General features: G+C 41.4%; 1 protein-coding gene and 2 pseudogenes across 3 annotated transcripts; 2 read left to right on the plus strand and 1 right to left on the minus strand.

The window, feature by feature from the left end:
• Positions 1–6,476: 6,476 nt before the first annotated feature.
• Positions 6,477–52,987, minus strand: Slc26a4 (solute carrier family 26 member 4). Of its 3 annotated transcripts, XM_051175117.1 has the most exons (22): positions 52,798–52,987; positions 52,045–52,384; positions 50,081–50,220; positions 46,218–46,328; positions 44,813–44,997; positions 44,241–44,405; positions 33,716–33,868; positions 33,532–33,614; positions 27,986–28,133; positions 26,484–26,597; positions 22,959–23,036; positions 22,734–22,829; positions 22,378–22,484; positions 20,190–20,259; positions 18,280–18,372; positions 16,186–16,281; positions 15,215–15,445; positions 15,032–15,061; positions 13,402–13,456; positions 12,292–12,437; positions 9,145–9,228; positions 6,477–7,015 (listed from the first exon to the last, which is right to left on the minus strand). In XM_051175117.1, exons 2-22 carry the CDS (start codon positions 52,206–52,208, stop codon positions 6,992–6,994), a joined length of 2,373 nt encoding a protein of 790 aa, XP_051031074.1. In that variant the 5' UTR covers positions 52,209–52,384; positions 52,798–52,987; the 3' UTR covers positions 6,477–6,991. The 3 variants fall into 3 exon arrangements, with proteins under 3 accessions (XP_051031074.1, XP_051031075.1, XP_051031076.1); XM_051175118.1 differs by lacking the exon at positions 52,798–52,987 and having other exon boundaries at positions 52,045–52,485; XM_051175119.1 differs by lacking the exon at positions 15,032–15,061 and having other exon boundaries at positions 6,478–7,015; positions 52,798–52,986.
• A 2,662-nt stretch (positions 52,988–55,649) lies between these two features.
• On the plus strand, positions 55,650–56,301 carry LOC127214963 (gem-associated protein 8-like; annotated as a pseudogene).
• Positions 56,302–66,846: 10,545 nt separating this feature from the next.
• Positions 66,847–67,702, plus strand: LOC127214878 (40S ribosomal protein S2-like; annotated as a pseudogene).
• Positions 67,703–72,089: the final 4,387 nt, after the last annotated feature.

A 72,089-nucleotide genomic window follows, 5' to 3' on the forward strand; every position in this document is an offset into this window, starting at 1 on the left:
TGCGCCTCGGGTTCTGTAGCATTTGGATGGTTAGTTGGGGAAATGCCGGCCTTGTTTTAAAAGAGGAGAGATACTTAAGTACTAGCAGCTTTGATTCAGTAGAGAAAGATGAGCTGAGACACAGGAAAGTAGGGCAACCTCTTATGCAAATACAGAGGTTTCCTTTGATGGGAGCTGAAACCCATGCCTTAAAGTTCCTTTCCCTTAGTTTTAATAGTTTTCTCTTGATTCCTTCATTCCATCTGATTGCACCTTCCATGTCCTTTCCAGACCACCCTTTATTAAGCTTGTCTGCCTGGCTCTGTCTACACTACTCTTCTAATCATCCACTAAATGTTTTCCCATAGACCACTAGACTACACTCTCCTCTCCAACTCCAGATAGTTTTTAATCTCCCCAATTCATATCTCTACTAGCTTTTTTATTTAGCTACTTATTTGACTTCATTTGTAGAAATGTACCTTGACTTTAACATATCTAGAGTTGGGATTTGGGGGTTTGAGTCCCCTGCCCATCCATAACACATGAAGTGAAGCACAGGCCTCTATGGAGAAGATCATAACCTCTGCCTTGTTGTTTGATACATACATTATCATGGTTAGCATTATTTATGCTCATTAAGATGCCTAGTTCCTCTTTTCCCCAAACATTTAAAAGAGTGTATTTATGTACATCTTTTACTTTAGCTCCAGAAATGTGAATGAAAGTTCCACGTTGCCCCTACCCCTTCATTCCCCCAGTCCACTTTCCTTATTTTATGCCAAAGTGACAATGTGTGAAATATGGATATCTAAGATTAAAATAGCCTGGAATGCTGCAGCATGACATGGAGGAAATCTGCCTCAGCAGGCATTTGGACCTGCTGTGAACTTTCAGCAAGGATAAAACAAAACGCGCGCGCGCGCACACACACACACACACACACACACACACACACACCACCACCACCACCACCACCATACATGCATGCACACACACACAATACATGCACGAACACATGCATGAGGACAGTCTCTCCACACCTCCACCCCAGTGTGTGTTTACTTTTGTAACCTAATCAAACCCATCCTGACAGATATAAACACTATGTGACTATATATTTAAGCAAAATCTCTTCCTGCCCTTGTTTCTGACTAACTGGCCATCCATGTCTCCCTAAACAGAAATTCCCATGCTATCCCTCTTCAATGTTCTCAATTCCAGTAATTATCATCATGCATTAAGTTACTCAGTCAGAATTCCAAAACAAAGAGCAATTATCTTAATTCTTCTCCCTCAACATTAAGCCTGATAAGTAAGTTTTTATAAATGTGTCTCTCATACATCCTGAACCTCTGCAATAGCCTTCTTCCTGTTCCAACTTCTAAACTTGGGATAAATATGCCTTCTTATGCTATACAGTTAGAAGTTGATAAAAGATCTACCACAGGAATTCTATCCCCTTCCCTTGCCTCTTGCAATCCTGTTTGTTCTTGTGAGAACTAAAATGATAGGTCCTTTTGTAGCCTTTGCAGAAAATGCCTTGTACATAAAAATAAACAAATTTGCATTTCTCAGAAGAACCTTTTCCTAATACTTTGGAGACAGGGGTAGGCAGATCTCTGAGTTGGAGGCCAGCCTGCCCTACATAGAGAGGCACAATCTTAAAAAAAAAAAAAAAAAAAAAAAGAAGAAGAAGAAGAAGAAGAAGGAAGGGGGGAGGGAGATTTCTATGTCAGTTGGTAGTGGTATATGCCTTTAATCCCAGAACTCAGGAGTCAGAAGCAGGATCTACAGAACAAATTTCGGATCATCCAGGGCTACACAGAGAAACGCTATCTTGGAAAAGTTAAACAAACAAGCAAACCCTTGTCTCTGGCTACACTCCAGTCCTGGACAGGCAACACTCCTCCAAATTGAGTTATTTCATGACTTAATAACCCATGCTGTTCACTCTGCTTAAAAACTCCCCGGGTCTGTGTGTGCCAGTTCTCCCCATGAATCTCTTCCCCAAGGAATGAGACCAGTGAGACCGGCCTTGATACTCAGGATCATTGCCCCTATATGTCACCATCAGAGGCACATTCACAAGTAACCAATCAGGCCTCTACATTACGGCTTCTGCAGTAATTCAGTGAAACACAGGTGTCAAATGTCTTAAAATTTTCCATTGCACAGTAGTATCAGTAACAACAATTGATTTATTATATTATCTCAGATAGAACTTATTGGGGGTGTGTGTGTGTGTTTAAGCTGCTGGAGGTCGAACCCAGGGCCTTATATATGCAATGTATTGACTACTGAGCTAACCCCCGGCCTGCCCAGAAAGGAATTTAATGTTTTCAACTCAAGGAAACAGTGTTTGAAATGATGTATATGCAATTGCCATGTTCGGATTGCTATATATTCTTTACATGTATAAAAATATACTGTACCTTATAAACACGTACAATTAAGTCAATTAAAAAATGTTTTTAATGTTTGGGTCAGGCAGTGGTGATGCATGCCTTTAATCCCAGCAGAGTTAGGTGGATGTCTGTGAGTACGAGGCCAGCCTGGTCTATAGAGCAAGTTTCAGGGCAGAAAACTACACAGAGAAACCCTGTATTGAAAAAGAAAACAAAACAAAAAAAACTTGTATCTGTATCCAATCTATGCATATCTGACAGTATTCCTTAAAAATTCAGTGTAAGCAATCTCACAGTCTATATACTGTATTGGTTACTGTAACTATTACAGAAATGATGTGAAGTATATAGTACTGCCAGGTATGGTGGTACACACCCGTAATTCCTGAACCAATACCCTGGGGATACTGCTTTTCTTGGTATGCTTGTTTCTCTGTTAGTCATTTCTCACATTAAACTATGAATTTAATTAGAACAGAGAGTGTATCTGTTTTGTTTACTATTTACTGGATGCCCAGTCCCTAGTCTTGCACCAATTATAAACTAAGTACACAGTAAAGTTTTGATGAATGAATGAGGAACTGATAGGAAACCTAGTGTCTGGACAAAGGGTAGGGAGAAGCTAATGAAACAAAAGGAAATAGCCTGGACGTCTTATGCAGCATTGATCTCCCATTTCTCCAGAGTAACTCCTTGGGCCAAACTTCCTCACACCATGTATTTAGCTATCTGCATAGGCCAGCCACCCAGTGTAGAGGAGAGCAGACACACCATATACTCCCAGAGTTCCAAGCACTTTAATTTCTTGGGAGGAAGCAGAAACATAGAGACCTCATTTACTGAAGCTTGTTATTTTGCCACAGACATTTAATAACTGGTTCAAATAAAAATATTAAGCAATCTCTTCTTTGTTTTAGAGACTAAATGTTCCTTTTTTACGAGCAAGTAAAACCACAAAAAGTCAGTAAAATGTAAGCTCTCACACACTTATAAGGAAAGAGTAAGTACAATCTAAAATCAGTGTCTACTCTCTCGTCCACATTTTAAAATAGTACATTTTTCTTGATAATAAAATAAGGCTTCATATAATTTTATATAATTTAGGACTAACATCCTGAAAGGATAAACTATGGAAACAACCACATCAATGGAACCAGCTTTTAATTCTAAATCACAACAGCAACAATGTCTCCTTTCATCTTCTACTCTCTACTTGGGAACAAAAAAAAAAAAAAAAAAAAGAAAGAAATAAAAAAATAAATAAACAGAAAGAAACAAAAACAAAAGCCTCATTCATCTCCACTTTAATTTCCTCTGAATCTATTTCTAGGTACCTAGGTCAGGTGATTGGATTAGCCAGGTAATGTAACCTACCATTTTGCCTTTATCTCTTACCAAATGAGATTAAAAACCAAGCTCTTTAGTTCATTATGTGAGACACTTCATTATCCAGCTCCTGTGCACCTTCCAGCATTTCTCACCACTTCCTTCCCTGACTCAGTTGGAAGCTTAAGGATGAAGGCCATGGGATCACAAGTCTTGAATGTGTCCAGACCTTTCCTACTCTAACAGAAACCTTGGAGTGCCACGTGTTACCAGGGTGTTGAGATTCTCTCAGTTTTCCTAGTCTTGTTACTAAAGTAATGTAAGCACTGACTCAGAAGAAAGTCTGAGGACAATCTTATCAGTGTTTAAAAGGAAAACCTCTGTAGATGGATTTTTCCCCCCTCTGGGCAGCCAGCTCAAAAAAAAAAAAAAAAAAAATGACATGGAGACTATAGGCTGGTTATCCTTTGTTTTATGTTTAATATCCACTTGTGAGTGAGTACATAGAGTACATATCATATTTGTCATTCTGTGACTGGGTTACCTCACAGTTTTTTTCTAGTTCCTTTTATTTGCCTGCAAATTTCAAGATTCCATTGTTTTGTTTTGTTTTGTTTTGTTTTGTTTTTTCCTCTGAATAGTACTTCATTGTGTAAATGTACCACATTTTCCTTATCCATTCTTCAGTTGAGGGGCATCTAGGTTGATTTCAGGTTTTGGCTATTATGAGTAAGGCTGCTATGAACATAGTTGAGCAAATATCCTTGTGGTATGAGTGTGCATCCTTTGGGTATATGCCCCAAAGTGGTATTGCTGGGTCTTGAGTTAGATTTATTATTTTCTGAGAAACTGCCATACTGATTCCCAAAATGGCTGTACAGATTTGCACTCCCACCAGCAATGGGAAGAGTATTCCCCTTTCTCTACATCCTCTCCAGCATAAACTGTCATCAGTGTTTTTCATCTTAGCCATTCTGATAGGTGTTTAAGATGGTATCTCCGAGTTGTTTTAATTTGTATTTCCCTGATGACTAAGGATGTTGAGCAATTTCTTAATGTCTTTTAGCCATTTGAGTTTCTTCTGTTGAGAATTCTCTGTTTAGGTCTGTATCCCATTTTTTAATTGAATTATTTGGTATTTTGGTGTCTAGTTTCTTGAGTTCTTTGTATATTTTTGGAAATCAGCCCTCTGTCAGATGTGGGGTTGGTGAAGATTCTTTTCCAATTCTGTAGGCTGGTATTTGTCTTGTTGACTGTATCCATTGCTTTACAAAAGCTTCTCAGTTTTAGGAGGTCCCATTTATTAATTATTGCTCTCAGTGCCAGTGCTGTTGGTGTTATTTTTTAGACAGTGGTCTCTTGTACCAATGCGTTCAAGGGTACTTCCACTTTCTCTTCTATGAGGTTCAGTTTGGTTGGATTTATGTTGAAGTCTTTGATCCATTTGGACTTGAGTTTTGTGTATGGCAATAGCTATAGATCTATTTGCATTTTTCTACATATTGACAACCAATTATACCAGCACCATTTGTTGAAGATGCTTTCTTTTTTCCATTTTATATTTTTAACTTCTTTGTAAAAAACCAGGTGTTCATAGGTGACAATGGTGTGGTTTGGGGAGTATATGAAGTCACTGGCAGTGGGACCAAGATCTAGCTATAATGCATAAACTACCTTTGTGGAGCCCATTCTTTATGGAGCGATAACTTGCTCAGCCTAGACAAGGGGGTGAGGCACCTTGGTCTTGACTGAACAAGGTGATGGGACAGACTTGGTTGACATTCTAAAGAAGGCTTTACCCTCTCTGAGGGGTATATGGGAAGTGGGGGGAGGGGAGGGGAGGGGAGAAGGGAGGGACAACTGGGGATTGGAATGTAAAAAATTTTTTCTCTGAGGGGTATATGGGAAGTGGGAGGAGGGGAGGGGAGAAGGGAGGGGCAACTGGGATTGGAATGTAAAAAATTTTTAAAAACGAATTTCTTTTATGACTGTTTCCTCTGAGTACCATTAAATAGTTAGAGAAAAGCTTGTTCTCATCACTGGGGTCTTCTACCAGAAAGAGCTTGGTCAAAATTGTCTTCATGTTAGTTTTGTTGGTTTGTTTTGTTGTTTGTTTTGAGACAGGGTTTCTCTGTTTAACAGTCCTGGCTGTCCTGGAACTCATTCTGTAGAACAGGCTGGTCTTGAACCATTAGAGATTTTCCTGCCTCTGCCTCCCAAATGCTGGGATTAAGGGTGTGTACCATCACCACCCAGCCATATTAGAAATTTTAAAAATATGGTTTCGCTATGTAGCACAACAGACCACGATCTCTTGCTCCTCCTGCCTCAGCATTTCAAGGCCTAAGATTACAAGTCTGCACCACCATGCCTGGCTTTCATGTCAGATCTTACGTAGAAGAGAGTTTATGTGCCATCATACAAGGAGCTCTTATATACAAAAAAAAATCAGCTAAAGCTGCATTTTAAAAATAGAGATAATAGGATTAGAGCAATGGCTCGGTGCTTAAGAGCACTTGCTGCTCTTGCAGAGGACTTGGATTCAATTCCCAGCACCCCTATAGCAACTCACAAACATCTATAATGCCATTCCCTGGAAATCTGATGCTCTTTTCTAAACTCTTGTGCACCAGGAACACACATAGTGCGCGCGCACGCGCGCATACACATACACACACACACACACACACACACACGAACAAAATACTCACACACAAAATAGATCTAAACAAAATTATATTTCAAAGATTGGTTTTATTTTTTTTAAGCTCATTAATGAGTGCCTTAGTAATTCTGTTTTACCTTTCTCACTGTGATCAACACAACACACAGATTTCAAGGTCAGTCAAAAATCCACCATCTTTCTTGGTGATTAGTCCTTCCTGGCTCGCCTGCCCATAAAGGCTGTTGGGTCAACACTTAACAACTTAACAGGGTTATCGTGTACCCTATGGACACAGCAAATCCGCCACAGTGCCAGCAGCAAAGAGCACTGTCACCGGGCCCCAGACATTGCTGATTTTCTGGGATGATTCTCATTGTTTGGGAAATGTTAGAGCTGATCTGTGTGCTTTCTGTATTAAGACATAAAAAATGACCAGTGTTTCTTGTGCAATGCCTAAGAAGTTTAAAAATGTAAATATTCTTAACATAGCAGTAAAAGGAATGGCTGTATAAGTATGAAGAAGTGGTCAGTGCAGAGAACACTTGCAGAGAAGGGCCCGATGGCCAAGTTCTGTCTAGCAGTCCTTGCTGACAGTGACTCCCTGAGTCCACTCTCAGGAAGCAAGTCTACGCATGGCCTGTGAAAGAAAAGGGGAAACAAAATGTTGACCAACTTAGTTCTCTTTAGAGATACATTATCGTTTTTCAAATACGTTTTTCTAGTATTGGTTGCCTGATTTTACCCAGGTATGTATCAAAAAAAAAAAAAAAGATTTCAACTCTCATCATACTTCTAATTGGATTTATGTAAAGCAATGGTTACTGTTCATTAGGCACTAAGTACAGAACCCTACTCTTCACATGAAACCTTCAATTTTCAACACTCTATATTACCATCTTGATTTTACATTCAGATACTGAAATGAAACAGGTTTATGCTGACTGAATAACCAGTAAGTATCAGATTCAGGAGTAGCTCACAGGCCTGTCTGGTTTCAAATCTCAACTGCTACAGTGCTTCATAATCTTAGAGGCCATGGCTGAGCAATCATTCTATGTGGAAATTAGTAATTATCTTTCTACAGTGTGACAACCATTCAAGTTTATTTATTTGTTCATTCACTCATTCGTCCTTTTATTTCTTGGGGGTAAGATCTCTAGCTCAGGTTGGCCTCAAGCCCTAAATATATCTGCAGATACCCTTCAACTTCTAATCTTTCTTGCCTCCACTTGCAAAGTGCTGGAATTACAGGTGTCCATTTATTCTGTATTGGGAATTGAACCCAGGACCTCATAGGGCATAAATTACCAAAGCTCGAAGGGCTTCTTGTTTTAAATATGACTTTCATAGGCTTATTAAGCTGATGGGCCAAGATATCAGGCTTGTGATTTTCATTTTGACATTACTTTCTTCCATGAAATTATCTGCCTGACTTTACTACAGGGGTTTGAATGTTACCCATGTGCTTTTCATCAGGACCTGCAAAGCCACTGTAGCTTGCTTATCAGACTTGTCTACAAAACAGAGTCAAAACTGTTACTAAATTGGACCCAAATGCAACCTAGCAGAACAGCATGTTATCTTGCATTTGAGACAGAAATCAATTGCCTAAGTATGAATGGAGAACCCAGGTTCATCATAGTTTGTGTGAAAATGCATGTGTCTTTATTTGACTCCTGTTCAGTAGAGCTCAAGATTTTGATGTACCTATAACAAATCAGACACATGTTCTTTAAATATCTTGATGAGCTCAAAACAGTCATGGTTGCATGGTTTCCATGGCACCCTAACTACTTGTAGGTCCTCTTGTTGGCCAGTAAAACATTGACAGACTGCATGTCTGTGGAGACAGAAGAAATGGGAAAAGCTGCTCTGCCAGTCAGAGGTGCTATCAATAAGCAGCAATGACCTGCCCCAAGGGAAGCCCTGTGTTGCTGGGGCAAGCATAACTGGGTGGTTATTATAAAAAGACCAAGTTCACTTTTATAGGCACCATTAAAAGGGACTTCTATCCATGGAAACTTCCTTTGAGAAGTCACTGGTTACCGGTGTCTGGAAATTTTCACAGAGAATCTAAGTTAAGTGGATCAGGTTAATGTAGGAGAGATTCTGCATGGGTTGGTACATCACCATTATAGGTTTCTAAGAAATCTTTCAACTTAAAATTCTTTTAATTACTTCTCAGCCTTTTGGCTAAGATCAAGTATCAAGTTATTTTTATTTATATCCTTTGCAAATTTCATGATAAAAAAATTAGTTAATCTTCCATTGTTGCTCTCATTTCGCTTAGATGTAAAACCCTAAAGTTTACTCAGAGTCTCCAAGTTCAGTCAACTTTCCTAGGGACAGTGTGACCACATAAGCACCCGAAGCAACCTCAGCCTGGTGAAAAGGAAGTGTGTAAGCCATCAGCAGTCAGGTGGAGAAAGGCCCTGTGGCCCTGAGTTAGAAATCTTCTGTCCCCTTTCCCAACCCTTAACCTTCAGTCTCTAGGAAGAAGTATGTTTTGAGTTCAATATAAAATCAGAACTAGCCTATGGCTACCAGTCACTGGTCATCTCTATGTGCCTGAGATTAAAGTTCCCCAAGTCCTTGTCTTCCTTAAGGAAATTTCCTTTTCCCATTTCTTCCCCTGTGAAGCTATGCCTTTCAGGATCCTGCTTGGTTTTTTTCCCTGAGTGGCTCTTAAACTACTCACTGCTTGTTCACTCCATTTATTCAATATTAAATCCAATTATTCTTTATATAAGAAAATAATGAGCATACCTCATCCTGAACATCAAGTTCTTCCTCATTCTTCTCTGCTTCCATCAGTTCAAGAGGATCTTTGCAGTCTTGAATGAGAGTGATCTTGACAAAGAACATGCACAGTGTTTATTGGAAATACAATAGCATCCACTGCGGCATACACACTGAAAATGCTTTAAAGCTTTTGCTGGTACTGTCAGAGTCCTCTTCTAATGTTGTGTTCTTTCATAGTCCTCATCTTAGGAGTTTCCCTCTACCATTTTTTTGTTTTGTTTTTAACATTCAAACAGGTCCAGTTTTTCACTGTGTAAAGTTCTTTTACAGCTCCCTTCTCTACATCTGAAGCATGTGCCTCTTAACAAGACATGCCCAACCAGACAGTCAGTACTGCTTGTCTTCTAACAGCTAAGCTAAGAACACTTGGTACAGCTTTAAGCACACTTTGATTATACCACTGTGTGCTGGTGACTGAGGATGCTATAGGATTCCAACTTCAATTTAGTGGAATTTAATTTTATTGGAGGAGGAATTGACTGTTTAGGACATTTCTGTTTTTTTAGAGATAATGTATCATTTAATCCTCTCTACAGAGGCTATCAATACAACTTGCATTTGTCTCGTTCATTGAGAAGGATGTTTCTAAAGCAACACAAAACCTATATTAAAGCTAAAATTCCATCCTATAGTACTAGTTTTCCACTTTTCATCTCAAAAACAACCTGTGCTCTTTATTGATGTGAAAATCAGTTAGAAGGCCAAGTCCTTGTATGAACAGTCTTAATATGATGGGAATAGTAGCTATGGATTGTGACTATTCTAGGATAAATCTTGTAATAGATCAAAGGGTGGAAGCAGTTCTTGTCACTAATTCTAAATATCCTTCTGAACAAGCGACTTTCTGAAGGAAAGGCAACCACTGGGTAAGGATGGATCAGGATCTGTGGTAGATCCTGTGGAGACAGGCAAAGCTCCCAGTCTCACTAGAGCCAGGAATGCTCTGCCCACTTTCCAAGCAATCATTTATACTCTAGCTAACATAGACTGAAAAGTGAAAATCTAGGCCAGCCACTCATAGCACCTCACTGACTGAATCTAGTCTGACACAGTTCCCATAGTTCGCACTGTTCCTCATTCAGCTTTATCACATCTGTAGTCTAAGACTTTTACATCAGAATGGATGCTAACAAATTCCATAACTGCTTTCCTGTTGAGAAGGAACTTGGTCTATTGTGTGACCTCAAAAGCTACATGAGCCAGCTTTGTTTTTAATCTATGGTTAGAAAATTTTAAGTGGGATAGGAAACAAAGGCAGTGTATTTTAGATTAGTGTCTTACATGTAGCTTCCCTTTTTTTAAAGAAAAAAGTTTTACTTATTTTATGCTTATGAGTGTTTTGTTTACATATATGTATGTGTGCCAAGTGTGTGCTTGGTACCAACAAAGGCCAGAAGAGGGTGTTAGATCCTTTGACTGGAGTTACAGACGGTTGTAAGCCACCATGAGGATGCTAGTAACTGAATCTGGTTCCTCTGGAGGAGTGGTCAGTGCTCTTAACCACTGAGCCATCTCTCCAGCACCTGGCTTTCCTTTTTAGTATGTGTGGGCCCTTGTGTATTTAAGAAGGACACTTTCAATAGCTTGGGCTGCTCTGTTCACCAGGAACATTAGTAGAGCATCCTCTGCGTTGACAGAAAAAAGAATAATGCAATAGTTTCTACATTTGTTTTACCCCCAATACCTATCTAATCTGTAATAAAAGACCTGCTTTATAAAATAAAGAAAAAAAAGATTTGCTTATCTTAGCCTTAGAAAACATCATAAGTGAGACAATATGATTATGTTACAAGGATAATTGTTTTTCATAAGTGTTGATGGTGATTTAAATAAAAAAAATAATGTCGCCCATAGTCTCATGTCCTAGTAGGCAGCAATGGAGAGGTTGTGGAACATTTAGGTGTGAAGCCTTCCTAGAGAAAGAGTGTTACCGGGGGCAGGCTTTGAGGTTTCATAGCCTTGCCTCACCTCCTGCTCTCTCTTTCCACGTGTGGATGAAATGTGACCAGCCAGCTTCCAGCTCCTGCCTGAGTACCATGCCTTCCCTGCCATTTCGAACCCTCTGGAACCACAAGCTTAAGTAATCTCTTAGTTGTAGCATTTTTATCACAGCAACAGAAAAGAAACTACCACAGTGACCCAAATTCGCTGTGAAAGGGTCATGGGAAATGAGGTTCTCATTAGGCCTACCAGTAAACCCAAGCAAGGAGTTCAAGCAGGTTTGCCTTTTTTTCATTGTTTGAAAGGAGGATGGACAAAGTAAGGCTTATAGGAAATTATAGTGTTCTCCATTTTGTGGGAGAAAATGAACCTGGATTTTTTTCCTATGGTTTTGCTTTTGTGTGTTGGGGGGGGCGGGGGCTGTACATTCAGGTCAAAGGTTAATATCAGGATATTTTAATTTGTTGCTCTCCATCTTATTTTTTGAGATGGGGTCTCTCATTAAACATGGAGCCATTATGGCTATACTGGCTGGCAGAGATCCCTGGGATTCACCTATTTCCATATTCCAACAGTGAGGTCACAGGCACATACCACCAAGCCTGTTTTTCTGTTGTTTTATTTGCCTGATTTAGATGGGTGCTGAGGGTCTGACTCAGACACTTACACTTACACAGCAATCAAGCCTTCACCCACTGATCAGTCTTCCCAGCCCTTCTTTTTTTTTTTTTTATTTTTTCTTTTTCCTTTTCTTTTCTTTCTTTTTCTTTCTTTTTCTTTTTTTTTTTTTTTTTTTTTTTTTTTTTTTTTGTTCTTTGTTTTTCAAAGATCACTTATGAATTGAATCTTAACTTTGTAAACAAAGGATTCCCCATTGGTATAATATGTACTACATTTATATGCACACACATCACAGAAAGTCTAAGATGCAGTGTTGTTTTCTAAAAAAGCATCACAGCTAAGGCTACATTGGTCCATGAATGTGCATGCTGCAGAACTCCTTAGTCTTGGGCACAACCAGGAACCTTCCTAGAAACGACCTTAGTCCTCCAGTCTTCCCAGCAGTAAGTGGTTTCTATCCCCACCTCACTGATGAGAAACTGGCCCTTAGATGGCCTACAAGCCATGGGTTAGGCTGGCTTTCAGACTAGAGTTAGGTGAAATGTTTACCGTCTCTAGAAGGGAATCCTGGCCCTCTCGGGATTTAACTTGGTTCTTCAGATAAAGTATAGCATCATGAACTGTCAGAAAGAATCTGTCCTTTCTGATGTTGTCATCAAAGAACCCACACTGCTCCATCTTTTCTAGCACATCATCTGCAAAGGAAAAAGGATGCTCAGTTGCTAGAAAAAGAATTTTGAACATCAAATGATATAATTTTTTGGTAGCAACTTTCATTGTTTTCTTACTGTGACCCTTCTCTAACATAGCTGTCTTTCTTTGCCATCAGCACACAGAATGGTTATCCCACAGTTCATTGCAGTCTGTCTTGGTGACCCCTTTGCCAATCCAATGTCCCCATCCCCCATCTGGCTGCTAGTTCACAGCTGTGCCCTTCTCTGGCCACAGAGAGCTGTCTAACTTGAGAGGCCTGCTAGGGGGCGGGGGTCCCCCACCCACATACTTGGCCTGCATCCACTGACTGACAAATGAAGGTATAAAGTGGGGCTTTCCATAACCACCCCAGTGTAGAGCCACTTGTGAAATCACACTTCTGACATCAGGTGCTTAACCAGCGTCATCTCCTGTCCTGTGCCTCTTCCTTCACTTCCTCAACCACTTGTGCATAAATCCCCATCTCATGCTCTTTGAGAGAGCTCATCCTAAGCCCTGGTACCAGCTTCTACATACAGACAAGTCACACAGACTCATAGCCATAGTATTTCTTTTGTTCCAAGAGATCTTAGTTGTCCCACAAACAATGTCCCCACAGTCACTAACTACTACCAGGAAACAAGTTTCTCTACTTTGCCAGATCTATGGTACAAAGTGCAAGAAGTCTCTTTTCAAGATCAAAAAATACCCTAAGCTACTATATTTGGTACAGAGTTGTTTGTGGTCATGACAAGTTTTGGAAATAGCACACAATTATTTAATACTGTGATTAACCACATATTTAAAGGTAACTAAGATAACATTTTCTTAGACGTCTGTACTACAATACAAAATAGCTTTCTTTTAATTTTGTTTGTTTTTTAGAAGGCCTTCAGACATCATATATTCACATTCCAAGGGAGGAAATGTGGGGAAAGTTCAATAGATGTGCACATAGGCATTTACCTTGAAGCAAAGCAAAGTACACATTGACATCAATTCTCTGAAATTCTTTGACAATCTAAAAATAGAGAAGAATTTAGTCATATTGAAACATTTGCTCAGGAGAAATGTCAACATTGCTATGATTAGTCAAGACTTTGAGGAGAGTGTATTACTGAAAACCCATAGATATTTTCAGCCTCATATAAAGATGTATGTGTATGTATCTTATGAAACAGCATACTTAGTGAGGTAGCTCATGAAGGTAATGATATCACCCAGAAGACTGAAGCACAGAGCTTTTAATTCAAGGGTTACAGAGCGAGACCTGTTTTGAAAGAGACAGAAAGAACAGCATCCAGTGTAGCGTAGCCAGCCATTCACAACACAGGGGCACTCAATAAATAATTTGTAAAAGGAAGGAAACAAGGAAGTAGTTAGGCTCCCAAATAGTTCTTACTCACTGTAACAAACAGTATAAGACTTATCAAAAAGAAAAATCTCACTAAACATCCAGCTCTTTGTTTTAAATGTACCAATGTCAATTATCTTGATTGTACTTTTGTACCATAGTCTTTTATACCATGTACCCCTCAAAACAAAATGTAAATTCACAATGGCCATTAAAAGTTTTATTTTAAAAGAATCCAGACCCTACTCCTGTGAGTAATAGCAATTGTCACTATAAAATAAGCAACTGTTCAAGTGTGGAACATACTCTGGCATTAGGACTCTACAGAGTCATTAAACCAACTGGCCAATATAATCCCTAATGGGTTTGAGTCACCACAGACTGAGATCAACAACAAAGAGCCAGCATGTGTTCTCAAATGAGCTAACAGGCCTGCTGAGAGAACAGAACCTCACAGCATATCCTCACAGCTTTTTTGCCAAGTGTAATTACTTACCTACCTAGCACCCACATCCTGGCATCAGTTTCTGTTCCTGCAGTGGTAACCCTCAGCTAAGCTGAAACTAGACAGGAGCCTGTTTCCTGAAAACATATCTGTTGTTGGTGCCTTACCCTGGGGACTTCTCTGTCTGACCCTCTTGATACCTACCCAAAGCCTCTTTTAAATTTGACACTTGGGATAACCCCTATTCGAAGCCCTCTGGAACACCTACTACAGTTGTTTGGGCTAGTATTTACTGTTTGCCTTCTTCTCTACTGGGGCAGCCATGCCTGCCTCAGCACACGAGTCTTCTGCTAGGTAGAGCAGTGAATGGATGAAATTGAGATTCTGCTATTGCTCTCCGTCTGTGAATGCTTGTGTCCTGCATGTCACTCACTCTTGTCCTGACTTCCAGGGTATGACCCAAGGCCTGCCCTTGATCCTTCACAATGCCTGTGTCTTCTAGTCCAGTGCTACTGCTGTTCCACAACAAGTAGAGTATAACACTTAACACAAACTGTACTCTTCCTTGTTTTTGTGGTCCATTTACAGTCTCAGAAAAAGAAAACATACTAACTGTTGACATCTTCTAAGAGATGTCTGTGTGCCAGGTACTCTTCTGAATTCCTTATATGTGTTGCTTATTTATTCTTCATGATACCTGTGTAGTAAATACCATCATTATGTCTATGTCACAAATGAGGAAGCCAAGACAAAGGCAGACTAAGAAACTTGTTCTTGGTAGAGGAGGCAGGACTCACCTCACAGAGCCTGACTCCAGAATTCATGCTCTATTGCCAAAAAAGGAGGAAGGGGAGAAGGAAGAAGAGAGAAGAAAATTCACTTAGACGAATTACAGAGCCCTTCAACACGGATGCGTGACCCACTCCATCACTTTCTTTGCCAATGTCCCAAGTCTACCATACAAACAACCAGAACCTCACCATTCGCAATGACCTCACTCCTACCACATCCAGGAAAGACACGGCTCCACAGTCAAGCACCAGGCTGTGGATTGGCACTTTGGGGACATTCACTTTAACCGGGAGCTCAGAGTTCCAGTCCACTTGAACCTCAATTTCTTTGGTTGGGATATCGAGTTCCTCTGGCTCTTCAACATCTTCATCAGGCTCAAAAGCATCATTTGAAGAGCCAACATCACTTATGATCCCATTCTAACAAAGAAAACACCACCAACTTTATTGTCAATAAGGCCAGATACCTTTCATTAATTCATCCCAAACTGTTGAAAAGTCCTGCACGAACTATTTAGAAAACCAAAACAGCAAGGGGATGCAGTGTTGAGGAATGAATTTTACCGTCATCTATACTTTGATGATCTCTAAGAAGAAAATGGAAGAATGGGGAGCTAAGAAATAGGGTTGCTAGATGATTGTGGGACTTTCCCAAGAGATACAGGAAAGTCACAGCAAAAACTAAAAGTTCAGCCCAGTGTTGGAGGCTCATGCATTTAATCCCAGCACTCGGGAGAAAGAGGCAGGCAGATCTCTGAGTTCGAAGCCAGCCTGGTGTACAGAGCAAGTTCTAGGACAACCTCTAAAGCAATACAGAGGAACCACAATAAAAAGAAAAAAAAACTGTGCAAGTTCATGACAGTACCATTGTAATTTTCTGGCACTGGATTTGTATCTTGTTCTCAATAAAAAATAAGGTTTAAAAATGAGTACAGATGCTCATTTTGATTGGGGCCTACACTGTTTTGAGGGAGCTCTACTGGTTTCATTTACCCTAATCTTTCCCTGGAACCTACAGAACAGATCAGTTGTTTCTCTGATGCCCATTTGTCATCTGCCCCTGTGCATCTAGCTACCAAATGGGGTGGCTTTAATTTTAGACCTCCTAACTGCTTTCATCAGAGAAAGGCCCAAGAAGGGAATGAAAGATGTTGCCTCACCTTCGTTGCCCTTAGTTGTCCTTTCTTGATGAGTTTCTGTATTCTCCTCAATGCTTTCAACCTCTTATTATATACTCTAATGGCATCAAATCCAACCTTTGGAAATAAATGTCAGTCACTTAACACGTCTGGTTCTCAATGTCCCATAGCATCTGTTATCAGAGGGGCTGTTTCTCCTTCATTATTAGTTATGTCTGTGTATGGGTATGTGCATGTGAGTACCAATGTCCAAGGAGTCGTGAGGAGGGTGGAAGATGCCTTGAAGCTGGAGTGACAGCTGGTTGTAAGCCCTACGAACCCGCTCTTCAAAGGTCAGTAAGTTCTCCTAACTGCTGAGCCATCTCCCCAGACCCCAGAATAGCTATTTCTTAAAATAAATAAATAAGTAATACTATTTTGAAAGAACCCTTGTCAGAAGAAAAAGCAAAATTGTAAGGTCTAAGGGAGTAGACTCCTCTTCACTGCCTCAGTTGAGATGAGGAGGGGAGACTAGCAGATTAAAGGCTCTAAGCCAGTATAAAAGACAAAATCGAGGGCAGGGGACTGTTTAGCTTTAAGTCTGTATTTTCTTGATGTTACAAAGCCACTTTGTTATTGGGGGCGGTAGAGGGGTCCTGTTAGCTTCCCTTTGAACTAATTTACTCTGGAAACAGGAAAATAGCACTCGGTGGCAAACTGAAAGCTGCAAGCAGACACGGCACCAGAGACAAGAACCTTCTGCTCCTTTACCACATGGATGCTTCTTGCTCTTTACTCCAGCAGGGCAACCCCTGCCCACGCTCCTCTGCTCTCTCCTTCCCTCAGTTAACACACTTCCCCAACACCCAGCAAACTCCTTCATCACACCATGTGTTGATGAGTTTTATATCAACTTGACACAGGCTAGAGTCCCTTGGGAAGAGGGACTCTCACCTGAGAAAATGCCTTAGACAAATCTGTCAGGGATGTCCCTAATTAGTAATTCATGTGGGACAGCACAGCCCTCTGTGGGCAGTACCACCTCAGGCCAGGAGGTCCTGAGTTGTGTAAGAAAACAAACCGACAAAGCCACAAAGAGCAAGCCACTAAGCAGAGGTCCTCCATGGCCTCTGCATCAATTCCTGCCCTGACTTCCTGACTTCCCTCAGTGATGAAAGTACCCTGAGAGTTCTAAGGTGACATAAACCTTTTCCTCCCCAAGTTGCTTTTGGCCATGGTGTTTTATCCTAGTGATAGACACCTAAAAGACATCCAATGTCTGCAAGTAAAACCTCTTTATTATTTTCTTTTTAAAAATATCCTATTTATATGTGGGTGGATGTGCATGTGTGCAGGTGCCCACAGAGGCCAGAAGGGATGCTAGGATCCCTTAGAGTTGTTTTTATTTGTGTTTATGAGCCATTTGATGTGGGTGCAGGATGCGAACTCCTTTCCTCTGATAGGGCAGGAAATATTCTTACCAGCTGAGCCCCTCTTCTGTTTTTTAAACATTTAAAACTATTTGTTAAACTAATAAACCTAATACATGTCATCAAAAATACATATCTTTATGAATGAAACTATTTTTCAAATAAAATTCTTCAAGGCATGGCATTGTTTTGAATAGCTGTATCGATGTATGAAAGCAAGCTTGATTCTCTTACCTGCCTCTGCTGGAGCAACCTGTTCACACAGCCTCTGGAACTCAGCAAATCCCAACCCTCTGCCTCTATGCTTCCTACCTGCATACCTCAGAGCCAATTCCAAATGCCTGTCTGTCTTCTCCTCCCTTCCTCTCCCCTCCTCTTCCCTCTTCTCCTCTCCCCTTCCCATTTTTTTTAGGTTATATGTATGGAAAATAGGTGTTATGATATAATTGTTTGTTCATTATGTATTTTGATCTTGTGAGACTAGGTCTAAGTGTGTAGCCCTGGCTAGACTAACTCATTATGTAAACCAGGATGGCCTCAGTAATCCTCCTGCCTCAGCTCTTAAATGCTAGGATTACAGGTATGTCTTGCCACATCATGCCCACGCAGAGAACCAAGCCTAAGGCCTTATTCCTTGTTGGTTCCAATAAATGAGTAAAATCTGAAAATAAGTTTAAAAAAAAACTTGTAGGAATAAAATACTTACTGTGGACTTGACACATTTTTTAAAACCATCAACATTGCCATAAAAAATGGGACTAGAAAATCTCAGAATCTTCACTCCTTCAGGCTCTTCAAGCTGGCATTTTAAAAAAAAAAGGAGGGGGGGAGTGAAAGAGGGCGAGGGAGAGAGAGAGAGAGAGAGAGAGAGAGAGAGAGAGATTAAACAAATCACATCAGATCCTCTTCTGAAGTTCTACGTGCTGTGGTGGTGCAATTACTCACAGGAGTTGGATAGCACCAATGCTGGCTCGTGTGAGATGGGGAATTATGGGGTAAGAAGAGGCAACTGCTACCCATATGAAGAAAGCGGCTCTAGAGGCCATGTGACTGGTCTCCAGCCTCCGTATTGACAGTTTTGATTCTTTGGCACAGAATAGGGTGGGGGTGACAAATGGGATCTGGTATGTGTGTGGAGGGAGGGGGCTGCTACTGTGTTTTTTGTTTGTTTGAACCCAAACAAACAGTGGCTGCTCCAAGAATGAATCCCACAGTCTTAAGCAGTCACAGCCATCTCAGTCTGTCCCTTGCATATGAGAACACCTTGGCCCTGGGAAGCTGAGTGGGCAGTCTTGCCAAGACAGAGCTTGGAATCTGAAGCTCCCAAACTCAGGCTAGGTTTCTCTGCTAAGTCACAAAGCTGAACAGTGGTATTGAGTGTTGCAGTTGTATATTGCTTTTACAGACTGGTTTACAGAAGGCGACTAGATTCTTACACGAGCATCGGAAGGCACACTGTTGTTACCCTGGCATATTTTACGTGGCTTCCTCATCTCCAGCACCTGAACTAGTTTTTTGTTTTGTTTTGTTTTCCAGCTCTTGATGATATTTGGGGTCAAAATTACAAAAAGGTCATGGAAATAAACTAAATAACAGTTACAAGAATTCCAGGTTGAATATACAGTACTCTTTTTTGTTTTGTTTTCTGGAGACAGATAGGATCTCTTTATATAGTCCTAGCTATCCTGGATCTCACTATGTAGACTGGGCTGGCTTCGAACTCAAGAGATCTGCCTGCTTCTGCCTCCAGAGTGCTGGTACCAAAGGGATGCATCACCACCCCCAGTCCTTATAGTGATGTTTTTAATACTAAGGTAAAAATCAGACTATGGCTTCCTAGAATTCACATTAAAAATACATACATGTTCATTTTATCACATAATATATATCCACTTTATTATTTTTTTTTCTGTATAGGGTTTCTCTGTGTAGCCCTGGCTACCCTGGAACTCTGTAGCTCTGTAGACCATGCTGTCTTTCGAAATCTCTGCCTCCTGAGTGCTGTGATTAAAGTCATGTGCCACTACTGAGCTTTATCTACTTTTTTTAAGGTAAATTCGTGTTTTCTGAACTTCCTCTGCTTTTACCTTGTTCTTCTCCCCAGCGGCCGCTACACTTTTGTCTGTGCGCAGCACCTGACCCTCACTGTGATGCAGTTTCTTTGTTTTCATACACTATTTCTTCCAATTCCAGTGATTTAAAAAAAAAAAAAAAGGATCAAGTAAAACTTTGCTGGTTGAGAACTGGAAGGATCTCTTGTTAAAGCTGAGTAAAGAAATCTCACAGAGATTTCAGACCATTTCATAAAGTCTATGCATTACAGACAGAAATATAACTTATTAAATGCCTGGAAGTAGTCTAATTGCATGTTATATTTAATCCCTCATGATTATCTCTCATTTTACACCAAAATAGCATGCAAATAGTACGGTCAGAATTCCTGTATTCAATTTATAACAAAGGCACATTGAATCCAAAGACACTCCCTGTTCGATGATGAACTTTTCCAACAGACATCTTCTTGGCTTGCACCTAGCAGGCTAAAAGAGAAATCTGTTGACTCCTTGAATTCCAGGCTAGCAAACCCTGTGACAAGCATCTCACAAAGGCACTTACATTTTTATAATGTGAAATACTTCTATAGATGTCTGTGCTGGGGACACTTCCAAGGCCGTTCCATGATGGGCTGCAAGAAGGAAAATGGACATAAGGATTTTTCTTTTTTACAACTGTCACTTTTTCAACTAAAAAGTTAAAGAGAAATAACAGCTATGAAAGAGAACATCCTTCTGGTGTTTTGAACTCTGTCTTTATTGCAGATGACATTTTCCTGTATCTAACTCTGAAATGAACAGCTGGTGTTTGCGTGGAAATGAAGAAAGAGGAAGTAACTGCGAGCCTATTCTGATGGCTGGGAGATAATGAGCACTTTCTTGTGTATAAACGATTATGGGGAAGTGCCAAGCTTTCTCACGTGGCAAATCGTCTGGAAGCCCGACCATAACTCTGAATGACCAGCATTATTGTCCTTAGTTTTATTGGTTCATAAAAAGACATTCAGAGAGGAGTTAGAGAAGCCACTGAGTATAGGACACACAGGCTTCATCTTTAATTTAAGAGCCTGTGGCTCCTCCCACTTCTTTGTGACTTTGCAACCTCCTGATGGAGTGTGGTGTCTGCAAGTGATCAGATTAGTCTCATTTTAGAAATGGCAGTCTGAGTGAAATGAGTCCTGCCTGCTGACCACACCACTGATTTCCTGCTCCTGGCACAATCAGATAGACTCCATGTTTCTTCAACTATGACTGGTGACATACACTGAATTCAGCTCCTGGAGAAAGGCTGTCTGTTTGAGGTCCTTTCAGCATCGTACTCTCTGGGTCAACAATATAATTACTGGAAATTAAATACTGTGAAGGGGTACTGCTTTTCCTTGGGTAGGATCCTGGTTACCAAACCAGCAACTAAAGAGTACCACCAAGTTTTCCCTTGCTCACAACAACTGAACTCATTTTTAAGTTAAAGCTCATAAGTTAGTCTTTCTCTTAAAAACAAAACAAACAAACGGACACTAAGCACACTCAATGTCGTCTACGGACAGTTTCTTCACTGTTCTCTAGTAGCAAACTGGGCCCTCTGAAAGCAAGTGAACCCTTGCAGAACCCTGTGCTCCTAGCATGCTTGGGCAGACAGCCACAGACAGACACCATGCCAGGAGAAGGAGGGAGAGAGGGAGGGAGGGAGAGGGAGGGAGAGAGGGAGGGAAGGAGAGCTGGTGGGTGGGATAGGAGAGATAGCCCATGCTAAGCTGATAATGCTAAGAAGCCAGATGTCTAGAAAGGCAAGGAAAAACTAAAGAGGGGAGTGGGGCTCCCCCCAAGTCCAGGTGGACACATAACTGAAACCAAAGTCAGAACAAAACCATCACCGCCTCCGATAATCTGCCTTCAGCTTGCCTCCCTGCCCTCATAGGCTGCTCCACTGTATGACTCACAGCCCTGCTGCTCCCACGGAGCATATGAACTAATCTTGTTTACTTCACATAATTGGGTGTGTGCCTCATTTGTCAGATTTGAATGAATCCTGGCTGTAATAAGCATTTTAAAGCTCCCAGTTGCATAATGAGTTACTAGCTTCAAAAAAGTAAGACAGGTGAGAGCATATTGAGGGGTTGATTTGTTCTGTGCCTGGTGCCCAGTTCTGTGCCTGATGCCCAGTTCTGTGCCTGATGCCCCATTCTGTGCCTGATGCCCCATTCTGTACTGGTGACCTATTCTGTGCGGATTCCCCATTATGTGCTGGAGCCCAGGTCTGTGCCTGATGCCCCTTTCTGTTCCTGGCACCTCATTCTGTGCTGGTGTCCAATGCTTCTAATATTCACCCAATTTAAAAATGATTTCAAGAAAGCAAGTTCAGCTTTTGGGTGGTCTGTGTATCTTCACTTTATCGAAGCCAAAGGAGAGCAGAGTGGAGCATGTGAGTAAGGGCATACATTTGGGGATGAGCTGCACTGGGATTTAAGTCTACCAATTGATAATTGTAAGCATTAAGAAAGATCTTTAAATTTTCTGAGCTTAAACTTTCTCACCTGTTGAGCAAGGCTGATCAGAGCTACCCAACGTAAAATGCTGTTTGTACAAATCATACATTCAATATAAAACTTTATAAAAAGAAGTAATATCTGTATGTTTATGAAAATAACCTAGGAAAATTCAGACTGTGCTGTCTATGAGATACCTGTTTTACGGGGTTGGGTTTGTTGTTTTGGTTTGGGGTTTTTGGTTTTTTTTTTTTTTGTACTTACAACTGTACTCTCAAAACCACAGTCAGTAGTCCAAATAAAAGGCCAGCTAGCAAACCCAGGTCCAGCCCCAGGATGATGGACATTATGCATGTAAACACCCAGATAACCTAGAGGGGAATGGAAATGAAAAGAGTTACATTCGTTCATCAGATAACAGTCAAGCGATTGGAAACAAATCATCCCAAAGATCCAGAACTATCACAGAAGACATCAAGCCTTTGGCTTCTCTACACTACTCTAAGTTTGCTCTGGAGTTCTGAAAATTCAAACTAGCCTCAGGAAATGGGACATAGTGATGTGATAGGAGCAGCCAGAACCGAGCCCTGGTTAAAGAAAGATGTGCGGTGGTCTCTTACAGCATCCGTCTTATTCTGCTTCCACAGACGAGGAACATCACACACCTGCATGAACATCCCTTTCAGGTTGGCAATGACAACAGCTGCCAGGACTGACTGTGCAGAGATAGCAAAGGCTGTGTTATTCAAGGCAATAGCTTCCATGTATCAGTTTCTAATCCTCCCCCCTTTCCCTGATAACAGTCTAGTGAAGAGAAACTGGTTCACAGAAAAGCAGGGTTTTACCTTCTGCAAGGGTTCCAGAAGCTTCCCCAGGGCAACAATGGCGATCATTACAATGACAGCTGAGATGATGCCAGCAACCTGAAAGATACTTTCCGTGAGGTGGGCTCACCCTGCTCACCACAGGTGAGCATAGGATCCTGCACAGACACACTTACTATTCCCCCATCTCTCCTTTTTTGCTCAGTATTTAGAAAAATAAGCACTATTTCCTAAGCTCATGCTAAACAAAACAACAGAGCAGTATATATACACTACCCACTATTGCTGAGAAATGAAAGAAAATGTAAAAAAAAAAAAAAAACCCCACAAAAAACAAACAAAAAAGGATCCATAAACAGGAGAGAGGCTGAGGGTGTGGGACCTATTCCTGGCCTGATCAAGGAATCCTTGGCCAAGGAATTCTCTGCTGATACAGCATGGGGCATAGTTGAATGGAAGACTAGAGACTCTGAAACAAATGAGAAAAGACAGGGAGCCAGAAGCAGACAAGTTAGAGAGAGGAGGGCACAAGATGGACTGAGCCCAAGCACTGCCCATGAATAGTGTTCTAGCTAAAGGAAGCAGGTACATGGCGAATGGAAGAGGAGAACACTCATTCCATCTGGTACACTGGTCATTTATGTTTATATATGGGTCAGCCTGGGCAACATCGTGCAGGTATTAAAAATCTAACTTCCTTTTTCTATGATCTTCTGACGACTCCATGGTCTAGGTTTCCAGCACCATGGTTTACAGCTCCCTCTTCTGTGTAAGAAGCTTGTGTCCTCCTCCCTCCCCCCACTTCATGTCCTCCTTCTGTTACTTGATCCATATTTATTGAGCCACTTGCATCTAGGCTTTAGGGATTGGGATTGGTGAGAACTATATTTGGAGACAGGAACAACTATCTACGCAACTCTGGGCAGGAGATTGGCCATCATTCACCAAGGATATGTGATAGCTAAGTTTCTAATTATAGGGCCAAGGCTAATTTTGATCACAATATTAAAACCTATAAGGGATTAATTACTTGAATTTACTGTATAAGACTGGTTTGTGGGAAAATTTAGATTTCATGTCTTCGAGAAGATTCTATTCCTGGCAAGTTAATTATTGTTAAGTGAAAGGTAATTCGAATTATGGAGTGATTTGTATTAATTACTTTTCTATGAGCCAGCCTAAGTCAGAGTAGGGGCAAGAGAAAGGGCAGGAAGGAGGTTTAGCCTCCACAGTCCACAGATACATAGAGCACAGTTAAAGCCTACAATTTGCTCTTCAACAACTGTCTGTTTGGTACTCCTTAGGTGACAGGCCCAGCACGTGTCACAGATGCTAAATGGCCATTCCTCCCTCAAGGTGGAGAATGCTCAGCATTTAGTAGTCAGTGTGAGCTAGGATTTTCCATTGTCTCCTTTAGTCCTCACAGCATCCCTTTGAGGTAGGTATGATTAATCCCATTCAGCTGAAATCAAGGCTCTGGCACAGAATAGGCGAAACCGCACAAGAGGGCTTGATAGTTTGTTTGGTCACAGTTCACTGGATCTCAGACCAAGGTCTTAGACTCTTAACCTTAGAACTTAATATGCTTTCCAGTAATTAAATATCAAGCCATTTTTGCTTGTTTCCTTCTTCGATGCTGAGCTCCTGGCATCCTGCCCTCCTAAATATAATACAGGCCAGTGTACAGCAGAGGATATTAACTTACCAGAACTCCATTATCCCTGAGCCCTTTGCCAAGGAGGTCACTTTACACATTATTACCAGGGCAGGCAGCCCATGCCTTGTTTGAGCCTGGAGATAACAGCAGGAGAATGGCCATGTGTAGCTGGGATGCAGCTGCACCCTCTTAGGGCCATGTGTCCTGGGGAGCTTGTCAGTGCCCACTGCAAGCAGCAGGGGCTGCTGCCAGCTTCCAATACAACAGGCACAGCTTTGGGATTTGGCGCTGACACAACTCCCCCTGGCTTTTGCTTCGTAGAGCATGCTGGGTTCCTTTACCTGTTTCCTCTAAGCTAGAAGTAATTGCAAAAAGCTTTTTAAAAAATGGCCTGTAAGAATTAAAATTAAATTTTGTTTCAATGTAGCCAAAAAATTGGGAGAGACCGTTTTTTTTTTGTTGTTGTTGTTGTTTTTTTTTTTTTGGTAGGAGAGGAGCATCACGTGTGTGGTGACATCATCTGTACTAATTTGGTAACATCCATGTTGTGGGCACATCAAACATGCTGTGAGGACACTTATAGTTCTTCCTGGGCAGGTCATTGTTTCCTTGTCATTAGCTTTCATCCTTGTGTCTCTGCCTCAACAAAACCCTTGAAGACTGTGTGTGTTTTACATCAGTTTGGGTGTATTCTCCTTTACAGCCTTGGCGTTTTTTCTTTCTTCCTTTCCCCCCCTAGATAACGTTCTTTTCTATAGCAGGAAGCCAAAGCCTTCTGAGTCTGGACAGGAGGACAGTCTTGGTCCCAGGCTTGGCTTTGGTATGTGTGGGGCTCAGAGTGTTTTCTGGGCTTTCTGACCAGCCTCAAGAGAATTAGCCAGGTTTATGGTTACCTCGTGAAAGCAACAACCAAAAGTCATATTTAAAGGGCAAAATTAAAGCTGTATTCAGAACTTCAAGAACAGAAGTATTACTCAGGAAGAAATGCCAAAATGTTACAACAACAACAAAAAAAAAAATTCGTGTCTAACAAATTATTGTTTGTGGGACTAAAAGCCTCTAGAGGACGTTGCTGGCTTCTGGAATGGAAATATGAATAGAAAGTACAATAACTGTCTCAGTGGTTAAGAGCACTGGCTGCTCTTCCAGAGGCCCTAGGTTCTACTCCCAGCAGCCACAAGGAGGCTCATAGCCTTCTGTAACTCCAGGCCTGAGGCATCCAATACCCTCTTCTGGACTCCCAGGCCACTGCACATATGTGGTGCTTGTATATAAGTGCAGGTAAAACACCTACGCATGTAAATGTAAAAGAAAATATAACTTGCATAGCTGCAAAGAGTGTCGTTTTCCCATTGTGGTAATGGAGATGGAACTCAGGGCCTCAGGCACACAGCAAACATTCTGCCACTAAACCGTATCCTCAGCCTTACCCCCCTTTTCTTTTGAGACAAGGTCTCACATCATTGTCCCCAATGGCCTCAAATTCATTCTGTAACCCAAACATTTCATGTAGATCAATCCTGCCTCAGCCTCCCATACAGCTGGGACCACCAGCCTAGCTTAGGGATTTTTTTTTTTCTTTTTCTTTTTTTCCAGACAGGCTGTTGCTTTCCCTAGATAGCAAACTGACTGTCCCTGGTTAACCAGGTGAGTGTAGAACACTGATACATAAGGATTTGGCAATTGCAGTTTCAGGAGTTTTTGATAAGGGTTAGGCAAGTCACAGAGATGAGGCCCAAGTGGGATCCGATGAGGAGACACAATCCCTCTCTATGAAGACTAATTGTCCCGTTCGATTCTTACAGGAGCCTCTCTGGCCACCCCCCCCACCCCACCCCACTGCCACCCCCGTCTCCTGCGAGCCGGGTTATGCCACTGTCACTGCATACCTGTGTCTTTCCCCCAGTGCTCTCCTGGACAGCTGTTCGAGACAGAGCAGTGGTGGCCACAAAACATGAGAAGAATCCAGAGAAGATGTTGCTTATCCCAAAGGCAACAAATTCCTAAGGGACAGACTGGGTTACCATGATGTTGCAAAGAGAATGCTTGCCAGACCATCAAGTGTCCATCAGGATGGCTTAGTGGCTACGGGTACTTGCCATGCAGACCTGATGACACAAGTTCAAGTTCCAAAAACATGCAGAGGTGAAAAGACAGAGATCTGACCCCACAAAGTTGTCCTCTAACGTCCACACAAACTGTGGTACACAGGCACATGTGTACACATATCACATGTACATATATTTAACATACATTTAAACAATCATTTGAAAGGGGAATAAATTACCAAGAGTTACTTGCCAAATTAAAAGCTCTTTGTCTAACTTAATAGTTAATTTTATGCTCCTTTTTTTTTTTTTTTTTTTTTTTTTTTTGGACACAGGGTTTCTCTGTATTGCTTTGGAGCCTGTCCTGGAACTAGCTCTGTAGACTAGGCTGGCCTCGAACTCAGAGATCTGTCTGTCTCTGCCTCTCGAGTGCTGGGATTAAAGGTGTATGCCACCAACACCCAGCTTATGTTGCTTTTGATCTGACTGAATTACCATTTTTAATTAGTGTTTGTGCCGCCGATTTTCCTCAACTTGACACAAGCTGGAGTCATTTTGAAAGAAGGAAAATGCCCCCACCAGCCTGTCCTATGGCAAACCTAGGGCATTTAGTTTTCTTCCTTCCTTCCTTCCTTTCTCTTTTGTTCTTTCTTTTTCTTTTGGTTTTTCTAGACAAGGTTTCTCTATGTAGCCCTGGATGTCCTAGAACTATCTTTGTAGATGAGGCTGGCCTCAAACACAGAGATCTGGCTGCCTTTACGTTCCAAGAGCTGTGATTAAAGATATACACCACTACTGCCCAGCCTGTAGGGCATTTCCTTGATTAATGATTAATTGGAGGGCTCAGCTTACTGTAGCAGTGACATCCCTGGGCTGATGACTCTGGGAGCTATAAGAAAGCAGGCTGAGCAAGCCATGGGGAGCAAGACAGTAAGCCACATTCCTCCATGGCCTCTGCATCAGTTTCCGTCTCCAGGTTCCCGCCTTGAGTTTCTGCCCTGACTTCCCTGGATGAGAGACTGCAAAGAGCAAGCTGAAATACATCCCTTTACTCCTCAGGTTGCTTTTGGTCATGATGTTTTTATCAAAGCAATAGAAACCCTGACCAAGACAGTGTTCCTTTAGCTTTTTTCTTAAGAAGCAAGGTGACTAAGCTTGCATGCTTAAAAAAAAAAAAAAAAAAAAAAAAAAAGCTAGCAAGTACAGGAGAGAAATATCAGCTCAATAAAGGTCAGTGAAAGACACCATCAGTTTCCTTAGGTGACACTGAAATTTTCTCAGTTGTGTTTTCTTTACCCATTTTTAGCCTTATAAAACTCAGCTTAACAAATAGGTGACCATACCTGGTTCCCGTCAATTAGATAATCGTGCTTGGTGGCATAGACTTTTCCTACAGACACTGCAATGGCATAAGCCACCACAGCGATGGAAAAGGACGCAGCCAGCATGTCAGAAAACAGGCCCACAGACGGAAGTGCAGGAGGCAAGAACCTAGTAAATAAAACAATGCTGTGAAGATTTGACAACGTTTTCCCAACCTTACCAAGCTCTGTGTCCACTCAGTTACATTGTACACACGAAAGGACATGGCCCAAGAAAACAAAAGCACCTGAAATGTGTAAGTAGGAACCTCTCTCTGCTTTTCTAGTTCTTAACCAGAAGTTAGGGTGATCTCACTGGCTGCTTGAGAAGGCTTTCTGTTGTTGTTTGCTTTTGTTTTTATGCCCTTGACATGAATAAATATGTCACTATGGATTCTTTAATACAACTCCATCCATGCCATTTCACATGTAACATTTTCTCCCACAGAATTTCACCTTCAAGGTCTTTGGCAATACAAAAGATTCTAGGTATGTTATAAAATCGAGTCTGCGTGAAATGATGTCAGTTCTGAGGAAGAGACAAAGCCTGTATGATACTGAAAGAGCTCAGCAGAAAATTCTAAAGAGCCATGACATTTAAAAATCTTAATTTAAGAAGGAAACCCTCATCCCACAATAAATTTACATAATTAAATCATCCTCCACAGTCACTAAAATAACACAGTGATTGTGTTTTCACAGACTATTTAACAAAACCAGAGTTTTTTCTATAAACTTTTCAAAGAGAAATAAACATAGAAACATGATTTTGAGGTTTGTCCCCAGATGGAAAAGTTAGGAGGGAGAGCTTCACTTGCCTACAATGTCCATATTGTGCAATCCCCAAAGTCCCCAGCCTTTAAAACAAATCCCTCCACCTGTGTATCTTAAATAAATATAAAGTGGGAAGGGGAGTGTTAGGGACACTGTAGAGAAGTTTTGAGCTGGTGAGCTTCCCAGAGTACTATTGAGCCTGTCCCTCATTTTGATATGAGAACTGCAACCAGGAAGACAGAAACGAATGGCTTGAAGTTTTAGTGGGTCCAGATTAGGGACTGGATAATTGGATAGTAAGACCTGCCAGGGCTCTGCTGTTATAAGACTTTCTCTCAGCACAGTAAATTTCCAGACTTCTCCCCCCCCCCCACACACACACCCCATCCCTTCCCCTTCCCTATGTATAGGGCCCAGAATGGAACCCAGCTGTAGACAGTCAGCATGTTAGAAACGGCCCACACTTGAGTGACTCAGCATCACATCACCTGCTAGCCTAGATGTGACTTTAAATCTCACCTAATAGGACGCCTCCAAGACCCAGTCAAGTCTACTTCGAGTAACTAGAGCTCTGTGAAAGCTAAAGCCTGAAAAGATTTTAGTTTTGATATATAGCATGGTGCTCACTGCCTCCATGACTATAGCATTCTCCAAATATTACCCAGTCCTTGATTACTGAAGTTAAAAATTGTGTCATATGAAGTCAAAGGACTCGGTCATCGACTGACTTTATGACTTTGGGCATGGTGTTTAAATCTACTAAATTATTTCACTGGCTGTAATAGGATGACTGTGCCCTCCTCTCATGAAATTTAATGAGATATTATTGTGTAACTAGTTAGCTCCTTGCTACTAGTAGTGGTCAGCCTAGGCTGGAAGAACCTAAACCCACCACATTCCCATCACTACTCTGCCTTCTTGCTAGACTTCAATGGTGTCAACCATTTGTCCAAAATAAATTAGTGGGGGCTCTGTCTGTACATCTTCTAATGACCTAATTAAGAATATATTCTATTACCTGATGTGACACTTCCTAAACTATATAATCACCCCATGGGCCTGTTAGCCTGAGCCAACCCACTCTGACCCAGTCATGAAGGGAAGAGAGCACATGAACACATATTATCACATATACTTAACCAGAAGACATGAGAATGGGGAACAGTGTACCCCCTGAAAAGGCCCAATAACACTTAAAGGGGGGGCTTCACAAGTGTTAAACATGCTAATTAGATGTTTCACTTCAGGTTGGATATGAATGTTTGGCAAATGTTCCACAATCCAGCTAAATAAGGATGGCAGTCCGCAGGAAACAGCCATGTCTGTTCTATCATACTGTCTTTCCTGGGCCACACTTCCAAGTTCACTGCAAAGGACACCAAGTGAAAACAGTGGCACTAAATATTATGACAAAGAGCACTTCTGGTACTGACTGGTGAGAGGGGAACCAGTCACTGAGAGCAGAGACAATATAAGCTAGTAAAGGGAGTGAGATTCAGAGCACAAAAGCATGAGTGAGCGCTCGCACATGCGAGTGCACGCTCCTGCACGCGCACACACACACACACACACACACACACACACACACACACACACCATGGAGACAGGTGGGGTGCAGGAAAAGCACATGTTGAAATGAATAAAAATGGGACACACTGGAGAATTGCAGGAATAGGAGCAGCTGCATCAGGAGAGAGGCAGGTAGCTTCAAGGTTTGAGTGAATCCCTTTGGGATACTAAGACACTGACTAGACAAAGATATGTTGTGCTTCCCTAACCTACAAGGAGTAGAGAGCAGGACAGAGCCACCCTGCTGAATCTCCCTCCCCCTCACGCCTGCCTGCTAATAAGCTTTGTGTTCAGTCTACTTCCTTTTCATCTCTCCAGTCCCTACACTCTATTTCATCACTGTGACCACTCTCCTTATCTCATACACTACTGGAATAGATTCCTCATCTGGTTATTTAGCTGCTTTAATTCATTGTCTACAGTTCTAACAAAAATGGTCATTCTGATGCTTTAAAACTCTCCAACCGTGCCTCAAAAAATACTAACACAGACACAAATAAACCTGGCCTTTCATGGTGGTTTCTATGTTTAGCTCACCTCTCGCCTCCTCTATCTCATTTTATGCTCCAGCTGTAATGAACTCCTTGTTGCATCTCCAAAGTGCCATATTCTTTGGTATAAGCTGCATGTTTCATTCAAGTGTCCCATTACCTTTCCCTGTCACCACCCTGCTTATTCAGCATTTCCTATGTTATCTGGCTGATTAATATCATCCTTCAAATATCAAGAAGTTGTCCTGCTTCTAATATATAGCAAACTAACCTCCACCACAGCACTTATGCCTGGAGGGTGACTGTGTCCTCACTAGATTGGGAATGACCCAATGAACATCCAGCACATTGCCTACCAAATGGTAGGTGCTTCCACACAGATAAGTGAGGAGTATAATTATCTGAAGTATTGTTTTTGTGTACGAATGATAAATGTCAGGCAAATGATATAACGGGTTACTTTAGTCATCTCATGGGAGTCTTGGTTTCCAAAAGATAAGCACAACTGTCTCTTCAACCAAAAATCAAGAAACTCAGGAGAGCTGGAGAACCACAAAGAAAACAGAAATATTTGAAATATTTTGATGGAAATGTACTGATGCAAGACATTCTTAAGATTATCTTTGAGTATCAGAATACAGAAAGTAAGGAAATGCTCTAAAAATCAAAACCAACCAAAGAGCCTGCCATAGTGGAATATGTACAGTGGGACATGGGAGCTAATCAAAAGAGCCTTAAATGGCCCCAAATAGACAACTTGATCAATAGCAAAGTAGCATTAAAGTACAACTCAGAGTATGACATAACTACTCATGAGGTCACATTGACATATAGACAAATGGGGAGAAGAGACAAGCTTAAGTAGGGGGAACAGTCACCATTTGGGGCTATGCAATGGGAGGTTGTTCTAGGAACTGAATGTCACCCCAACCTTCAGAGAGACGGAAAGAAACTGCCAGTAGTAATCTGATTGGAGATGCAGGAAGGAGGCTCCTTTCCCTTCTTTGGTGCTGTCCTCGGCTGCTAGAACATTCTCATTCCTATTCTGGTTTCTCATCTTTCCATGTCACCCTTTCCATTACAGATGTATTAATATCATCAGGATTGTTTCTATGCTACCAAGTTAGACATCCAGAACCTTTCTTGTGGCTTATTTGTAATGGCATGGCTTAGGGAGTTTATTCCCTCAAGAAATGTTTTCAGAGAGCCAGAAACAGAGATAAATGCCACAAACAGGATCACTGCCATGAAGGGTCCCCCAGAGCTCAGTTAGCAATCAGAGGACGAGGCTTGACCAAAGGGCAGGAGACTGGAGATCCTGAAAAGGGGAGTGGCCAGGGACTTTTTCATGGCACCAGAAAAGACAATGTGAGTAAAGCTGAGTGAGTCCCCACAGCAAGCCCTAGTGTAGGGTTCAAGAGGCAGGCAGGCCTGTGCTGCAGTCCACCTCTGGCCTGTGCACACAGGAAGCTAAGGAAAGAGATCTGCATTTACACATGTCTGCATGAGCATTTGTGACTACAAAACAACTCAGTGTTCAGGGTGGAAATTCCGAATCTCAAGTTCCATTGCAACTTTCGGCATGGTGTTTCTTCCAGTCTTAAAACCCTTACAACCTAAATGTGGATCTTCTGGTGTAGAGTTTCTCAAATTTACCTGATCAGAAGAATCACTTGAGACACTTTTTAAAAAGAATCCATTCCAGGCTTCCTCCAGAAAGCCTGAATTCATACGTTTGAGGTGGGGAGCAGGAATTTATATTAAACAGGGTCAAGGGTGTTACCAAAGGATTCGTTTATAATACTGGAATGGGTAATATGTAATATAAGCTGCATGTGCAAGTTGTTTTTCGGATACCTTTAAATTGGTATTAGAAAAACTATAAGATATTTACGCAAATGGGATCATTTGCTGGGGCAGCGCTGGGAGTTTCTGTTACAGGCACAGAAAAGCTAGGACACTGGGGGCCACTGCTGACTGCAAGGAAGAGAAACTACACGATTGACTGACCCCAAGTCTATTTACAAATGCTGTAGTCACTATTGTAGATGTGGCAAGTACATGGGCTTCCTCTTAACTGTAGCGTGAGCCACTTCATCTGCTCCACATTTTTAGGAGAGCTCTCAGTGTCATTTAACACGCTGGAGTTGAGGCTTCAGCTGTGAAATTACCCCTGTCATTCAAAAGAACTTTCCCAGGCCCACACAAGTTGACAGTGACAGAGATGGTTTAAGGCTTTTTACTCTTCTAATTCACAAAATGTATAAATATATGTGAAATTTGCATGAAAACAATGCAACTTATTTATAGGTATGAAAGAGAGCATGCTTATCTGCAGTTGATTACAAGGTAGAGAATTCCTTAAAGTTCATAATGCAATCGATGCTAATTGTGAATATGCTCATATTACACTGTAATTATACATGCGTGTTTTAATCAGGAGTCTGGTGCTGAATATACATGTCCTGCCACTGTCTAAGAAAATGGAGCATGTATGGTCTGCTTTTAACAACTGGCCTGAACTTGATCTCCACATGCACTGTTCATCTGATGTTTTGTGCACATGGCATTTCTTCAAGATCACACGAAAGTAAGACTATCAATGGTGAAGCGAAACTGGTAATAAAAAGTTTCATTTAAACAAAAGTACTGCCTTAGTTTATTAGTGCTATCTGAGAGGAATGCCACACTCACCCACTTGGGATGGACTTAACAATGCCAGCATTGTAATTTTTTTCCAAGTTGGCCCCATAGGAAATGGCAGTGGCAATTATTGTCTGAAATAAAAGAAAGAAAAAAAACAACTCCATTGGCTTTAACAATTCCTTGCTTGTCACCCTAATCAGGGCTGAATTTTCTGACCATATATTTTACTTACCACAATCACTTCTATAGGGATGGGGACTGGGATTTTGTGTTTAAATCGATCATTTAATTCCTTAACAGCCATACAGATGATGATGGTAAGTAACCCAGCAATGAAATCTGCAATATTGGTGTTGCTGATATTTTGAAAAATCTCAATTAGTGTCTGTAAAGAGAAAATGGGTGTATATGACATATGCTACACAGACACATAAACAGTTCATTCCACGAGTCTTACGCAAAGTATCTGAACAATGGGGCTGGCAAGATGGCTCAGTGGGTTAAGGTGCTCGCTGACAAGTCTGCTGGTCGAGTTCCATCCTCATCCCATATGACTGAAGGGTAAAACTGATTCCTGAAGATTTCCTCTGACCTCCATACCTTTGCTGTAGCACACGTGGAAACATACAAACACACACACACACACGTACAAACATACAAATAAATGCAGTTATTATCTAAACATCACAAAAATGTATTGGCTAATACAAGGATCATTAAGCACATAAAATTTCAATAATATACATGTGCATAAATAATACAAGGCTATTATTAAAATTATAAAAAAATGGATCGACTAATACAGGGAGCATTAAGAACATGCAATTTCTAACATCCACACACATAAAGTTACTAATCGTGATTAACTTGGAGAGGTGATTTTTTACATTCTTGTGTTTGTTTATCTGATTTTTTTGGATAAAATGGAGACATTTTCAAGGAAAACTGTGGAATTCTTTTACGTACAGAAAAATAAATCAAATTTATGTGTTAAAGAAGTTGTATAGATGCTGTTCAGAGTTCTCTATGTAGATAGTGCTACTGAAACCAAAGTCTGAAAACCCAAAAAGTCCAGTCACTTTTGTTTCCTTCCCAGCCAGCATCCTAAGTAATATTCTTCCCCCAACCTGAATGATGCAGAAAATAACAACAAAAGCCTCCAAAAAGTGTTCCACGTGGAAATCCAAGTAGTACTGATCAATTCTTTATGGCAAATGTAAACCACTGAATGGGTACATAGGACAAGTATATAGTGGGCAGAGAAGCCAGCTCAAGGAAACACATTTTGTTTTGTAAACATAAGGTCTCAGGGACACCAGAGTCATCTTCCAGGGAGTCAGTAGGGAGACTCCCAGGTAGAACAATGACATCTTTGTTCTGTTGTTCTCTTAGGTAAGTTGTGTCTCAAGGAGGCAGCTCTCAATTCTAAGAGACAAGCCATGCCAGTGGCTACTTTCTTTTGATTGAGTCTGCTTATAGCTAGTTTTAATTTGACATAAAGGAATGGTGCATCTTAGGAGTTAAAACATGTATCTTGGTTTGTTTGTGCAGATAAATGAAATACTCTAAATAATTATGATAACCCAGTGTCAGTCATATAAGGAACATCCGTTTATTTTGCCAGCAGCCTCACCTGTCTGAAGTGATGTGGCAAGTAAGGGGGTGGAGGGCCTTTTAAAAACAAAATTTATCTCAGCAAGTGTTTGGGCTGGGATTTAGTCATTTAATTTGGAGGAAGCCTTTTCAACTTTCTCTTCTAGACAGCCTTTATACTCTCACATTAAACCCAACATATCATTAAACTCTGCTTTCCAGAGACACTTAAAATTGCTGGACACAGTTATATTGGGCAACAAGATGAAGTAGATAGCTGCAGAATGAAAGAAAACTGGGAGAAATACTACCACAACTAAATCCCAGGGTGTCTCACACAGAAGGCAAGAAGCCTGGCACCTACTCCACAGGCTTGTTGGCTCTTTACATAATCAATTTTCTTTTTAAAAAACCAAGGTCAATTATTTGAGAAATTCATACAATGTGTTTTGATCATACTCATCCCTCCCCCAGATCCATTCCCCTCTCCATTCACTCAATTTTGTTTTTCCCCACCCCAATTGTGTTGCACAAATATTCTTGGGTGTGGGGGCCTACCCTTGTATAATCGGGTTTCTAATGAGAATTCTTACCAATTCATGAGCTAGGTATAATGTTTTGATTGTGTATACAATGAAGGCTTACTTCTCAACTTGAAATGCAGGGGGAGGAGAAGTGAGTTAATTTGGAAATCACGTGCCTGATTACAATCCTAGCATTCAGGAGGCAGAGGCAGAAGAATCTTGAGTTCAAAGCCTGCCTGAACTGACTCTTTACAATAGAGTACGAAGAGAGTTCAACAGCAGCCTGTCTCAAATCTCCCCCCCCCCCAATCTCTGACGTGCACATGCATGCCATTTGGAACAATTATCCTGATCACAAAAATATCTGTTTGACCTTACCAAAAAATCACCGTAGGGGCTGGGGAAATGGCTCAGTAAAGTGTCTGGCACTCAGGTATAAAAATACCTTAGCACCCAGAATTTTAAAAACCCAGTGCTGCAATGCCTATCCAGAACCCAGCCCTGGGGAAGTTAAGGTAGGCCGATCCCTGATGTTCTCTGGCCACCAGCAAATTGATGAATTCAGTGAGAGACCCTGTCTCCAAATCAAGGTAGACAGTGATCCAGGAAAATGCCTGACATCAGCCTGGGCCCCTAAACATGTGCAAACACATGTTCATGCACACACTCACATAAATATGTATACACACATACATTTTAAAAGTAATTTTAAAATCACTCCATGATTCTTATTTAGTTTTTGAAAGTTGTCCTAGCTTGGTTTCTGTTACTGTAATGAAGTGTTCTGAGCAAAAGCTACTCTTGAAGGAAAAAGTTTATTTGGCTTACAGGTCCACAACTTGGGTAAGCCAAGGCCAGGACTGATGTAGAAACCACTGAGAACGTTGCTTACTGACATGCTCAGCTTTTTTTCTTATACAATCAGGACCACACACCTGCCCAGGAATGGTACCCAGTGAGTTGTGCCCCCCCCCCCACATTAATCAAGTAAGAAAATGTCCCACACATGTGCTCTCAGGCCAGTTTGATGAAGGCAACTGAGGTTTCTTATTCTCAGGTGACTCTAATTTGTACCATATTGGGAAAAGCCAGCACAGAAGTTAGTTAAACTTTTGAATAAAACGAACCTAGAAAGATAGCTCAGAGGTTAAGAGCACTGGCTGCTGTGCCGGAGACCTGGGTTTCATTCCGAGCACCCACATGGTGACTTAAAACCATGTATAACTCCAGTCCCAGAGGATCCAGGGCCCTCTTCTGGCCTCTGTAGTCATGGTATACATATGGTGCACCCATACATAGATGATTGGAAAAGCACCCATACATAGATTGAAAATATGAGTGAAAAAAATATAGAGACTCCCTAGTGCAGTTTAAATGCTACAAAAAGCAAAACCACACACCTGCATTGAGCAAAGAATGTGACTTATTGTTGCTTGCATTGTGAGCTCAGCATTTCTACAGTAGAAAGTTCTACAATAGAAAGTTTAATCTGTGTAGGAAATAAATATCTTAACTATATAAATGAAAATGGTCAGACTGTTGTCAATAAAAGCAAATTCCAAAAATGTGCTGAACAGTAATTATAATTTAATTTTTTGTCACAGTTCTAAATTATAAATCAATATAATTCTGCAGTTTAGTCTAGTAGTCTAAACACAGATCAAATCAAGGTATCAGTTATGGAAAACATTTTTATTTATTGTGATGTTTAAAGAATTTTAAAACTACTTCATTTGGTTAATAGTTCTCACCTAGTGCAAAGCCATAAGAAAAAAAAAAACTTATGTTTAATATGTTATCTGAAAATGCATTGGTAACTTTTCGAGTTGGCTTTCTTTTAGTTCTTCTCTGTATGACAGTAACAACCTTTTACAATCACCTTTGCCATGCAGAATATCCTGCTACAGGTACTGCCTCTCTCAGCATTACTTTCTTTACCATAATGGTGTAAATTTTGCACACAGATTTAAGTTTAAAACTAACAGATTCAATCATGCTAAATGTTACTCTCAAAAGTCGTCTTTGTAGTAGATAGCTCTTACACACAATTAAATTAAGTTGTCTGGCCTTACACACAATTAAAATCTCAACTTTGGGCAGAACTTTTTTCAGGGCAATCTTGATGGGAGATGTCAGTTTGTAAATATGTATCTCTTATTGGTTAATGCATAAAGCCCTGTTGGCCAATAGGAAAGCAAGATAGGCGGGACTAGAAGACAAGAAAGATTCTGGGAGATGTAGAGGAGGGTCAAAATGAAAGGACTTGAGAGAAGAGATCTGGTCCCTCTGTCCGGTAAGATAAGACCACATGGAAACACTTAGATTAATAGAAATGGGTTAATATTTAAGACAGAGCTAGCCAATAAGAAATGCTAGTAACAGGCCAACAGCTTTATATCTAATACAGTGTCTCTGTGTGTTATTTGGGGCTGATGTAACTATGGGACTAGGCTTTCAGCAAACTGCTCATAACACAATCTTACTTTCAGAAGAGGCAGTAGTACAGGTACCATCAATTAGCAACCAAGCAAAGCAGCAACCCTTGCCGTGGTGGTTTCAATGGATTCTTGTGTTTTAATGCTTGGCCCATAGGGAGTGGCACTATTAGGAGGTGTGGCCTTGTTGGAGGAAGTGTGTCACTGTGAGGACAGGCTTTGAGGTCTTAAATGCTCAGGCCAATCCCAGTGTTTCCCTCTCTCTCTTTCTGCTGACTACTGATCCAAATGTAGACCTCTCGGCTCCTTCTCCAGCACCATGTCTGCCTGCCTGCCACCATGCTTCCTGCCATGATGATAATAGACTGAACTTCTGACCTGTAAGCCAGCCCCAATTAAATGTTTCCCTTTATAAGAGTTTCTGTGATCATGGTGTCTCTTCACAGTAATAGAAACCCTAACTAAGACACTTGTGTACAGAAACAACTTATCACGGTTAGCTTTTGTCACCTTGACACAAACTTGGACATAGCTGGGAAGAGGTAATCTCAATTTGAAAATTGCCTCCATCAAACTGGTGTGTGAGACATTTTCTTGATTACTGTGAGCTGCCCACTGTGAGCTGTACCATTCCTCAGCTGGTGGGCCTGCACTGTATAAGAAAACAAGCTGAACAAGCCATGGAGAACAAGCCAGTAAGCAGTGTCCCTCGTGATCTCTACTTCAGTTCCTGCCTTGGCTTCCCTCAGTGATATCATATTGTAACTTGGAAGTCAAATAAACCCATTCCTCCTCCAAGTTGCTTTTTGTCAGTGGTTTATTACAGCAACAGAACCAAACTAGAATACAACCTGTTTAAGTCAGTGTCCTATTGCTGTGAAGAGACACCATAACCACAGCAACTTGTATAAAGGAAAGTATTTAATTGGAACGGGCTTTACGGTTTCAGAGGTTTAGTCCATTATCATCATGGCAAGAAGCATAGCATCACAAAGGCAGGCATGGTGGACAAGACCTCTACAATTGAATTCCCAGGCAGCAGGAAGAGAGGGAGACTTGGCCTGGCTTGAGTTTTTGAAACCCCCAAAGCTCACCCCCAGTGACACACTTCCTTCAACAAGGCCACACCTCCTACTCCCTCTGAAATAGTACCACTCCCTAATGAACAAGCATTTAAATACAGGAGCCCACAGGGTGGGGGCTATTCCTATTCAAACCACCCACACAACCCATTCCAAGCTAAAGCTGACAAAACATGATAACACTTAAGAAGACTGTAAGATTTAAAAACCTGAGTGGCTGCATGCAGCATCCAAAGTATTATTAACACTAATTGCCAACAGCATCCTGCCACACTCCTTTCTGGCCTATCCTTTAGCATCTGTGAATGAGTTTTTCTTTCATTTCTCTAGTTCTTCTCATCCATTACTGAAGTTGTTGGCATGTCTTTGGAGTGGCCCATTCTTAAAACAAAGATGGTGTAGCTAACATTGTAACACATTAGCTCCTACATCAGGAAAAAAAAATCTTTCTCAACAATGTTACAGTATTGCCTGGACAATCCACTGCTGCTGAAGGACTCCTTCATATGTGACTGCAACAGTGACCAAAATTTTCTGTGTAGGAACCAAGGGCTCCTTCAGTCCTGTGTAAGTCTTTCTTTTCAGAATAAAAAGTCAATATTAATGATCACACAGGATAATTGAAGCACTTGCTTTCAACTTGACTGGCTTGTAAAGAATTTCTTGCAAAGTTCTGTGGCAGCATGGTCATCAGTTGTAACAAATATGCCACTCTAACATAGTATAGAATATTGGTAACCAGGGAGACTGGACTGAGGAAGGTGAGTAGATGAGAACCTTCTGCTCAAATGTCCTGTGAACCTAAAACTTCTCTTTGAAAAGTCCATTAACAAATTATATGACCCAGGGAAGGTCCCATGCCCAGGAAGACTTGGCCAACAGAAAATGGGCCCCATATTTTTTGTGAACTTTTTGTTTTGTTTTTGTCTTATTTGATTTTCATTTGTCTGTTTTTCTACGGGAGGTTGGGCATGAAGCTGGGTAGATAAGCACACAGGGAGAGATGAGGAGGGGAAAGGATGTGGCCAAAATATATTGTATGGGGGCTAGACAGATGGCTCAGATGTTAAGAGCACTGGCTGCTCTTCCAGAGGACACAGGTTCAATTCCCAGCACCCACATGGAATCTCACAACTGTCTGTAACTCCAGTTCCAGGGCTTCTGACACCCTAACACAGCACATATGCAGGCAAAACACCAATATACATAAAATAAAATTAATTTTAAAAATATATTATATGACAATTTTAATTAAAAAGTATATGATGCTTACTAAATTAGACTTTAAGGATAATATTAAACAGGAAAAAGTCACATTTTTTTTGTTTAAAACCTATTTTTGACTTTAGTATGTTACTTTTTCCCATGGCAAATTGGGGGTAATTGGCAGCTTATTTCTTTATAACCATATGCTAAAAGAACTAGCTCCCCGTTCTACAGGGGTCCAACAACTGCCAAGGCTCCAAGTGTTGGTCTCAGCTTCCCAAGAGCTGTGTGGGTAAAGGCCTAGTGGTCCCTGCACAAGAAAGTAAGCCTCCTCAGTAAGGTATGTGGTGGGTGGGGCATAGTCAATGTGTTTGAATATAGAGTAAACAATGTCTAGCCCTCACTCCATATTTATGGAATAGGTGAAGTCAGTGAATCAAAAAGAAGGAATAAATCAAGAGTTGATAAGATGTAAAAACAAGATGTGTCAGGGATGAAAAAAGTAACAGAACCTGTGTCAGAAAAAGGAAGTCTGACAGTTTTGAGAATTCCTGAAGGCCAAGGAGAAGGCTCAGCAGAGGAAGGTGCTAGCCATGCAAGCCTGCCAACCTGGATCTGATCCCCAGAAGTCATGTAAAAGTCTGGTTGTGGTGACATGTATCTGTAATCCCAGAGCTGTTTATACTGAGATGGGAGACACAGACAGGACACTCGCCCAGAAGCGCAGGAACCAGTCAGCCTGGAGTGGACAACTCACCCACAGGATGAACAAAAGAAAGCCTGTCACAACCACAACTTCTAAAAGTTGTTTTCTGAGCTCCCTGTGCACCATGTCATACATACATACAAAATAAATAAATAAATAAATAAGAAATAAAAAAGAATCGACGATGGGGGGGGAGCAAAAATGACCAAAAATCATGCTGAATCAAAAAACAGCCTGTGTTGGGGCTCAGAGATGAGCCTATTACTCTTACTCTGCTAAGTGGACAGACTACCAAACTGCCTTCTGAATTCATCTCTGTGCCCATAGAATGGAGCAGCTTGCAGACCTCATCAGAGATGCTTCTTTGTGCAGTGTACAGTGGTTAACTCAGAAACTCACAACTGACTGAAGAGCAGAGAATACGTGCCTTCCGCATGCTCATCTGCAAATGGGCTGTCTATATCACCCTCCCCGCAAGACTCAGCGACAACTACAGAAAAGGGGCAGGAAGTTTTTAAGAGGCAGACATCAGGGAGTAGAACTGTATCTTTTAGAAGTGATGGAACCGTTTCCTCCTGACGTCACAGCAGTTGGAGTTGCTTGCATGAGACCTACAACATTCTAGCGTGATAAAAGGAGCTCAAGATTCCACAGCGTTGACTGAGAAGCTCCTGCCAGCAGATGGATGCTGGAAAGAGAGTTGATTTTCTTTAAGGGTGTGGCGCTGGCAGGTCAGCCGCACATCCATGAGTATATGGGCAGCACAAAGTGGACCCGGTAAATTATGCAAAAGTAAAAAATAAAAATACCTGGGCATGGTAGTTCACTCTTTTCATCCCAACACTTGGCAGAGACCAGTAGATCTTTGAGTTCAAGGGCAGCCTGATCTACATAGCAAGTTCCATGTCAGTCAGGGTTACGTAGTGAGACCCTTTCTTCAAAGATTAAAAAGAGGAAAATTTGTGTGGGCAGAGAGACTGTGAAGATGGATCTGGGAGGAGTTAGGGGGAGGAATGGAATGTGAATATATTTAAAATACATTTTATGAAATTCTCAAAGAATTAATAAAATACTATAAAAAGGAAGGAAAACGGCCTGTGGTAATGTCTCTGGTGGGCTGGCTTCATCAAAGAAGACATCAAAGCTCACTGAGGTCTGTTCTACGGCAATGAAACAACACTAATCAGTTGAGCTCCTCTGTAGCAGATATTGTGCTTAATGATTTGTGCGGCTGGAGAGACAGCTCAACAGTTCGGAGCACTGGCTGCTCTTCCAGAGGAGCTCAGTTCAGTACCTAGTACCCACATGGAGCCTCAGAACCATCTGAAACTCCAGTTCCTAGGGATCTTCTTCTAGCCTCAGCATCAAACTGCACATGATACACAGATACACATGCAGACAAAACACATGTAAAGTTAATAAAATATTTCTTAAAGTTTTCAGGACAGGGTCTCACTATTTAATAAGCCTGGGTAGCCTCAAATTTGAGATTCTCCTGCCTTAGCTTCCCATTTTCTGAGCTTCCAAGTATGTGTTACATGGCTAATGAAAATTTTCTTATCATCATAACTCCAAGAAGTGGCCTTTATTATTACCATGATTTTAAAACTTAAGACCCAGGGTATTAGGGAATTATGTTTATTTTAAATTCTCATTGTTTATTCATATTTTTATGTGTGTTTTGCCTACATGTATGTTTGTGCACCATGTGTGTGCTTGGTGCCTGTAGACATCAGAAGATGGTATCAGATCCTCTAAAAGTAGTTACAAATGGTTGGGAAACAAACCATTTGGTGCTGGGAAACCATGTGGGTGCTGGGAAACAAACCCAGATCATCTGCAAGAGCAACAGGTGCTCACAAATGCTGAGATCCATTTCTCTAGCCCCAGGGCCACACAGTGTTCAACATACTCAAGGCCACACAAATAGAAAGCAGTCAAACCAAGACTCTGACTCCAGTCTTTTGATACTCAAATGTTATGACCATTAGCCCCATATGGTGCAACTCTTCCTCCATCTATTCTAACTGCTAGCCTAGTACCTGGCCTGCAGTGAGCACTTGGTAAAGGATGGAGTATACACCAAGTGATGAGGGATTATGGCACTGAGACAGCAAACATTTTTGACAACTTGCCCTTTTAAATGTGTGCTTGGCCATATATTGTTTTCAGATACTAATTTTTTTTTAATCTTTTAGCTAGGGCTGGCTTCAGACCACTATGTAGATGAAGATAACTCACAACCTCTGATCTTCCTGCCTTCAACTCCCATGTGTTAGGTTTATAAACATAGATCCAGTGATGGGAATTGAACCTAGGACCTCGTGTATTTGGCAAGCACTCTACCAACTGAGCTACATCCCCAGTTCCTTTTTTGTTTGTTTTTTTTTAATGCACTTTTTCATGGCTTCATTATCACAAGCCCCAAGAGTGACATCATGTCACTGTTATCACCATTTCTCAAGCATCTGTAACATACTTTATATAGAGCATATACTTAGATCTAAGAATGTCACATCCACTTCAGATGATCTAGAGCCTTCTTTTGCATCTCTTTTGCATGTTGAATCATCTTTGAATCTAATGTTCCTTTATAATTTTATAACTGCAGAAACATCTATATTATGCATTTTATGGATGCTCACAATTAGAAAGGGCTTGAGAGACACGTCTCCAATTATTTCATTTTTTAAAAAAAGAAAGAAGAAGAAAGGCTTGCAATAATAATTCCACAAAAATAACTTTTCTGGAACTTGCTATATGCCATCCCCTGAACCAATTACCCAATTACTCTCCTCTGACAGTCTAGTGAGGTAGTTGCTATTTGCAACCCAACTGTGCAATTTCTGAGGCATGGTGATTTGTTCATAAGACAAATATTAAAGTCAAAGTGTGAATCCAGATCCACCAAGCTCCAAACCTGAACTTGCAGCCACTGCCCTAGGGGTCACTTAGCTTATCAGAGGCAATGTGGGACCAGAATGCGAATCTATAACATCTCAACCCTGTTGTCTTTACTGTTATGCTGCTTCAGATCCTGTGATGTTTCTAAAGGCCCCAGAGCATCTGGGGAAGCTTTGGAGCAGTTGAAAATTGATGGTTTGTGTCTTTCAAAGAAGTGTGTTCTGAGTGTCCCCAGGAAACAGGTTCTCCAGGTTCAATCTGGAGAGAGGGAACAGGGATGTCTCTGCAGTGATACCACAGAACTTACGTAGATAATGGAGAGGATGCCATTGTAGTTTTTGGTTGAAACATTGAGCACGATCTTTAGCTGTGAGACAAGCACTTGGAAGGCGGCAGCTGTTGTAAATCCACCAACCAAAGGGTCTGCCAAGTACCTCACTATGAATCCAATCTGCAAACCTCCAAATACCAGCTAAGGTAAGAAGAAAGGAAAAAGTTAGGTGTTTGCCTGACAGAAGGAGCAATCCTCTGGAAATATTAACAAACTAAACTGTGTATCAGTGAAAATACTGCACTTCACTGCAGGCCAGCTCATCCTCAGGTGAATCACTTGCCTTCTGTTTGCTTTCTTTTCTCTGACTTTGGTGACAAGTGATTCTGATTTTTGTTTGTTTAGTTTATTTTTTTGTTTTTTAAGTTTTTAAAGTTTTCAAAGTCATTTTAGTATCTGACAAAACAATGTTATTTAGAAAACAACATTACAATTAATTTTTTTTTCTTCAAGGAGTTTTCTTTGCAGTTAGATGCATCTTCAAGTCTCCATATTTAAGTTATTTCAAATTTTAATCACTCATCTGCATTTACATGTAAGCCTGTTACCTGTATGATTCCAACTAGAAGAGTGAGGGTGCTTGCAATCAGTACTCTTGCCGCATCTCTGGTTCCGGTATCTAACGAGGTCATGTTTGATGCACTTCCGTTACCACTGGGCACAAGAAAGTGGTCATCCGGAGCCATGCTCAGAACAACAGATCCCACCATTAAACTGACCACAGGGAAAGGGCCTGGGGAGAAAGGCTTTGTCAACTAACCAATAATCAATCAGAGACATTTAGACTCAACATGTCTATGTACGATTGGGAAGGTGTGTGACAGTTGGCCGTAACTGAGAATTACTGTCTGAAGAAGCTGAAAAGTAGACATCTCAGACATTCCTGACTCAGGATAAGAATGCGATGTAGGTAGGCAGCAGTAAAGCAGTGTTGAGCACACTTCATGAGTACATAGGAAGGGTGCCAGCCCCTCCTTGTATGAGATCCTCATGGCACAGGGTGTGCCTCAAAACCCAAACCTAGTAACCAGGAAAATTTAAACCTAGCGAATGCCAGAGGCAAGTCCACTTGCCTCTTACTGACTGATTTAGCCTCTTACTGACTGATTCTTCTAAGTTGATTCAGTCAATAAGCTCCTCCAGGCACACTTCTGCAGAGGTTCAGAGGTCAAAAAGCTCCTCTCAGCCGCCTCTGCAGAGGTTAGAGCCTGTGAAAGACACACAGGCCAAGATAAGCTCACAGCATGGGGTTGAGGATGGGACTACATTTGTCTCAAGAGGTTCATCCAGACAACATACCTCACCAGCACATGGATGTGGCTGCAAAGTTACCTTCATTGCTGATGTCAAAGTCACATAAAATCAAAACATTTATTTGCTGGAATATTCCAGAAAAAAAACAAAAACAAAACAAACAAACAAACAAAAAACCTACCTTGAATGTTAGGAAGGAAAATAAAACTCATTGTGAGTCAGGCCAAGAAGGAATACAAAGCTTCTTCTAAATTGTCTTGGCAGGATTTTGCCAGCCTTCCAATATTACCTTACTGAAATGAGAATGTTCTTAATAAAATAATATGTATTTGGTGACTGTAATTCAGTAAATGCAAAGTTAACCTAATGATTAAGTGAGTTTAGATCCTGTAAATATTTTTTTTCTCTGTCATATGTTGAAGAAAACATTTTTTAAATAGTCAATTTTGTTGCATTTTAAATTTTTACGCTGTGATAAAACTCAAAAATAGAATTTAATTTTCAATCTTCCAATGGCATTTCTTTTAAGCACAGTCACATATAAAGCTAACACTGACATTTAATAAAGAAAGTAGGCAAGGCCCTGAATTTTGGTTCCTCTGGGACTAGTTGGCAAAGGTCTGGAAGCATTGTATATAAAACATAGCAGAAACACTTTACAAATAGACAAACACAGCTGTAAAATGTGCTTGTAATTACCAACTGAGATGTGTCTTGATGTTCCAAAGACAAAATACGTCAGGATAGGGAAAAAAGCAGAGTAGAGACCATATTCAACAGGGACTGCAGCTAGGAGAGCATAAGCCATCCCTAAAAACACAACCAACATAGTAAAAGTCATAAACAAAAATTACAGCATGTTTGTACCACACAAAGAAAAGCTTTTTAATAGACACACTCAGTTTATGGGTTCAAAACATCAGCCGGTCCTGAGTAGTTTTCTTGTTTTGCATGCAGACTTCAGCTATGCTAGGATGTGGAATATGACTTGAGTGGGATAATTCACCTGCTGCTCCAATGAACTGACTCAGTAATTCAGTAATTCAGGTTGGAAAATAATCAAATCAATTCCGGTATAATTCGGTTAATCCAGGCCCAAAGCCCAGAGCAATTTATGTGGATAGTTCTGTTTGAACTCATATTTCTCTGTGTTCTTAAGGATGCAGGCATCATTGCACTTTCCCTTTCCTTTCTAGAGAACAGAAGTTAGATAAAAACCAAGACAGCTCTACTCTGATGAGGGAGGCTGTGCCAGGCAGGCTCTGGGCTATGAATCTCAGGTCATGAGAAACCAGCATCTCAGTGGGCATGGGAATTGCAAAAGGACAATGATGTATTTTTTCCCTCTGTTAAATATTATTTCAGCAATCAGCTTTCCTTCACATAGTATACCTCCACAATTTACACTTTAGGCATGAAAATTCAGCCCTTTGACCCTTGAGTCATTAATAAAGGGCTGTTTGCAATGCTTTTTAAAACTTACTAACAACCTAAATGACCCAACACATTTGTACTTAAATTTATCCACTGAATGAATATCTCCTAATAAGAAAACAGTTAGTTATATTATACTTTAAACATGGTGCTTCTATGCTGTAGAGGGTTTTTTGTTTGTTTGGTTGGTTGGTTGGTTTTGTTTGTTTGTTTGTGTTTGTTTGTTTTTAGGAGGAGGTATGAAATTCAGTGGAGTAGAGATGATGTAACATAAAGAAATATGCTTCCCTAACACAGCAAAATGTTAACTAAAACTTTAAAACAGTTACGTTTTAGTTTATTTTGTGCATGTGTTGTAGAAGAGGTAGAGGAGTAGATAAGTGTGCCACAGCATGCGTGTGAAGAGGAGAGCAGAACATTTGAGAGCTGGTTCTCTCTACAGTGTGTGTCCTGGTGGCCAAACTCAGGTCCTCCTGTTATAGATGCATTCATCTTTTTTTTTTTTTTGAAAATTTTGTATGTGTTTAAGGATGTGTGGCAGTCATGTGTGATGTTTGCACACACGTGTCAGGACACTAGAAGCCGAGGGAGACATCAGGTGCTCTACTCTGCAGCTCTCACTGAACCTGGAGCTAGGCTGGGCTGTCAGCAACCTGCAGCCCTCTTCCCATCTCTGCCCCCTCCACAGTGCTGGTGTTAAAGCACACCCTGCTTTTTATCTGAGCTCTGGGGACTTGAACTCACATCCTTGTGCAGCAAGGGCTCTTAACTGATGAGCTATCTCCCAGACCCTGGGTGCACTTCTTTAAAACTCCAGTTACTGTTAGGATGTGCAGTAATCATCTGTGCCAGCACACACAGAGTCACCAGGAAACAACAGGAAAAGGGGCAGAGAGCATGAAGGCACAGCCTGCCTGTTTCCTATGGACAGGTCCCGAGTCCTCAAACTGAGTGTTCCCTGAACAAGGTGCTGTAGCTCCATTTTTTTTTTCTTCTCTTCCCTTCTGCCTACATGTTTCAATATGCCTGGGAAACGGGGGTGTTTTCAGTTTCATGCACTGTCTATTTAGGGTAACTTTTACTCATGTACAACATACTTACCTTTATTACAAAGGATCTTGGTACAACAGTTGTCAAATAATATGGTTTGTGAAGAAACCTAAACTATGTTGTCTCTCTGCTGGTGCATAGGCTGAAAAGGATGGTGGCATGTACGCTAAATTGAAACCATCTGAAAGGAAAGGCCTTCCGCCATGTGCAAATACAACAATTTAGATGCCTTAGCTGTAAAAACTGAGAATTCCTATTAAGTGTTAAGTAAATCAATGAATGTCCAAGATAAAAACCAGACAGGAAACTCCCTATTGTATGAGTAAAAAGATATCAATAAAAGGGCTTGAAGGTCTTTTGCGTAATAGGAATTTACTTTTTAATATTAGGAATCAAAAGATCCCACTACTCAGAGTGAATCCAGACTCCTCTCGCTTCCAAAGGCCCAGCTGGACAGCAAGTCACAGACTGTCACCACTGCAGCTGCAGGATAGCCTCTGAAGTCCCTGCCTGAGCCGTCTCTCATTAGCTGTAGCCTGGAGCCCTACACACTCTGGAATCCTTCCTGGGGCATCAATTTATCTTCATAAGACTTCTACTCTGAACCAACCATTCTGTCCACACCATTGTGTCCTCACTTCCATGCTGGGTCAGCTAAGCCAATGCAATTTCACAAATGTCCCCTTGTCTTCTCCCCACCTTCCTTTCGCAGGAAAACCTCTCAAACATTCATGTGCTCAAGCAAGTACACAGTCTAGACTGACGAATGCTAACCAGTGCTGAAAAAAATTTCCTGATCCCAAGCCCCAAAATGAGCTCTGCCTGGTGAGCCAGTTGCATTTCTTTGCAAGTGTGCCTTTCCACAGCCTGGCTGAGGTGCCACCAGTCCATAATGTGATTGTTGCTGCAGAATATAGTTTATATCTTGCAGGGCTCTCTAAGTCCTGTCTGATCCAGCTCAAAGTGACAAACCTATCCTCAGGGCTGGGTTTAGGGTGAAGCAATGAGATGCCTTGAGGACATCATTTAATCAGGCCCCTGAGAATGTCTGCTTGCTTCACCCAAACCCTAGCCTTGACCAGTCTTATCTCAGACCTCATCCTCGGTGACAAAATCACCAAACCAGAATTCTCCAGTTCCTCCCTGTTTGTCCTCAGGTCCTTTGCTCTTTAGGTGGTAGCCTTAGTTCTGTTATCTCATGGGTGGCTCCCAGTCATCCCCTGGGCTCTATCTAAATTGCTTTTCTTCCATTAGGCCTTCCTTATCCACAGCATCTAAACTAGACCTTCCTTTCCAGATAAATTCCTACCATGCTAAATTCCCATCTCTGTCACTGGACTTGATCTACAAGGTCTGTGCCTGTTAGTGATGGCTGAATTCCTGATGTACAGAATTAGCCATAAAAGTTTATTATGTGCATGAATGATAAGCAAGTGTGTATGTGAGCCAAATTAACCTTCCAGAAACTTACCTAGCAAAGATAAATTTACAGCATTATTTCTGGAAAACAAGCTACCTATAAAAGGTGCAAGTTGAGAACATAGGAGTCAGACTGTATCCAAGTCCCAGCCACTCTAAGGACGGGGCAAGAATTAATAGATTTCTCATTGTTAAAGGGACTATAGTAATATAATAGTACATTTCTTGCAGAATTTATGTAATAATGAGAGGAAATGTATCTGGTACATATTAAGCAAAAACCTATCTCTTTTCCCCCTGCTGGGGGTTAAACCTAAGGCCCCCATGTATGCCAGCCAAGCACTCTGCCACTGAATTCCATCCCCCTGTGGTAAAGTTGATCTTTTTGTTTGTTTGTTTGTTTGGTTGGTTGGTTGGTTGGTTTTTGGTTTTTGGTTTTTCGAGACAGGGTTTCTCTGTGGCTTTGGAGGCTGTCCTGGAACTAGCTCTTGTAGATCAGGCTGGTCTCGGCTTGTAGATCAGGCTAGGATTAAAGGTGTGCGCCACCACTGCCTGGCTTGGTAAAGTTGATCATTATAACACATTTGTCTATGACAACTGAGATCTGTGTGTGAGGCAGTAACTCAGAATCACTTAAGACCCATCTACCATCATCTTACCTTGCAGGGTTCCCACTAGTCCAGTGCTGACTCCAGAGATGATGTCACTGAGCAACCATTCCTTGACTCGGTATTTGGGGAACCAATCCAGAATGGGCAAGAGAGTCTTCAGTACACCAAAGGCTCTCTTTCTTGAACAACTGTTAGAAAGCAGGAAAATAGGATGTCTGATCCAGTTTTGACCATAACCAGTTGCAAATCACAGATTCATGAACCAAATTCTGCTGCTTTTTTTTTTAAAATAACTAGTCAGAAAAATAATGAGTTCCATGAGGAAAATACTGACACTGAAGTGCTTGCAATGTTTTTGCCAAGAATTGTATCTATCCTTTTAAAAGTACTGTTCTAGGAAACACAGGATTAAATGTCTCCTCCCCTCGTCCACCTTCTTAATCCTCTGAGAAAATATCCCTACACAAGAACTCATTTTCTGACCCAGCCAGAAAATGATCAGTGTGGAGTCTCTGTGTGAGATTAATTTTTAGGCTCTTAACACTGGCATCCCTTTCTGTAAAGAAACATAAACACAAGATTATTTTGGCAATACAAGCTTAGAGCCACTTTTTAACAAAACTTGTAGTGTGATGAATTTATACTTTGTACCATGTTACTTAGCAATTGTAAATTTAGCTACCTTTAGATAAAAAGAAAAATACTAATAAATAGGACTTCCACTTTTTAAAAGTATTTTTAAATAAATCTGTTAAATAATTGCAAAGTTTAATAGGTCATCCAAGTTTGATATTAAGGGATTATTTTAAGTGGATAATAAGACATAAAAAAATATGGTGGTCCTCCCTATCTGCCACATGGATTAGTGAATCCAACCTATTGTAGATAAAAATAAGAAAAATGTATTGAACATACGAAGACATTTCCCCCCTTATTTCCTAAACCTTATGGTGTGAGGACAGTGGTTAACAGTACAGTTACATGTTATTAGGCATTATAGTCTAAAGATAGTTAAAACTGCCAAAGGGTATATGGGTTATATGCAAACATTAAGTTTGTGTGTGTGTGTGTGTGTGTGTGTGTGTGTGTGTGTAAAACTTGGGAAGTTGGGGTTTTGCCATAGGGGTCCTGAAACCAATCCCCTATAGATAGAACAGTAACACACCGAAGATCCAATACATGGGATTTTTAAAAAATCCATGTAAAGCCTGGCAGTAGTGGCACACACCTTTAATTCTAGCTCTCAGGAGGCAGAGGTAGGCGGATCTCTGAGTTTGAAGCCAGCCTGGTCTACAGAATTAATTCCAGGGCAGCCAGGGCAACACAGAGAAGTCCTGTCTCAAAAATAAAAATAGAAATAAATAAATAAAATAAAATAAATAAAACACCCTTAAAGAATTAACAAAATATTATACTACAATAATGCTAGAGGAAGCAAGTGAAATTTCAGATGTTAATATACTTTCCACTTACTATGTATATACTTTAAAATGTAGTCGAGTGTCTGCTGAATTTTTAAGTGTATGGTGTTTGGTTCTGGGGCTCATTGGAGTTTAGGGACATGGTGGTTATCCCTGGGGGACCCACTGCCTTCTGAAGCACTTGAAACGCCTGTCTTTTAGCTTTTATCCCAGGTCTCTGAAAGCGATCCTGAGCTTGGTGTGGCCAGGCTTGTTCATCATCGGTTGCTATGAGCCCCTTTCCTACTGCTTTTCCCTAGCCTGGCCTTCACAAGAAGGAAGCCAGCAGTCACTGGACCCCAAGGAACACTTTAGGTTTCAGTTAAAAGGGAAAAAGAGAAAAAGTGAAAGTGGGGTGGTGTGGTGACTGGATGCCCCCTTCTCCAGTAAGAAGTTTCTCTAGACAAAGTTACAGTAATTCCACCTTGGTCCTGGAACTATGCAAGGAAAAGCGCGAGCGGGGCGGAGTACACCACACCCGGCTGGCCTGCTGCACGGTGAGAGCTTCTTCCCCGGAAGGGTCGCCTAGGCACCTGCCAGCTGCCCCTGTACCTGCAGCTCCGAGCCAGGCTGTCCCGCAGCGTCCTGCGCTCCTGCAGGCGCCGCTCACGCTGCTGCTGGAAGGCGAGCTCATTGTACACCGGCCGCGAAACCACGTAGCTGCAGCTGTACTCGGAGAGCTGCGGCGGATCCAAGCTGCTGCCCGGCGCTGCCATGGCCTGCGAACCCGAGGGACCACCGGCCGGGAAGGACACAACGAGGAAAGCGCCAAGCTAGCTTTCCGCAGCAGGCACCTGGGAGCAGCCTCTGGTGACACCTGTGGTAGTCGCGTTGGAGAGCCGGTCCGGTCCTGCAGTTCTTGGCGTTGACGACAAACCTCCCCTATGGCCACCTGAAGGACGGCAGCTGAGGATTTCAGTGTCTCCCTCACCAGATACCCGCGAATCCCCGCTGTCCGGGGAGTGAGTCTAACTTTGGGGAGGTGGACAGGGTGCCCTCCTTGGGCAGTCAGGGCGCTGTCCGCGTCCTGAAATCTCCCCCGGACCGGGCTAGTGAGACAGGGAAGGGGTCCTGTGCTCGCTGCACTCTACAGGATACGCAGCTCCACGCACATTCTGGGCTGAAGCCGTGCAGTCCTACTTGGGAACGAGTGCAACGACTTTCCCAGTCCGATCTCTAGTTTCCTTTTGTCTCGCCTTTTCTGTTGCCTGTCCTGCCTTGTCCTCCGGCGACTGACCTGCCCCATCCCTAGAGAGTTACAACAGGGAGGGGTGCAGCCTACTGCATCTTCTTCGATGAACTCACCTGTCTGGGTTCCCGTGCTCTCTGCTTGCCCGGAATGCCCTGGGGACAGTCTTCCTGCTGCCTTTATAGCGCTCACCAAAAGCAGTGGGACGTTTTATTTATGGAGCAACAGAGACACCTTGGTGGAACGGAAGAACACAGAGACAGCAATCTTTCCCCACGAATCTTAACCAGGAAAAAAGTCTACCTCTCCTGCCTTCTTCCCCTTCCCAAATCCAGAGAGCTGTGAGTCTTAATGGTTATCTCACAGGTGCCACCGGATCTTCACTCATACCACAGCTACTAGGTCTGTGAGGTGAGGGCACAGACCAGAGTTTCTGTGTTGGGAGACTCGGGTTCCTCGGTTATCAGAATCCACAGCCCGGTCTAAGCTCACTTACACCTAGTGGAGAAGTCAGTGGGTGTGGGGAGGAGGTTGTGGTCTACTCATTGATTTTAGACACAAATCCTTCTCACTCATGTATCAAATTAACAAACTCGGGTGTGTAGTTGGTCCCTTTCTCATCTGCCTCTTTAACTCTGTAATTTGTTCTCCTCCAGCTAGATAATCAGGAGGTGATCCAATGGAACAAGCAAGAATCAAGACAAGGAACAGTGAGGGATTCTGAACTATATTATTTTGTATTCTATTGGGAAACCAGCTGAAACTACTGTATGATTAAAATACGGGTAGAGGTGTTCGGAACCTCAGGTCATTCATTCCCTGATGGTGTTCTGAAGCAAATACAGAAGAAGCTCAAAAGTGTGGACCCTCTGGACACCAGTTTCAGTCACCGACTTGGGAAATACAGACCATAACAATTTACAAATTCCCGGAAACAAAATTTCTCTCAGGAGAACTCCAGTGTAAATCCCCTAGTCAATATGTTGCAAGCATATGTGGTTTCCCTCCCCCCCCCATGAGGGATGAGTGAGTCACCAGTTTTTCAACAGATTTTCAAAGGATTACTTGACCCAAAGAGGTCAAGAACCAGCCAGGCATGGTGGCACACACCTATAGTCTCAAGACACTTGGGAGGCAGATGGAAGAGTCACTTGAGTTCATGATTTTGAGACCAGGTTGTGAAACAGAGGAGGGTCAAGGGGGTGGGGAGAGGTTTAAAAATTATAAAAGATGGAAGATACCTTGTCCCACTTCCAGTCTACTCTCTGCTGCCTGTACACAGTCAAAATTGGATTATCCAGCTTCCTACCTGTTGCTATGCCTTTCTGCCATTATGGATTTTAACCCTCTGGAACCATAAGCCAAAAATAAATGGTTTCCTCTCTAAATTGCTTTTGGTCATAGAAACAAAGAAGTAGCTAACACACTGTAAGACTTTGGTTCAGTGATAATGATGCATGTGTGTGAAGATGTATTGATGAGATGTAGTATTTTGTATATTGTTGTAGAAAATTAACAATACTAAGAAAGAATCTTAGTCCGGGGAGTGACCGGACAGCTCAGTGAGCAAAGGAGCTTGCTACCAAGACTGCCTACCAACCTGAGTTCAATTCTCAGAAGAGTTAAACTTTGAGTTATTTTTTGACTTCCACAGCATTCTTTGCTACTTGCACACTCACAAAAATAAGTAAATAATAAAATGAAATAAAACTGTGTAATATATGTCCTGTATGTATCTGAATGATGGCACTGCTTTCCCCCAGCCCCATTTAACGTCTTTCCTATAGCAAAAATAAGTATCTCTCAACAGAATAGCATTTGATAAGAACATAGAATTATTTTTCTCATAGCTAAAAGACTTTGGCTGTCTTTTAAATAGCTAAGTGTGCCAGCTAGATGGTTCACTGGGTAAAAAGCACTTGCTGCCAAGCTTGATGACCTGAGCTTGGTCCTTGGGGCCTACAAGAAAGAAAGAACCAACTCATAAGACTGTCATCTGATCTCCATATGCACCCATACAAAATAAACAATAAGTAAATTAAAAATAAATGAATAAATAAAACATAAAACCAGAAAAGAGTGGGCAGTAAACACAGCTGCTCTCTACCTTACTAGTCACATTTCTGATTACTCACATTGCCTTTATAAATCAAGTCTCGCCTGTTTCACATAGAAGTGGGTGGGTCTTATTTACCAGAATTTAATCACATCCAGGTTTTGTTCCAGAGAAGTGAGTGTGTCACTTCAATTAGACATCACAGGGCAATATTGCTACCTTATGATACTTATGTCTCAGTTGTTGCTGATTCAAAGGCCAGGCGAGGAGGCACACAGCTGTCATCCCAGCACTCAGGAGGAAGAGGCAAGAACAGAACCAGAATTCCAAGGTAAATATGATCTACGTGCAAGTTACAGGCCTGGGCTGGAGAGATGGCTCAGAGGTTAAGAAGTTGCTCTTCTAGAGGACCTGGGTTCAATTTCCAGCACCCACATGGCAGATTACAACTGTCTGTAACCCTAATTCCAGGGGATCCAGCACCCTCTCACAGACATACATTCAGGCAAACTATTAATGCACATAAAACAAAATAAAGAAGTTCCAGGCCAACTGGGGCTACATGATGAGATTCTGAATCCTGTCTCAAAAACAAACAGACAACAACAATCCTAAAAAGCAAACAGCAAAAAAAAAAAAAAAAAAAAAAAAAAAAAGAAAGAAAGAAAGAAAGAAAGAAAGAAAAGGAAAGAAGAAAAATGAAAAAAGAAAAGAAAAAAAGCATTGTTACTCAGGCTTTTGGAGTGTAAGAACCCTACTATTAGATTTCTATATCATTTACTCAAGAGTTTATTAAGAATCCATCCCCCTCCCCCACACACACACACGGAGAACCTAGGCCTGTTATTACCCACCACCTGAGATCTTGAAGCTTCCAGCATATTTAAACTTTTGCAGTTGTAGATAGCAGCAATGACATGGAAATGGAGAGCTACCATATCTTGATATTCTCACAGAGTAAATGCAAGAAACTGGTGACGTTTTGTCATTGTGCAGTGGTTTGGATGGGAAGTCACCAGAATGCCACCAGAAAGTTCAGCGATTCCTATTCCACTTTCCCATGGCTCTCCCCTCTTGGAGTTCTTCCCTGCAGTCCTCTTGCTTATGAGGCTGGGTGTCCTTGGGACTCTGAAGAGCAGCACATGGTCTGGCAGGAGTCTCCCTGAGCAGACTCTACTTGACAGCAGAACCCAGGCATCCACAAGAGAAGGTGACCACTGCATGAAGAGGAAGAGCTAGAGTTGGATTTAGACGACAAAACAGAATATGAGCTGAGTAGGATGGAAATCACCAAGGAGCTCTGCGTGTACTTTGCTGAGACAGAGAGACAGAGGAGTGACAGCAGCAGCTGGATGCTGATAGCCTGAATGACTATGTGAATGTTGACCATAGCCTGTCCTACCAGCCCCCATCTGAGAAGCCAGGGAGTGATACGAGATATTTGAATAGGGACATTGCTCCCAAGATCCTGGCGGTGGAGGCTGCTGCACAGCTGAGGTTTGACAAGTACTGTGACAGAAACAACCTAAGTAAGTACTGACCTGTCATTCCCCTGAAGTTCTGAGTCCTGGGTACAGGGACCCTAGGAACCCTCCTGAATGCTTCTCCCTCTTAATTTTGGGTATGTTCTCTTCACCTCTCTTGGACATTTTTCAGTGAAAGAGACCTGTCCAGCAGCATGATGGATAAAATGTATCAGCCACTTAGAAATCTGTCATCAGGAGGCATGCTGTCATCACACAAGAAATGTTTCCTTGACATGAAGAGCATTGCTTCGGCTCTTGCTTTCCTGGTTCACTGAAATGATTGCCTGGAAATACTGCCTAGTTGAGTTTTCAGTTTCCTTCTTTAAACTTTCCTCAATGTCACAAAAGCTTTAAGGCACATGCCATTCATTCATATTTTTTTTTTTTTTTTTGAGATCAGTTCTCATAGATCCCAAGGTAGCCTCGAACTCTTAAATCTTCCTGCTTCTACCTTCGAAATGCTAGCTTACAGGTGTTGCACCCAGCACTGGGCTCTGTCATGTATCCTCTCTGACAATAACCCTTCAGATCCATCTGAAAGTGATGCAAGTGTACAGTAAGGCACATATCAATTGGCAGCATTTTCTGTGTTAGTGATTCATAAAGTAATTGTTCTAGAATTAATGGCGTCTTAGAATTAATGACATATGATGATGTTTATGTACATTTATAATAATATCTATCCTTTAAGTGGCTTGCTATGAAAACTTAATTTGAGGGACTAAAGTGATGGCTCCGTGGTTAAAAGCATTTGCTGCTCTTGGAGAAGAGCTTGTTCAGTTCCTCGCACCTATGTGGTGGCTCATAACCAGCTGTCACTCCAGTTCCAGAGGATACAACACCCTCTTCTGACTTCTGTGGGTATGGCACAAGTGTGGTGTACAGACGTGCATGTGGTGATGTGTTGTTTATGATCTAACAAATAAAGCTTGCCTGACAATCAGAGTGCAAAACTAGCCATCCTAGTTAGCCATAGAGGCCAGGCAGTGGTGGCACACACCTTTAATCCCAGGACTCTGTGATTCAAGACCACCCTGGGTACACAAAACTGATCCAGTCTAAATGAGAGAGCTCACACAAAGGTGATCCCAGCACTTCGAGTGACACACCTTTAATCCCGGCACCAAGGAGGTGGAGACAGAAAGGGATATGGCTGGGGGAAAAGAGGAATATGATAAGGTGGGAGGAGACAAGAGACAGATGCAGTCTGAGGAGCAGTGCAGTCTGAGGTTTGATGGACACAGGTGCAGTCTGGAGATGTAGTCTGAGGACAGGATTACCCCTTTGGTCTGGGCATTAGTAGAGGTGAGGACTCTCTAATGACTGGTCACTTTTCTTCTCTGATCTTCAGCTTTAACCCCAATATCTGACTCCAAGTTTGGATTGTTAATAACAATTTTAATTAGGCTGGAGAGATGGCTCAGCCGTTAAAGGCTAGTCTCACAAACAAAAATATAAGAACAATTAGAATTGTTCTTATACAATTCTACATACATACATACATACATACATACATACATACATACATACAGCAAAACACACATACACACAAAATAAGATAAATCTTAATAAAAATGATTCTAGTTCTTGGTAACTTAAGAGCAATCAATCTGGCTACATTTTTCTTGTCTAAAGAGAAACACTGTTGTATGCATTATTTTATTTTATGCTTGAAATGTAAATCATTATATAATTAACCAGAAGAATTAAACAAGAATAAAAATACTAATAATTTCATACACACCTGCCCAAGACAAGGTTTCTGCCTGTATCACTGACTGTCCTGGAACTCACTTTGTAGACCAGGATGGCCTAGAAATCAGAAATCTTCCTGCTTCTGCTTTCTGAGTGCTGGGATTAAAGGCATGCACCACCATGCCTGCTAAGAGTCCTGTTTTTAAAAGAAACCTTGATTCTGATTCTTGTAACAGTCCGTGTTTGAAGTGCATCATAGCTTATTTATTATTTTAATGTGGACATCAGTTGAATCATTTCTCCTGAGAGACTACACTTGGAAACCATGGGGATTCATATACTGGAAACACTGCTGCCATTTCATGCTGGCACTGATGATCCACAGACACGCTGAAGAAACGACGACCAGGAAGTTCAACTGTAAATCTAAATTTTTCCTTTTATAATTCATGTTAAATTTCCTGATAGATGTTAAATTCTGCCATTTTTATACAAAAAAACTTAAACTTCCAATGTTTCTGATCACCTTCTCCAAGTAACCTCCTGGGTTTATTTTGTAGCCAGACAGTTTCGGACTTGTTTTAATCTGTTATTACTTTTTATTTATTTATTTATTTCCTGCTCACATGCTATGTTCCTTAAGGACATGTCTCTTGTGATATTAGAAATGGAGACATGGTTAAGCTGGGAAGACAGCTCAGTTTGTAAAGTGCCTCTGAAGTGTAAAGAGGATCACTTGGGCTCATTGGTCAGCCATCCTAACCCACTTCGTGCATTCCAGGCCAGTGAGAGATCTTGACTCAAAAATGAAATAGTAGTACCTGACACTATCAAAAGATGTTCCCTCACCTACACACACACACACACACACACACACACACACACACAAGGAGAAGGAGAGACAGACACAGACAGACACAGGAAAAGACACAGAGAGAAAGACAGATTTTCTTTTTTTTTAAATTCCTGGTAAATTTTATATGGTACCCCACCAACTTAAAACATTTTTAATGTCAATAACAACCATAACTCACTACATTTCTCAGGCTATACATTTGGTAAGTTTTTGAGTTAATTTATATCTGTCTCTTGCTATCATGAAACAATAACATAGTTTCTCTAAGCAACAATTTGAAAATTCTTCCAAGTTTATTTTAATTGCACTTAACTTTCATAATTATCTCTGCCAATCTTATCCCATAAATCCTATAAAATGTTTTGGAGGGAAACAAGGGAAAGTTGCTTAAATACTTCATTGTGCTGATTGAATATTGAAGTATGCTGCTCATTAACTTACTCTATCCATTCGTCCAAGCACTCAGGAAGTATTTATTGAGTCCCCTCCCACTTGTATGAGACACATTTTTAAGTATTTGATACATACACAGCAATGAACAAGTCTGACAAGCCCTCAGAGGATTTGTATTCTAATAGGGCAGTGGCTGTCAGTCATCAAAAAAACAAAAATACTATTAAGAAATGCTTGAAGGGGTAGGACCCAGTGGTTTGTCTTCAGAAGATCATTGGAGGTATATCCTTAAGGGGAATTACACCTGTTGTTCTTTAGTTACAGTTATAAGAATGAAAGGCTGGAGAAGGGGGGGGGTTGTGAGTGGTCCCAGGGAAGTGGGGTCCCAAAGTAAAGGACCACGTGGGAGAGCATAGCAGGTTCCATAGCAGGTGAGGGTGACCGAGGCAGGAGGGAATAACACGGAAGCAAATAGAGCTTAAATGAGGAGTTTATTTAGAAAGGGGAATGAGGGAGAAGGGAAGAGACATAGAGGCACCAGGAACAGAAGAGGAGAAGGGGGAGAGAAGAACGGGGGGGGGGGGAAGCTGGTGGCCAACGAAAGCAGGAGAGAGAGATCAAAAGAGAGCGAAAGTGGGCAGGGGTCTGTCTTTTAAAGGGTCCTTTACACCTCCCTGCAGACGAGTACTCATGGACCCCTGGGCTGGCCAGAGTACTGCCTGAGTACGTTCTGCCAGGTGACAGGGTCAGGCCAGTGTAATGCCTGAATCCTTACACACATGATACACAAACATACATGCAGGAAATCATTCAAATAAATATTACACTTTATTCAATTATTTCTAATTATCACACAGGTGATTAATAGATTTAATTTGAAGGTAGAATAGCATCTTACAGCAATTAGGTCTTCTCCATGGTTAAGTAGGGTAAGTCATATGGCACATTGTCCTGTATAGTTTGACTTGAATGTTGACTTGGAAATTAAGACACTAGTAAGCATAAATATTGCATTGAGGTAGGTGTTGTTATTCTTATTTTACATTTGAGGAAACATGTAGACATGCTAAGTAATAATTTGTAGTTTGGTCAAGCTGGAATATGAAGTCAAGCAGTTTGACTCTGCAGCCAACTCAACCACTACAAAATTATCCAGGGTATCACAGCATCAGCTCACCTCATCATTATCTCATAGAAGTTCCAGTACTATCTCACCACTTCATCTGAGAATAATGGTCCCTTGCCTACTGTGGAATACTATTTTAAGATGTGTTAAATCTATTTATGCTGTGGAGCATTTGTTTAATGATGCAAAGACGTGTTGCATTCTTTTGTGTTGCATTTGTTTAACTCTGCGAAGCTGTGTCCCTTTGCCTGCCTGAAATACCCTATTGGTCTAAAAAGCTGGGTGGCCAATAGCAAGGCAGGAGAAAACATAGGTGGGCCTGGCCGGCAGGTAGAATAAATATGAAAAATATGAGGAGAAGAGATGAAGGAGTGAGAAAAGAAAGGGTCAGCCACACAGCCACACAGCCAGACATGGAATAAGAAGGAAAGAAAAGATATACAGAAATAGAGAAAGGTAAAAGCCCAGAGGCAAATGATAGATGGGATAACTTAAGAAAAGCCGAGGAAGAAACAAGCCAAGGTAAGGCCAGACATTTGTAAGAAAAAATAACCCTCCTTTATTTGGGAGCTGGGTGGTGGGCCCCCAAAGAGCAAAGAACCAAAGAGTAAAAAACAACCAACTACATTTTTGGCATCCCAATGTGGGGCTAGAGTTAAAAAATATATATATACTACTCACCTACTTCCTACTTTCGTTTTCCCACTTGCTTTTTTTTTTATACAAAGTTTATAAGTATATTAGACATAGAAATGGGATACTCAATAAGTTAGCCAGCATATATAGGCAGAAAGAAACTCAAACTGTATTGAGATGGAGATAAAAAAAAAAGTCAGGAATGTGTATAGTATACTAATGTTTGTATAGATGGAGGGAATATATACCTATATATTATGTAAAAGAATTTTTAAAAGATGGCATATTCAGATGCATACGAAAGTGTAGGCAAGGTCAAGGAATATCAAGACAGGGCAAACTCTTTAGGAGTAGGTGAAGGGAGCTGTCTGTCCCTAACTGCTAGAGAAGAGAGGTTTGCAGTCCCAAACTGAAAGGGCAGGAGAGAGGGAGGGAGTTGTCATCAGGCCCCAGAAGACTGCAGAGCTCTCATTTTCTGAAGAGAATCAGAGCTACTAATAGTTTCACATTCAACAAGGAAGGACAAAATTCCCTCCCTCCCTCTTTTTCATCTCCTGTTGTGGGTTCCTCTACCCCCTTCCCTGTACTGCCCTTGTCCTCCTGGAAGGGGCCTATTGACATTGCCTGTAAGATTGGCTAAGTAGAGAAACTGGACAGAAGTTAAGAAGGAGTCAATGGGAATATCCAGACACAGAAGCAAAGCACAGAGTACTTTTTTTCTCTGAAATATTCACATGAAACTAATTTTGGATGGACATGAGACTTTTTAAAAATACAAATTATTTATTTTGGAGCAGTGTTAGATTCATAGAACAATCAAGAAAATTGCACTCAGGAGGCAGAGACAGGCTGATATCTGTAAGTTTGAGGCCAGCCTGGGGTTTGTTTGTTTATTGTTTGTTTGTTTGTTTTTTAAAGGCCATGCAGCCCTTTTATTATATATTTACACTGACATTCTAAATCTGTATGATACATTTGCTCCAACTCAAGAACAGCATGTATGTATACATGTTTGTTTAGACTTCTTAGCTCTTACCTAACATAATGTGCCTGCTCAGCAAACCTGCTCAAGATACCATTCCATTTAGTCAGCACCATTTCTAGGCTCCTCTGGACTGCGAGTTTCTCAGATGTCCTCATTTTCAGTGACATTAATAGATCTGAGAACTCACCTAGTATCTATAGGCTGTTATTCTGTTGGGATCTGTGTGACACTTCATATGGTTAAACTGGGGTTCTGTTTCCCTGGATGGAAAAGCACAGAGGTAAGGTGCCATTTCATCACACGGTGCAGGGTTACAGTCAACAGGCTTATTGCTGTTGAAACCGCCCTGCAGGTCTTGGTTTTGGCAAGGTTTCCCAGGTTTCTCCACTATGAAGCAGCTTCCCCCTCCCTACCTGCTTTCTGTTCTGCCATTACTGGAAAAAAGTGATGGACACAGCCCGTACGTGCTTAAGGAGCAGGGAGTTAAACTGCACATCCTTGAGGGCAGAATGCCTATATGAAATTTTTGAAGTTATTCTCCGGGGGAAGATTGGTTTCTTCTTTCTCATTTCTTGATGTATTCAATCATTTATATCACTAAGGAATCGTGTGCATATTTGTTTTATACTTTAAATGATGACTTAGTACAATTAAAAAACAAAACCAAACTCATATTGTTCCAGTTGACTCCTTTGAGCACTGTAGAGCCCATGGCAGCTTGGCTGCCATGACAGGCTCCATAGACACCAACCAGAAAGTAGGCCTGCATTTCAGTTTCCATTAAGGCAACACCTGACTCCAGGAAAGACCACACACTGAGACCACCCAGGCACCACACAGGAATGGATCAGTCATCATCCAAGGGGAAAATTCCAACCCTTGTAGATAGGATCACCAGATGTCCCTTAGCCCAGCTCACACCCATCCTCTATCACTAAGACACCCCTAGACAAATGTCAGCCAGTCAGGGAACCCAAACATTAGAAATCCTCTCACCCCAACCTCTGCTATGATAAAATCCCCACCCCAACTGAGCTCCACACTCTCCAATCTCAGACACATGGAGGGTCCAAGCTCCAGCTTGAAATAAAGGCTCTTTGCTTTTACATATGGAATTCAATCTTCATGATGGTCTTTTGGGGCTCTCCGCAACCTGGGCATACCATTTGGGGGCTCGTCCAGGATCCTCCAAGCCCACTGGGACTACCATCCTCAGAGCCTTCAGCCTCAGCCGGCTGGGAAGCTTTCTGTATTTCATTTCATGTCTTTCTATTTTGGATATCCTCTGTAAATGGGCCTAGAATCTGTAAGAGCCTGTAGATGGTCTAAGCCGAAGCACAGGAGGACCACAGGCAGGGTACTTGTGAAGATGTTCCAGGGCTCTTCTGTATGGGATTGGGTCTTTCTGGTTCCTGTAGAAAGATGGAATGGGTCGCTCTTGCATTCCATCATGAAGTTGGCACCTTCGGTTCAGTTTTACCTCCAGGCACCATGAAGACTCTATTGTTTTCTGTAGTGTTTTTTTTTTTTTGTTTTTGTTTTTGTCTTTTATTTATCCTCTTTCTGATCTATGAGGCTGGTATAATGGGACAGACTCAAAGCATGAATCCTTTGACTTTGATATTGGATCATGTTCAGGACTTTAGAGATAGAGCCATAAGCATAGCATTTAGGTATATTTTCCTAGAATGGAGAAGGCAAACAACCTCTACCTGCCTTGAGCATTTCTTAAAAAGAGGTGGTCTCCCTCTGTTGATTTTAAGCCTGTAGCATGCAGGCAACAAGGGCAGCCATGCCATGCAGGCATGGAATTGCAAGGCAGCACTTTTGGATGGGGCAACTGAGCTATGCAGTCTTGTTGTGACAGTGTAGCAGGGCTGTGGGCCATAGCTTGCAAAGACAGAGTGTGCTCCAACAGAATTTCAAATGATAAACAGAGAATCTGGGGTAAATTGCTATGGCTGGAGAAGTTAACAATATTTTGCCCCTGTGCTGCGTGCTGCCCTCTCCCGTGCTAGTGGATGAGGTTCCCACAGCCCACCCTGGGGCCTGCCTGCCTTGACTTCTGGTTAAACCTTGCAGAAGTTTGGCAGAAGGCAGGGAGTCACTGCCTATTGTTGCTAAGTGGCCATGTTGTGACTCTGTAGCCAGGGCTGCAATGGAGCAGCCTGTTAAGGCTGGACACTTCCCTCCACCAGGGTTGCTGTGGCCATTCAGATCCAACGGGTTACAAATATCTGGCATCCTTTAGAGTGGTTGGTTACAAATTATCATTGGTTAGGTTAAGAAAAACAAAAACAACTACTGTTAGTCTCAAATGCTTCACTGTGATACAGGTTTTTATGTGTTAATGCAAATGTAAAGTTATTTTTGTTATGATATATGCATGTTCCTGTTCTTGTTTAAAATACAATATATTCTAGACTACTAAAAACAAATAAACAAAATACCTTGATAAAAGTTTTTATGTTGTCTGGAAAGTGAGAGAGAAGGCAGGAGACTGAAATAATAAGGAGAGAGAAACTGAAAGAGGAATTTGTCTGAAGTAAAAATGTCTGAGGAATCAGAGGAATGGACTGAAGGTATATAGAAAGTTGTAGAAGATCAGAGGGGATGTGAACTGTGTTTGCTGTGGTTTCTCATACCTTCAAACACCGAGTTTGAAAAGGAATCATAAAAGAAGTTGGAATTTGACCATATGAGGTTAATTCTGGTTGGAAAGTCTTGTTGACAAATTTTGTCTATTTCTCAAGAAAGTTGTGTATGCTTGTTTTGTTGGAGAGTTTTATCTGTGTTTTCTGGTGTGGTCATAAGTTTTGTTGTAAGCTTGGAGCTGACACAGAAATGGTTTGGATATTGTTGCTGTCTCTGCAGCAGACAGTAGCCAGTCACCACCCACTGCTGCTTTCTTCTGGGATGGCTCAGAATTTATCTCTGAGTTCTGGTCACAGGACTTGGGTTAGCAGGACTTCAGATTTTTTGTTTTGTTTTGTTTTTGTTTTCTTAATGTAGATAACATTGAAACTGCCTCATGTTGTTCTGTATTGAAAAGCTGGCTCTAGAGTTGGATTATGGCCCTCCCTTCACTGGACCCAGGCATGCTCCTTATTTCAAAGTTTCCTCTATGTCACTCCGTCAGTCTGAGCCCCTGACACAGTTACTGGGAAAGCAAAGCAGAACAGCCAAGCAAACAAACAAACAAAAAATCGGGCTTGGTTCATGTGAACATTCTCTACTTTAAAATTTGTAAGTTTATTTTATTGTATATGGTTAAAAATCTGTTAAAGTTAAAACTAGTAACACTGGGAATTGATAAGTCTATGCATGCGTATTTTTAAAAGAATCATATGAGATGATTCCAATTTGGATTGTCACCACTTTTAGTCAGTCACATGGCTGCTTACCATTTTGTTAGAGTCAGAACAGATAGATGCTATATGATGTTACCGCCATCTTGATTAAAGGTGACCACAGATCTCCAAGATAGTTTGGATTGGGATAGATTTTTTTATGTGATAATTCATGTCCTGTCCTAAAAAACGATTCATACATACATACATACACACATACATACATGATCTAAAGCTGCACCTCAATGCCTTTATACACAAAGATGTACCTTGTTTTGGCAGCTATACTTTGTAATTTAAGAGGCACCCATTTAAAGACATGGAGGAATCATAGGGAGCAGCTGAGGTTTGCAAATGCACCGCAGGACTAGAGACCTAAAGAGTCTGGTTGTAAGGATGGACCTTAACAGTTTAAAAATGCCAGTGCCAAGTGACAGTCACCAGGAGCCGCAGCCACAGTGAAATGGAGCAGGATGAGCTCTAGAAGGCAGGCTATGTTTATGCTCCCCAGAGTGGGTCAAGGAGGTGACCCAAGCCTGTCAGAAAACACAAAAGTCTAAAACGATTATGAATGAATCCCAGATAATGAATTTTGGATTATTTGCACTGCTGGAGCTTGTTTTTGCCTTATACAGATTATGATTATGCTATGTTTTCTCCCTCTTGAAGTTAATAAAAGGATGCTATATTTTTGATATGGCAGAAAGACATTTGATAGATTTTAGTTTTTTTATATTTAAATTTATAAGGCTATGGGACATTTGTGTTTTTAAAATGTCTTATATTAGTACTATTTAGTCTTGAAATGAAAAGCTAAAAATTAGGGTCACAGCCATAAGCACCAAATGCTAACCAGAAACTCAGACGTTCATGTCTTGTAATGCAGCAAGACAATGTCTTAAGCTTGGAACAGCTTCTAAGCCCATGAGTCTCAATCCTTTGGGGGTTGAAAAACCTCTTTATGGGGGCAGCCTAGGACTACCTGCATGTCAGATGTTTGCATTGAGATTCATAGTAATGACAAAATTGCAGTTGTAAAATAACAACAGGAAAAATTTTGGAATAGGAGTCACAACAACATTGGAAACTATACTAAAAGGTCAAAGCATTGGTAAAATTAAGAAAGAGTAGCTTAGAATGTCTTTCCTTACTCAAGGTTTATTTGGGCTTAAAAAAGTATGTCTAGCCTCCTTGTATTTGCTAACTTTGTTAAACTTGGGCTATTTGGATAAAATGAGTCATATAAATGTTTCATGTTTTACTAAAAAGAACTTCAATTAAAAATCACTATTTTTAAAGATAAACCTGACAGGAATATAATGAAAAGTCCTAGTCTTATGAAAGCTGCTAACATATTGTAGGCTGTTAAGGAATACAAGTTAATAGTCATCTTATAAATGATCTAGTTTTTTTAATGTATTCACTCTAAGTACTGATATAATTAATTGCAGGGAGAAGCCTTACCTAGTCCTCTATATATATATTTTCAGAGTTAAGCTTAAAACAAGTGTTATGGCTTCTTCTGCTTCAGGAAAACACCAAATGGCGGATGACGGTGCAGCAGGAGGGCCCAGAGGAGGGGGGGGGGGCAGGATTAGGAAGCGCTTCCGCAGAGGCTTCAGCAGCAGCAGCAGTCTCAGGGGCTGTGGTCGAGGCTATTGGGCTCGTGGAGGTAAAGCCGAAGACAAGGAGTGGGTCCCTGTCACCAAGCGGGGCCGCCTGGTTAAGGACATGAAGATCAAGTCCCTGGAGGAGATCTACCTTTTCTCTCTGCCCATTAAGGAATCCGAAATTATTGACTTTTTCTTGGGGGCATCTCTTAAGGATGAGGTTCTAAAGATCATGCCAGTACAGAAACAGACAATGGCTGGCCAGCGGACCAGGTTCAAGGCTTTTGTCGCTATTGGGGACTACAACAGTCATGTTGGCCTTGGTGTTAAGTGCTCCAAGGAGGTAGCCACAGCTATCCGAGGGGCCATCATCTTGGCCAAGCTTTCCATTCTCCCTGTGAGGAGAGGCTACTGGGGGAACAAGATTGGCAAGCCCCACACTGTTCCATGCAAAGTGACAGGCCGCTGTGGCTCTGTGTTGGTGCATCTCATCCCTGCCCCCAGAGGCACTGGCATCGGTCTCTGCTCCGGTGCCCAAGAAGCTACTGATGATGGCCAGGATTGATGACTACTACACATCAACCAGGGGCTGCACTGCCACGCTGGGCAACTTTGCCAAGGCCACCTTTGATGCCATCTCTAAGACCTATAGCTACCTGACCCCTGACCTCTGGAAAGAGACTGTGTTCACCAAGTCTCCTTATCAGGAATTCACTGACCATCTTGTGAAAGCCCATACCAGAGTCTCTGTTCAGAGGACCCAGGCTCCAGCAGTGGCCACCACATAAGGGTTTTATACAAGAAAAATAGAGTGAATTAAGTCTGTTTAAAAAGAAAAAAACAAGTGTTATGTTGGAAGCTTCACCCCAGCCCCTGGCATCCATATACCCAAAGAGTCTGGGATGTTGTGGTGTAAATTTCCACACAAGCCCCTCCCCCACCTCCCTCCAAACCCTGCTGCATCTCAGAAAGCCTGCCAAATGATGACCCCTCCTCCCAGAGATGCTCCCACCGGATATTTAAACTGTCCCCCAGAGAACAGACTCTGGTTTTTCCAGTCTCCTCTCTTGGGGGGGGGGTGGCTGGAAGGCTGTATCCATTAAACATGGGCTTTTTCTAATTCAGTTTGATTTGGTCTGATTTGCTGCATCAGCAGTGGTATAAAAACTTTTCAACAAGTAACTAGAAACAAATTGTCTATTCAGATATACCTAGGCAGCCCTCAAATACTTCAGAGAGCTGCAGAATCTAAAATGTTGATTATTATATCAGACAGAGACTCCCAGATCCTGGCAATGTCCCAAGGTCTCCAAAGACGATTATGTGGCACCAAGATGTCTACACCTGGATTATGACAATGGTGACCACTGGACAAGATGTCCCAATGCAACAGCTTCCACCAGGTCAAGCAACAGGACACTTGGAGAATTGATCGCACCTGTTTTGCCTATACAAAATAAGGTCGGCCTTCCTCATGTCTCTCCTCCACAGAGAAAAAAAAGAAAGAAAAAGAAAAGAAAAAAGCTCTCACCTTATTGGGCCTGGTGAAGACTGATGCTGTTCTGATTCTTATGCCTCCAACACTATGGAGACCTGGGTATGGCTAACTGGGTATGGACTGATCTCTGTTATTTTTAATAGATTTGGAAGCTGCTTGGTCTGCACTCAGGTATAATTTATCCTTCTCTGATCTCTGATGGTATTGATGGCTAGGCCAGCTATAACTTTGTCAACTTGATAGCATCAGACAAACAGGTCCTTCCACAAGTCTATAGCCAGCTTGTGAGCTCATTTTATATATAAAAATCAAGCCTTAACATGGGTCATCTAAAAGATCTGAGGATGTGAAAGTCTATGCAAGTTCTTTTTTCTTATTTTACATATCAATCCCAGTTCCTCTCCCTCCCATGGCTCCCAATGCCCCCATCCCATCCCCCACCCCCTCCACAGGGAGGGCGATGCCTTCCAAGTCTATGCAAGTTTTGAGGGTCTATGAATGCTTTAAGATATATGAAGGCCTCAGGATATGTAAATTTATAAGCTCAAAGGTATGAGTCTATGCCTGCTGTTTTATTGATATGCATTACCTGCTTTTTCTACGATATGGATTTCAGTATAGATTAGTAATGCTAATTTAACTAAAACTTTTATGTCTTGTTTTGCATGTAAGCTTCAGAGAACCTAGGAAGTCATAAAACTTGGGATCACTGACACAGGACAAAAGGACTTCAGATAAGGATAGCCTAAGTTTTCCCCACCTGTCCTGGGACCCCTCTTTTTCCATTACTAGGACTATGGGCCTGAAAGTTTCCCATGTAACATTTCCTTCAAGTTGTCCCTAGTTTGAATTTGTCTCAACAGGTTTCCACTTGCTGGCAGACATGTCCAAGCATCAGTTACTGACTACAACCTGTTCCAAACAACTTTGAGAAATGGACTTGCTGAAAGCTGTATGAACCAGTCTAGCCAATGTGATTGCCCCCCTCCCCCCATCTCTACAGCTCAGTCAGATAACCACATGCTTCTAACAAATGCCTCATCGCCCAGCCTTTGACTAGCATTTCAGCCTTCTTGGACCCTGACAACAGTGTCCCAATGTCAGCTGGAAGTAGTTACAGAAATGAATACGTCATCCCATGCTCCCTGGATGAAATGCTGAGTCAAAAGGAAACTCCCTTACATAGGAGACAAAATGGCTAACTATAATGACCATTGACATACCAGGAAAATGGGCCCAAAGTTGTCAATTGAGGGATTTATTAACTAAAATAATTCAGCAATAAGATAAGACACTTGACCTTCTTTATCCAGAATCAAAGACATATCATATGGCCTTAAAAATTATTATTTCTATAATCTGGTTGTACTCAAAGATCAGAACTACAGGGCCTTAAGAATGGCAATAGATGCAAATGTCACTGCCCTAGAAAAACCTGTCAGCTAACGGCTCTTAGGTTCCATTACCACCCACTTGAGCCCCTAGGTAGACAGGACCTGTGATTGGGTCTTGTCATTGGCACTTGTGAAGGGAGAAATGTAGGGCCCAGGGCAGCTTGGCTACTCTGCTGCTGCTTGGCTACTTGGCTGCCATGACAGATCCTATAGACACCAGCCGGAAAGTAGGCCTGCATTTCAGTTTCCACTAAGGCAACACCTGACTCCAGGAAAGACCACACACTGAGACCACCCAGGTACCACACAGGAATGGATCAATCAGCATCCAAAGGGGGTATATCTAATGTTCCAAAGGAAATACCTAATGTTCCAACCATTGTAGATAGGATCACCAGATGTCCCTTAGCCCAGCACACACCCATCCTCTATCACCAAGACACCCCTAGACAAATGTCAGCCAGTCAGGGGACCCAAACATTAGAAATCCTCTCACCCCAACCTCTGCTATGATAAAATCCCCACCCCAACTGAGCTCGACACTCTCCAATCTCAGACACATGGAGGGTCCAAGCTCGAGCTTGAAATAAAGGCTCTTTGCTTTTTCATATGGGATTCAATCTTCATAGTGTTTTTTTGGGGTTCCCACATTCTGGGCATAACATGTACCTCATCAGTGCACGGAGTATTTTGTATGAGTTGAGGGGGAGGGCATATCCTTATGTTCTGGCACTACATGACATTTCAGACTTATCCTGCATATTTCTTGAACTGGTTCAGGAGTGAGCCCTTTCTCCATAAGGGGCTGCCTGCTGGATGTGCTCAGCACTACTTGGGTGTTGCTGCTTTAAGCCCTCTCAACTGATTAATCCAAGAATTGCATGTGTGTGTTAGCCCATATTTATATACTCATGGCTGTATTTTCTATACAGGACCATCAGTATCTTTTCTCAAATTTTATTACATATATATATTACATATATGTAAAAGGCATACTTGGCAATGATGATGATGCTTTGTATGCACATGCATGTGGAAGTCAGAGAGATTGGTTTTCTCCTTATCCCTTTATGTAGGTTCCAGGGATCAAACTCAGATTTACCCAGTGAGTACTTTTTTCCACTGAGCCATCTCAACACAACAACCTACTAAGCTAAATATAAACTCATACTAATGAAGAGCACCTTATTATTATACAGTATCTTATACTATTTATCTATACTCTCTCTGTATGTTATTCTATAATTGAGAAAAAGAATGACCATGATACTTGAAATGGCATACATACATGAAAAATATATATACATGTAGATAGCTAGATGCAATAATAATCATGTCCTATTGAAAAGGTTGGAGAGATGACTCTGCAGTCAAGGCCACTTTGTTTTTGTGGTTCTGTTTCTATGTTTACATTTTTATGCTCTGTAAGAACTCTACACTAACCCACTATTCCAACCCCCACCCTATCCCCTGTGCTTCCATTCCATTAACACTGTCTGGGTGCAGGCAAGGACCATGTAAGCCTCTGCTCAAAAGTATATGTATATATGTACACACACATGCACATGCACACGCACACGTGTGTGCATATGATTTAAATATATATATTTTAAGTTAAATATATATTTACACTAGCTTACAATAGGCTGCTATGTAACTTTTTTCATACATCTTGGTTTGGGCTAACTCTCCCTCACCCCTCTTCTTCTCCACCTCCCTACCCCGGTCTCCACTTAGACATTTTTGACTCTATTTTATAAAACATATGTTCTACTATCCCACTTGCTCTTAAGGACTCTCCCTAACCCCAACAGCCCACTCTATTTCCTGCCCTTCACAGACAATCCAAAGCAAACAAACAAATCTAAAACTTTGAAGCTTATATCCACACATGAGAGAGAACCTGCAGTATCCGTCTTTTGTGGCCTGGGTTACTTCACTCGGTGTTATGTTTTCCAGTTTCATCAATTTTCTTTTAGATTTTATAATTAATTTGTCTTTACACTAAATCCCATTGTGTGTATGTACCACATTATTATTGAGCATCATGTGATAGGCATTCCATTTCCTAGCTATTGTTAACAGAGTGCAATGAACATGGATTTGCAAGTATCTCATTAATAGGATAGCATGTTGGCTACTTTTTTGTCAACTTAACACAAGTTAGAGTCTTTTGGGAAGACAGAACCTCAATTGAGAAAAAACAATGCTTGCACCAGATTAATCCGTGGGGTAAGCCTGTATGGGCATTTTCTCGATTAATGAGTGATGGGGGAGGGGGCA

This window comes from Phodopus roborovskii, unplaced genomic scaffold (genome assembly GCF_943737965.1).
Source record: "Phodopus roborovskii unplaced genomic scaffold, PHOROB, whole genome shotgun sequence".
NCBI lineage: Eukaryota > Metazoa > Chordata > Mammalia > Rodentia > Cricetidae > Phodopus > Phodopus roborovskii.

What these genes read in the sequence shown, in the direction of transcription:
- Slc26a4 (XM_051175117.1), bottom strand. Translation starts at nt 52,208, where the DNA reads ATGGCAGCGCCGGGCAGCAGCTTGGATCCGCCGCAGCTCTCCGAGTAC. An exon ending in AGCAGAATAAGACGGATGCT is followed by an intron (nt 22,485 to 22,733) that starts GTAAGAGACCAC and finishes ATTCCCCTCTAG; the next exon opens with GTTATCTGGGTGTTTACATG. An exon ending in AACTTGATGTTCAGGATGAG is followed by an intron (nt 7,016 to 9,144) that starts GTATGCTCATTA and finishes TTTCTTTCACAG; the next exon opens with GCCATGCGTAGACTTGCTTC.